The sequence below is a fragment of the Lycium ferocissimum genome, chromosome 6, assembly GCF_029784015.1.
Source record: "Lycium ferocissimum isolate CSIRO_LF1 chromosome 6, AGI_CSIRO_Lferr_CH_V1, whole genome shotgun sequence".
Classification (NCBI taxonomy): Eukaryota; Viridiplantae; Streptophyta; class Magnoliopsida; order Solanales; family Solanaceae; genus Lycium; species Lycium ferocissimum.
The window spans coordinates 56,919,873-56,972,071 of NC_081347.1; the positions used below are offsets into that span (position 1 = coordinate 56,919,873).

Sequence of the window (52,199 nt, forward strand, 5' to 3'; positions counted from 1 at the left end):
CGGGCCGTACGTTCCACGGCATAGTTTTTGATGTATATGATGACTATATATGTATATATGATGACGGATGGATCGGGCTACACGTTCGGTAGCAACATATGATATAATGCTTATGAGTATGCATGCATGAATCCGCCTCGAAGAGGCAAGCAGTATTAGTTATTCATTGTGTTATGTCATTCTATCACATCTTATTTTATTGATGTATGCCTTACATACTCGGTACATTATTCGTACGCGTCTTTTCTTTGGATCGCCGTTCATGCCCACGGGGGGTCGGGGAGGCGGTCGACTCGGTAATTCAAAGCCATCGGCCCGGTACGAAGCACTCCATCTTCCGGAGGTGCTACTTAGTTGATCCGTTTTGTGTATTTTGTATATGTCATTCGGTAGAGGCTCGTAGGTACTAGATGTGGTTGTAGTACCATGATGTGTACGACGTGCATGTTATAAGTATTTTGAAACGGGTTTCGTATTACGGTATTATATCTCTAACGAAAAACGAATCCTCTATTTTAGGTATTCAGATAAAGATGAATGTTTGTTAATTGGGTTAAGAAAGGGTTAGTACGAGCGGTGCTCGGTGGTTAGCCCCGGGTACCCGTCACGGCCCCTAGTCGGGTCGTGACACTTACTATACAATTATTTAACAACTTTATCTCCAGAAGCAAGTGTAGTTCACCGGTTCCACCGAATGCTCCTATCTCTCGGCAAAGATCGTGTGAGTGTGCAGTTATGCTTCGGATGCTTCACCATAGAATAGATCGATCCAGTTCCCGTTCTTTTCCGGTGCACTCGCTTTATATCTCCGACACACAAGGAAGGACGCGGTGGGAAGGAAGCAGCCCTAGCCTCTGTCCGGCCGATCATTCCGCTGGCATCTCGCATCCCTCCCAATAGATGTCAGGAGGGAGCAAGGCGATTCATACCTTAATTCTTGTTAAGACAGCAATATCCTCAATATCCACGCTAAAATTCACCGCAAAACAATACTAGAATCATAACCATACGTCACCCGGACCTAAACTACTACTCCGCTACTTGAAAATTGCTCACTTTTTTAATACTCTCACTCTCCCTTCTAATTTCTGGAAATTTCTGGGCTAAAATCTGGTGAAAAAAAAGGGTTATTACCCTTTATATAGGGGTCAAATTCGGGTCGGGTTCACTGTAGCAAGTCGGTTGCCGTAGCACGCGTTTCTGCTTTGTCAGCCGAACTTGTAACATCCATATTTCTCTACTTCGATGTCCTATCAATGAGCGGTTTATTGCGTTGGAAACTAGACTCGACGAACTTCATTTTAGTCTTTTGAAACACCTTAAAACTCCTAATATACCTGGAGATATATCCCTCCAAAGTTGACCCAAAATTCTATCCTTAATTCTGCCAACTTTTTTCAAATTTTAAAACAAACTTATTTTCTTTGATTTGCTTGGTCCTGGAATCTTCCAAAACTCTCCCTACATGATATTTATCATTTATTATACTTGATAATGGTCATGTTCTTGTGTTTTCAAGATCGTCCTTCCCGGTTATGACTTACGAGATCGTAATTCGTCCTTTACTTCGTTGTTATGTACTTCCCATGGCTTGTACCTTCCAAAACTTCATGGGACGTCTCCGATACTCCATTATTACGGTGAAGTACGTGGCATGCTCATGCTCTGAAAGTGCGGGGTGTAACATCAACAAAGTCATTTAATCATTTCAGTTACATGTGTTATTTTGTTTTCCAAAATTAATTAGTTGTATCATTTAATTAATTAACGGTTTTAACTTTGGTACATACGGAAACATCCGAAACAAATAAGAGCCAAGCATTTTGCTAATTCCAGCATGTTCAACAACTTCCTTCTTCTTGATTCAATAGTTCACATTTCAAGAATTGTAGAAAAAATATTGTAGGAAAAAGCAGTTGACCCATAAAAGAAAAAGAGTTTTAGACAAGACATGAAGATGGGAGAGAGGACATAGGAAGCCATTTTGCATACTGATAGTTTGTATCATATGAATTCTTCCCAAGTTACCTGTGATAGTTCTATCTCTATTCTTGCTTGTGTTCTCATCGTTTTGGTTTCACTGTATTTCTATTTTTTCCTTCTGATTTGATTTTTTCTTTGTTTTCTTTTAGGTGTGCATTTTGATTGCAGAAAAGTTTTGAATTTGGTAAAATAACATTTGAGATGTATTCTTTTGGGGGATGTTTTTCAAAGTCAAGTTTATTAACAAGGGGTTTGCATCATGAGGTAAAGAGAAATATTCACATTTTGCTATTTTAATGATGATTATTGGTTTATGGAATAGTGATGTTACTTTCAAGGTACGCATAATAAATATTCTTTCCCTTTGACACTCTCCTTTTTGTAATTTCATTTTTAATCGCATAATTTCATTTTTAGTCGCATGAAGTTAAACTCTTTTGCGGTTATAATGCATTAGCATAATTTTATTTATCTATGTATATGGTGATTTTTTTTTTTAATGATTTTTTGAATATTCATTTTGGTAACAATGGAGTGCTATGTTTTTGTTAGTAGTAGTTCAACAACGTTATAACTCTTTTAGTATGACATGTTTAATTTTGGTGGCCGTTATCGTAGATCAGAGAACTTTGCAAAGAGGCAAACTATGTTTCTATTTATCTTCAAATTTATTGGAGCCAATTTTGTTGTCTATTTTAGTGGAATATGGAAGAATGTATTGAAGCATGATGAGTATTTGTATCAAACGCGTCATGTATGTATAATAGTATATATAAATATCATTATTTGTACTTTGTGTGATATAAGTACACTTTTTTCCTTTCCCAATTTGAACACCACGGAAATGATTGATATATCTTCATGAGTTTGTTTTGATTTGTAATTGTAAGTCTACAATTTTTGAAAATTATTAGTGCGAACATATATCTTGCTACATTCAGAGAATAGTGACAATATTTTTGTCCAAGAATTCATGTTTTTATATTTTTTTCTCTCCTTTCAAAGCTTTTCGACATGTATAGCGGGGATTTACAAGGCGAAGGCGGCGATTACCAGCTTTTTTGTAAACTCCGGGCATGAAAACCCCTCGAAGCACTCTAATATTCCGGCTATGGGGGCCGGATTACAGTTAGCACATCTGAATTCAAATTTTAAAGGCTATGTTCACCCATATGTTTGAGGATGCTAAACTTTCTTTAGTAGTTAGGTATTAAATGTCATTGTATGTGATACAATTTTGAGTTGACTTTAGTAGAGAAGACTGTTTGTTATAGTAAAGCTTTTGGTTAATGTTTGTAAAATGAAATTTTAGCGCGGACATGTTCTCTAGTTTTATATAAGTAGGTTTGGGGTTTAGCCACTTCTTAGAGTTGAGGGTGAATTTGAAGAGAAGCAGATCAATCGATCAAGCCACAAAAGAGACGACCCAAATGGATGCTTAACCCAGTATGTATACTCTCCTTTTCTTTACTATCTACTAGATGGGTGTTGCCCATGCTGCACACGGGCCCAACACAGTGATTCATTATTTATATTGACTCTACGTTATTACGAAAGGATATAAATTCAGATACATACAGTAATACAACCACGTCCAAGGAGCAATCCAAAATTTACATGAACTTAAATCATGGCAGAAGTGTGGCTTCTTTTCTACCTATCTATGGGTAGATTACACATATTTTGCCTCCATTCTTTTATGGCTTTGTATATGTACACCCCTCCATCGTGTAAAATATTAAAGTGAATTTGGAATTTGGAAATCATTACCAAAATCTTTTCTGCCGAGCGATGTTGCCAAATGTGATGGCCATTCGCGCAGAATCAAAAGCGTTTCTCCTAATGGTTGAAGCAGATGACAGTATAGCGGCAGTTAAAGCATACATTCAAGAGGAAAAAGGGATACCTTTTAAGAAACAAAAGCTGTTAAATGAAGATGGGGGAGTTTTGAAAGACGCGCAGACTCTTGTTTCTGCGGGAATCAAGAAAGGATCCACTTTAGTCCTTCGTTATGCACCAATAACGCAAATCTATGTGGTAACGCTTCCAGCTGGTCGCAAGTTCAACTTAATTGTTGAGAGTGATGACACGGTTGCAGATGTGTTAAGGCCGCCATTCAAGAAAAGGAGGGTACTCGACTTCATAAACAGATCAGGTTAGTCTTTGCTGGACGACAACTTGAAGATGGTCGGCTTCTCGTCAACTGCAACATTCAGTGTGGCAGTGTTCGCATCTCGTCTCAAGGTTGTGAGGCTGTTGAATATGGCACTACTCAGTAAAGGATATGATGGCTTTCTTTTGAAGGGCTAGTTGATTTTTAGCACTTTTGTTTTTACTCTATGTTCTTCTTCAACAAGTTCCATCAAGTTCAGTCAGTTTGTTTTAGTTTTGCATAATCAATTCAGTTGCTATTATCATGATCTAATGACGTCTTTTTTTACTACCAATCATAGTCGGGTTTGTACTGCTGGTTTAGATCAATTTTCTTTCGTCCAAAAGAAAGTTGCTTATATTAGATTACTAATGTTACGGTAGTATAGAGAGGATCATTGTGATGCGCTTTGTTTTGTGAATTTTCAATAACACTAGATGTGTTACTATGAAGCCCGGGAACTTGAATCGTCAAATGCGACTAAATTTAAGCTTTAAGGATATTAAAGACTAATATTGAGGCGTACTTGAATTCACATGAGGTTAACGACATCATGGGATCGATTTAAGAGTGTTTCGGAATGGAACACCAATAAGAAAGAAAAATGCCCTGAAAGTTCACTCAATATCTGGATAAGCTTCTAAGAGCTCACCAGGTTTTGAGGAGTTTTTAGGCATTCATCTGGACACACAACGAATAATCTTAAATAATCAAACTAGAAAAATTGTTAAGCCGTAAATACTTAGCAATTTTATCAACTAAAACTTACACCGTTAGCTACCCGATAACAGTATTAGAATTTGATCATGCCCAACTATGCTTATTAAAAAGACTAAGCAGTCGTAATAAATATAACCTGATTTAAGAGTTCAGGGTCGATCCCACAAAAAATCTTAAATAATTCTGGCCGATCCACAAAATTTGCAGTTGAACTGGATATAATGATACGAATTGAACCAATGTTTTACATTGAGAAAAAAAGAAACTTAAAGATAATTTAATATTTTAATTTACATTCTCTACATCACAATATTTAATTTGAAATTCGTCAAGCAATGACATGAGAATGACAGTGTCCGTATATTTTTGGTATCTCTATTTGATTAATAAGTTAGTTAATCAGTGTCAATTTTTTTTTTTTTAAAATAGTCTAGGGTCAATCCGGCAAAAGTCTTGAATAATTCTAGTCGATCCACAAAATTTGCATGTGAACTGGATATAATGATCAAAATTGAACCGATCTTTTACATTCAGAAAAAAGAAAATTAAAGATAAATAAAATTTCTAATGTATATTCTCTACATCACGATATTTAATTTGATTCATCAAGCAATGACATGAGAATGACATTGTCTGTATATTTTTGGTATCTCTATTTTGTAGAGAAATATAGCAGAAGGAAAGGTAAATCGGGGAGACCTTCTGCTAGTCAAGATCGTTAATTAAGATTGGAAGACTCAACTAAAGAAGAGGAAGCTTTGGAAAGGAAAAGTTTGTAATGGAAGTGGGCTCTCTTGAATTGGCTTGAATAACTTTGAATTGGATTTGTATTGGGTTGGTTACAAATGACTAAGTTCACCCCTATTTATACTTGTGTGGGGATGATTCTAGACATTGTCCTAAATAAAAAAACATCTAGACAATTCTATCCTCTTTTACAAATATCTAAGATTCTAGAATATCTACACATTTCTTACAACAAATATCTAACAAGAATCTAGAACTTCTAGACATAAGATACTTCAATAGGTCATTTTAGAACCTTTACTAAATATCTAGGATTTTTTGTACCTCCAAAAAATCAACTTTATTTCTTCACACTCCCCCTTAAGTGATTTTTTGGAAGCCACCCCAAGCTTGCCGCAGAAGAACTCAACCGAAGCTTTGGAACGTGCCTTGGTGAAGATCTCAACAATATTTTCCTGGCTCTTCTTCCTTCTTCAAATGATGGAGACTTTCCACCATTAATTGGGCCTGCAAAGAAACATGAATACGTATTGACAAAATTTTCCTTCTCTATATCGTCCTGGCTTGACAATATTTCTTTGTGGCCTTTGTGAACTATGTGAATCATCTCCTTGCTGATTTTCATGTTGTTGAGTTTCCGGACTCCCCCTTTCTCTTAGCTCCTCGACGATTGCACTTTCTAGAGAAACACCTGTGATGGGTAAGTTTGAAACTCCAGGATTCAAAATTTTAGGACTTGTTCCTTTCAATGCAGCTCCATAATTCAATGAGACTTCATCAATTACGACATCCTAAGAAACGACAAAGCTATGAGTTTTCGAGTCCATGCACTTCGAACCCTTTTTCCTTTCGTCATGTACAAGAAAGATGCATTTCCTTGCCTTGGCGTCCAACTTGCTCCATAAAGAGTCGGGGATATGAACATAGCATATAGAGCAAAAAACTCTTAGATGTTTAGCACTTGGCTTCTCTCCAAACATCAATTCATTGGGTGACTTCATGTTGTTCAGAGAAAGTGGCATCCTGTTAATCACATATGTTACACATTTCATACTTTCAGCCCATAGGGCTTTAGGTAAACTTTTAGCATGAAGCTGACTCTTAAATGTTTCTGTTAGGTGTTGAATCTTCCTTTCAACCACTCCATTTTGTTGTGGTGTATCAACACAGGTGAGTTCTCTTTTAATGCCATGATGACGACAAAAAGAGAGAAATTCTTCAAAAGTGAACTCACCTCCATTATCCGTTCGCAACCGCCTTATCCTCGAACCAAGCTCACCTTCAACTATTTCCTTGAATTCCATAAACTTGTTGAAGACTTCTGACTTGTGCTTCACAAAATAAACCCATGTGAATCTAGTAAAATCGTCAATGAAAATTAGCATATAAGAGTAGCCGGAGAACGAAGGATTTCTTGTTGGCCCCATCAAATCACTGTGTAGTAGTTCTAGTGGAGCACTACACCTTGACAAGGATTTGTCAAACGAAAGTCGATGTGATTTTCCGTATTGACATCCTTCACAAACATCGCCTCCACCAAAATTGTTTAAATTAGGCAATCCTTTTACTAGATTCAGTCTCACCATGGCTTTCAATTTATCCATGCTAAGATGTCCAAGTCTAGTATGTCATAGATGTGTATTATCGTTGCTACTCGTCTTCTCAACATATGAATTGGCGGTTGATAAAACGTATAAATCATTAACTCTGTTACCGGTATGAATGATATCTGCCTTGAGTTCCCTGATATTTCGGAGGAACTTCACGTCATGTGGGCCGAATAGTAGATAACATCCAGCATCTACTGCATTGCAACTGAAAATAAATTTTTCTTCATACCTGGAACACGAAAGACACTGTTAGGAGTGATAGGGTCTTCTTGCTTCTCGTTGATGACAACAGTGCCTTCTTTCTCCACACCATGGACTGAATTATCAACTATCACAATGACATCAGGTCGATTGTATTCGCGAAAGTTGGAGAATTTAGATTTCTTCAGTGAGATGGTGTCCACATCCTGAATCCACGATCTAATCTCTTTCGAAATTAAGGGAAGCCAAGGCATCTACTACTCGAGTCTCAGCTACGAAGCACCTTCCCCAGTCTTGTTCTTCTTCTTCCTCAAGAGCTTTCTCGGTTTGAGCCATGTTTCTTTCCTTGGCTCGCAAAAATCTTTTTATGTGTCCTACTTTACCACATCGGTAACATTTAATAGTTTCTTACCATAATGATTAGAATACTCCTCCTTCTGTCTTGATGAGCTTGAACCTTTATTGAATTGAGAATGTGTCATCTCTCTTGAGCCACTTCGCTTTTGTCTTCTTTTAAATTCCTCTTGTTAGCTACAAGAGGATTTCCTTCCCCTTCTTTGATAGACACACTAGCCATCTGTTTGGCTAGTAGCTCCTGTGATGATAAAAGATTCTCAAACTCCTCCAAGGATGGTTGTTGAGCCCATCCTTGAACTGATGTAACAAAAGGAATATATTATTTCTTCAAACCACGAATGATAATTCTTCTCATTCGTGCTTTAGAGATAGCCTCATCCGAATTTAATAATGAGATCTCTGAACATAAGTTCTTAATCTTCAAAAAATACTCGGCAATAGAAAGATTACCTTGAATGGTGTTAGCCAATTCTATCTCCAAGATCTGTAGCCGCGCTTTATCCTTCTTATTGAACAAATGATCAAGGGTCCTCCATATTTCATGAGCTGATTTGCACCTTATAATATGATCAAACAAGTTGTCGAGATGGACCTCTTTAGGATGAACTCCGCCTTCGCATTAATCTGCTTCCACTTCTTGTATGCGCCGCTATTTTCCGGTCCGTCAAAAGGAAGGCTTGTGCTACTCCCATTAACAACATCCCACAAATCCTCGCCTACAAAGAGTCCATACATGTCTTCCATACCTTGTATTTGAACTGGTTCAACAACTCCATCCCTAGTCCATTAACACGACGGCTCAAATCCATTTAGAGAAACCAGTTGAATTTACCACTAACCCGATCTTGAAATAAAATTAGAAGTAATCTATGGCTATGGCTCTGATACCACGCAGAGAAATATAGCAGAAGAAAAGATAAATCGGGGAGACCTTATGCTAGCCCAAGATCGTTAACTAAGATCGGAAAACACAACTAAAGAAGAGGAAGCTTTGGAAAGGAGAAGTTTGTAATGGAAGAAGGCTCTCTTGAATTGGCTTGAATAACTTTGAATTGAATTTGTATTGGGTTGGTTACAAATAACTAAGTTCACACCTATTTATACTTGTGTAGGGATGATTCTAGACATAGTCCTAAATAAAAAACATCTAGATAATTTTATCCTCTTCTACAAATATCTAAGACTCTAGAATATCTATACATTTCTTACAACAAATATCTAACAAGAATCTAGAACTTCTAGACATAAGATACTTCAATAGGCCATTCGAGAAATTTTACTAAATATCTAGGATTTTTTGTACCTCCAAAAAATCAACTTCATTTCTTCACATATTTGATTAATAAGTCAGTGTTATCAGTGTCAAAGTTAATACGAACATGCCAGTTTTTTGGTGTCAATACAAAATTTGACATTCTTACGATCGAAAAATATGTGTATTTTGTAAGTTAGAATGTATTTATAGAATGTATTTATACGATGCAAATATATTGGTTTTTTTTCTTTCTTTCTAAATGACAAATTATTATATTGAATGTTGATTTCTTTCATAACTTAAACCAAATACCGCATCAAATATCAAATACTAAAATTTTCGATTTTGATTTGGTAATTCGGAATATATCTGCACATGCCTAATTGAATGTAATAATCATACTACACTTGTACTAGTGTGGTGTGTTAGTGGACTGCAGTTGTAAAATAGACATCTCTTTATGGCCAGCACTTGTATTTATCTTTATTCTCAAATTTTTGAATTTTTCCCTTATTTTTTGTTTAAAAAATCTGCAGATAACGGTATGGCCAGCTTCAACAAGTTTATGAAATTCAAGGAAATAATTAAAGGTATGGCCAGCTTGATGATCATTTTATTTGTATATACAGGTGGATAAATGATACTAACAAGAATTGTTACAATCAAATAACGGCAATTGTATCAACATTTCAAGCAGTGCTAGAAATGAGGTTGCGCATGTTTTCAGCTTTAGCTTCAAGGCTATGTTCACGCATTTCACATATTTAAGAGATGAAATAATGGGACAGATTGAGGTCACAAAAAAAATTCATGGAAGAGAAGGACTACAGTTCATGGGACAGATTGAGGTCACAAAATATTTTATCTCCATTTCTTTTTGTTATACTATACTTGCCTTTTTTTGTTTAATCAATTGTTTTACTGTGATTACTTTGTTGAATATATTAATGATTGAATCATTAGATCTTTAGCAGTTTCTCTTATAAAATGAATACTAATTGATGAATATTTATTTAGCTTTAGATATTTTAGTGTGACAGATGTGAAAAAGATGATTAAAAAAAAAAAAGAAGGGAAAATGACACAGGCTACCCACTTAAGACTTTTTATTACAAAACATAACAATATTTTTTCTTATTTACAAAATATAACGGATCTTCATTTTTCATACTTTTAAAAAAAAAAATAGTTTTTAAAAAAATTCGCTCAGTGCTTAAAAAATCCAGTCAATTTTCAGTGTATAAAAATTGTATGAAATGTATATATGTGTGCGAAAATTTTAATACAGTTTTCATACACAAATTTTGAGCGAACTTTTTAAGCTTTGAACGAGATAGACACATTTCATATATTTTTCATACAAAAAATTTGAGCCCTTTTTTTAACCCTTAAATATTGTATGAATGTTGTATACAATGTTTTTGTAGTTGTACTAATTTTTCAAAAAAATAACATGAACGTTATATACAAAATATGTGAGCGGAATTCTAAGCCTTAAGTGAGATATACATAATTCATACTATTTTTATACACAAAATGAGCGAAAGCTTTAAGCTTTGAACCAGAATACACATTACATGCATTTTTCATACAATTTTCATACACAAAATTCTAACCGAACTTTTTAAGTTTTGAGCGAGATATACACATTTCATACACAAATTTTTGAGGTTTTTTTAAGCGTTGAGCAGGAAAAAAAATTATTTAAAAAAAAAAAAAACCTTGAGCGAAAATTTCGTATATATTTTGTAAGAAATCTATTGCTATGTTTTGTAAAACTGAAAAATTTCATTATATTTCGTAAATACTTTTCTTATTATGTATATATAGGTCAATCTCCCCGATAAATATTCATCACTTGCTCTTTATGAATGCTATCTATTTGCTGTCTTTTCATTGTGACATGTCTTTGAAATTTGCTTGATACTTTTTCATTTTTTTCTTTTTACGCCACTTGTGCAATTGAAGAATGTTTTCATGTGTTATTGAAAAATGGATAAAAATACAGTATTTCTCCTCTCAATACTTATGTTTTCATTTTTTTTTTCCTTGAACGTTATTATCTTTTAATGATCGAAAAACTAAGTGTAAGGGACAATTTCTTCAGTTCTTAATTGTGGTAAAAAAATTAATATGACAATATTGGCAACAGCAGTGAGTTAAGTATTTACTTTTAGATGTGAATATTTTGATCTCCTCATGTTTTTTGCATCTAATCCTAGTTTCATGTCATTAGTTAGGTGTTATGATGCTCTTATTTAATTAAGATTGAAATATTTTCAATATTCTTTAGTTTTTACAAAACAATACTTTTATTATTTTTAATGTTCGGGTACTACTAAAAAATTATTTCATAAAATTAATAGGTCTTGTATGAACGCGTGAAGTGCAGTCAAGTTGCCTAGTTTAAATTAAAAGAAAAGCCATTTGTCTTGGACTCATAATAATAACTTGACTGTGTACTCTAGTTTAGTTGGGCTGCAATTTGCAATAGTCCTTATTCGGGGGTCGTTTTTAATTTTTGCCCCTCAAATTCTTTGGTATTTAATTTTTGTTCTTCACCTAAAATATCGCGAGGTTTTGGATTCGAACCCGGTTCAACCAATTTTTTTTTTAATTTCGTTGCAAAATTAGGCCTATTCAGGCTGGCCTAACTTTTGTAGAATTCCAACAGAGTAAAAAAAAAATATATATATATATATATATATATATATATATATTTTTTTTTTTTTTTTTTTTTTTTTTTGCCTCAAACCTCTGCCTTAAGACAAACGGAAAAAAAAAAAATTGCCTTAAGGCAGCCTTTTCGCAAAGTCTTGCCTTGCGATTTTTTTTTTGACTTAGGCGGGGTTCGAACCCAGAATCTGGAGGTATTTTCGGGCAATTACCTCGACTCTTGAGTTGTCACCTCATATTTATTCCATCCGTCCCAAAATATATATCATCTTAGCAAAAAACAAAATTGTCCAAAATAAGTGTCATTTTAGGAATGATCACGACAAAAATTGATAAGTGTTTCCAACTATACCCTTAGCATTAAAGAGTAGTCATCTTTAATATTGCTCTATTCGAAGAAAACATCTAATAAATAAGAGCAGTTTATTAAAATCCACATTGTATTTATTAATGCTTAATAGTGTGATTTTTTACTAAGGTGACATTTATTTTGGTACGGAGGGATTTTTTTTAATTATTATTATTATTATTATTATTATTATTATTATTATATATGGGGTAAGAGAAGGGAAAAATAGGGGAAGAGATTACAACGTGGGGATTCAAACCCTCACCAAAAGGTGAAAGTTTAGGTAGCCAACCAACTGAGCTACTAGATCACTACGTATTTGATGTAATTAATACTACTACTATTATGCACAGTAGTAATTACAAAATTAAAATTACTCAGCCCATTTGTTGACACCCAATTTCGTCCCTCCTTTATTCTAATTTATTTCTTGGAGTTTCTAAATTTATTAACGAGCCAAGTATTTCGTTTTCACCACTATTTTATTTTTCTACTACTATTTACTTTCATTACTTTATTACAAATTTTAAATGGTTCGTCACATACTAATTACCATTTGTATTTACATAGCATATATTGTACTAGATATTAAGTTAAAAGCCAAGAATAAATTAATTGAAGCAAGAAAAGGGCCACATTTTCGGACCAAAAACAGTTTAGTCCAACAAATGATCAAGCCCATTATCCATCAATTCATCCGACCCGCTCCAGCCCACACCTTTTTCGACCCGACCGGCCCAATTCCTTACCACTAAAACCTAATCTCTAACAAAACGCAGCCATCTCTCTCTCATCTCTTCAGCCGCCGACTTTCTTTCTTCATCTCTCTCTCCTCTCTCTCTTCACGCTCATCTCTCTCTCCTCTCCATTTACAGCGAAAAATCAAATTCCTTTTCACCCTCACAGATTTTGTTACCCCATTTCGTGCAATACCCTACTCTCTCTCCCTCCCTCCATTTTAGCAAAACACAGAGCTTTTTTTACCATTCCAGACCTTGCCCTTCCATTTCCTCACAAAAAATGTCCGTTTGTCTGCGCACCCTGTCGTTGACAGAGGAGAGTTTCCTTCTTTTTCGCTCCAAGACGCTATAACCTCAAAAATCAAAGAAAGGTTTAGCCATTTTTGAGTAAATCCGAATCAAAACACGTGAAAGAATCTCAACGATCGGATTATCACTGGTTTTGACTCGATTTTTTGAATTTTGATTCTCAAATCCCGCCCAAATAAAAAAAAAACCCTAGCCTCTTACCTATAAATATGATCTTAAGTCCATAGCCGAAAGAAAAAAAATTTGGGGTGGAGACGACATTCAACATTTTTTCATCTTTTTCTACTACTTTAAAATCTGGGATTTTGTTAAAATTCCCTTCTGTTCTGAGTTCTTTTTATCTGGCCCGAACCCCCCTCCTAAGATATACACACTTTACATTTTCACTATACCTGGGATATACAGTTGGGGGATAAATCATTTATTCTCCTGCTATTACTTTAAAATCGAGTGTGGATCGAGACCTCGACGCCTCGTTCACTGCACCTGAAAAATGTGTGTAATTTGCCTTTCATTTCTGTTCATCTTTGTATTGTTTATTTTTGTCTTGCTTGAGTTATTATGTGTTAGTTGGTATTAGAGCATGTTAATTAGTGGTCTTAACAAGGGGTTTTGTGTGTAATTTGGTGTATTCTCCTGATTGCGGTAATCGGGTATGTTAGTATAACAGAAGACGTTTGCTGGTAGTAATAATGTTTAAACATGTCTTTATTTGGGTAAGTATTGATTTTCTGTTTGAGAAGTATGGGAGATATACCTAGGTATGCTAGATGTATATGGGTACTGTATACCTTTGATCTACAAGAATTTGTATATCAAAGTATATATCAGGTATATCATTTATGTAGACTCCGAATTATTAGTTTATGCATCCATACTGCTTTTGTTAGTTTAGCTTATCCTATGGTATTGTATATTCGTGTGTTAATCTAGCATAGTCTTGTTCTTGTTTAATGTTGTGTTCTAGCGTGTGCTGAATATGTGCTTAAGATGGAACTAAAATTGGCATCACTGGGCTGAAAATCTGTTTTTCTTAAAAATGGAAGGGACAATCATTTTTCTTCATTTTTTAGTCTTGTCTTATGTGTGAAGTTTGACAATTGTTCTGGATTTTAAAATGAATCAAAGTACTGCTGCATTCATTGAAGTTTTTCTTTCTGTTTGGAGGCTGTCAATGTGTTAAACCAGGCAGCCCCCTGTTTTGAGTAAAAGTTACCAAGTTGTTAACAGATTGCCATACTTAATCAACATTTTGGGGAGTATTGATTGCTGCCTTCTGCCCCCTCCCCTGAACTGTTATAGTTTAGACACTTTTGTTGTTGTACCTTCGGGCCATAGACCACTGCATTTTGAGTCGGATTTCCGCTGCACATTGAGTCAGACCTCACGTTCATTCTGAGCTGAATTATTATTCATTTTGAGGTTATAACACCACTTTCGCTGTCGTTCTTGCTGCTGCATATTTTGGCAAATTGCTCTAAGATTCGGCTCTAATTCGTTGAGGAATCATCATCCCATTGTGTTGTTGTTCATTGAGTCATTCGGATCTGTTTTGGTTAAGATTTGCAGAATTGAGATTAGTAGTGTTTTCAGTGATGCGATGAAAATTGCAGATTTAACATTGCGAGTTTTGTTTGACAAATTCAGTTATGTTTCTTTCACTTGCAAAGTTCCCCATTCCCTCTCTGTTTTTCGTGCTTCCGCCAATGCTTTTCCAATGAGCATAACTTTTGTAATGTGGTGATGCTACTAATCTTTTTCTACTTCATAAAAGGTGAAGAATAATTAATCCACGTGCAATGAGTTAATAGACATATGCAGTAGTATATTTATGGGCAATTTGCGCATATCGTATAATAGTGCTATTTCTATATAGGTATTTAAATTTTGTTCCTTCATTTGACAGTTGTGGGAAATAGCCTTTTCTAAGTTTAGCGAAATACTAACTGAAATATGATGCATTGGGTTTAGATTTGAGTAGTATTGATTATAGTTGGGCTCATTCACTAATTCTTTCTCTCTGTCTTTGCATGTGAAATCCTTGCACGAGTTCAACGAATATCTCTTCCGCATTCGGCGTTGGGCTAAAAGCCCAACGAAACCTCTTTCGAGTCACTGCCATCGACCGAATAAAAGATTCCTGGGTCGAGGCCCATAACCAACAGCAGCGGGCAGCAACAGCCCCGAAATGGGCTGAGCCCATTTGAATCATTCTTACTCTTCTATTTTATTTTCGTGCCTTCAATTTGCATTGTGCAACTAGTACTTTAATTGGTTTGTTCGCCTCTATTTGCTTGTGTGACATTTGTTGAACAAAGAATAGCGATTGGTTTATTTAGTCATGCTAAATTCCATCTATAATTAGTAATTAAGGGAGTAATTTTAGCACTATAGCAGTATACGTCTCTAACAACAGTAGCTAGAACATTTAGAATCATGTTAAACAATTGGAATTGGAATCATTAAAAGTCAAGGATAAAGCTTACATGAATACATTTTCAATCAGCTAAGCTTTCAAAAGATTTCAGACGAGCTTACACTCGGATTTCATTAGGATCTAAAGTTGCTAGAATTTAACGAAACACTACCAAACTTTCCTGAGTCTTCACACCAAAGTCAATTATTTCCCTTGGGGTATATAACTATTTTCCTACAAGTCCTACTTTAAACAGCATTATTATATTTCTATTTATAACTTTAGCAACATTTACAAACTATCTTCCAAATATTTAAAATATTATATTTGTATTCTCTTAGCCTAACTAATCATAAGTCCGGTCGGTTAACCATTATTAATGGAACTTAGAGGATGCCTAATACCTTCCCTCTAGGTTAGTTGAACCCTTACCTAGATCTTTTTGGTTTCGTAGACTTTTAAAAACAAATCGACTTTAGATAATTACTTTAATTAACCTTAGGTGCCCTAATTCACCGTAAATAATTAGGTGGCGACTCTTAACTTTAATTAACCCCGGAATTACCGGGACGTTATAAACTATTTTGACTTAGGTTAAAATAGGGTATAACACCATTCATATCTCCTCGGCAAGATTCAGTCGCCATTCCAGAATACATTGATAAGAAGTCCCTAGATACATTTCTCTTTTCACAAGAAATATACATACAATGTATGTGTGTGTGGAAGTTAATATTATTTTTTGGAAAATGAGTAAGAAAACTTGAGATCAATTAAAGAGACAATTCCTATATCTTTGGGATCTTGAATCGTCTCAATAATTAGTTTAATTTGCGTATCTCCTTAATTCCCATAATAAGTGAAACACTAGTGACTAGCCTCTATAAGTAAGGCTTGAAGTTTAGCTATCTCTAATTGGAGAGAAAAAAGTAACGTTATTCGAAATGGATGCAAGACGGGTTATGCTTTTCTTTTCTCCTCTTCTGAAGTTTTAAGCTATTATACTAGCATTTTTTTCAGCTTTGCTAGCTCTTTGAAATCCTACCCTATATTTTTTCCTTGTTTTTATGCTACATTATTTATACAGTCTAGGGCATCCCCAACCCATTGCACCATTTGTTGCACCAAAATGGTGCAAATTAACTCCAACCCATTGCACCATTTTTTGCACCAAAAAAGAATATTCCTTTTATATTCTTCTCTCTCTTTTATATTATATTATTTTCTTTTACTTAAATTTTATTTTTAATTTCATAAAAAAAATCCTTTTTTTTTCTTTTTTACATATCCATCCCATGTAATTCATAATCCTTTGTTATATAATCATTTAATATAAAATTATTTTATACCATAAAATTTTAAATAATATAAATTGTAAGCAAATATTATACGTTATACATATTAATGGATAATTCAAATAAAAGTGAAATCATTGATAAAATATAATTAAATAAATACTATTACATTAAGGTATAATTTATTTTAATTTCTACATAAATATTCAACTTCCATGATTAGTACGTTGCTCCCATAAATGCTCTACTAATGCATTACGAAGTGCAAAATGAGCATCTTTGTTCTTAATTTTTTTGTGTCAAGCTAAAAATTGTTCAAATTGATTATTTTAATGATATTAGTAGATCTGGAAACGACTTACCAAAGTACTAAATTATTGTTATAATTTTCTAAATTATTATGTTGTTTAATGTATTTTCAATTTTAATGTATTGAACATTGTTATGTTATTGATCATTGTGTTGTTATTGAACATTGTGTTATAATTGTGTTATATATTCGAAATTATTATGTTATTGAACATTGTGTTATTTATTAACAACATATTATATTTTATATTTGCACTTTTCATTTTTGTGATGGTTATATTTTTTAATACAATTATAACTTATAATAAAATTAACTTACAATTTTATATAAAATAATATATACGAAAATTAATTTATAAAACTTACACTCCAAAATTAAGATGTAAAATTAATATTATAAGATATTACATAAAAAATAATTAGGTATATTAGGAATCTAAAATTATAAATTAAAATTTATGATATGTTAAATTAAAAGTGTTATATAATAATAAAAAAATAAAAAAATATTAATGAATAGTAATGGTGTAGATGAATAGGTATATTAGGAATCTAAATGTAAAAATTAAAATTTATAATATGTTAAATTAAAAGTGTTATATAATAAAAAAAATTATTAATGAATAGTAATGGTGCAATGAATGGTGTTTTGGAGCTCCAACCTTGCACTATTTTTTGCACCATTTTGGTGCATGAATAGTGTTGCACCAAATTTGGTGCAACACTATTCATTGCACCATTACTATTCATTAATAATTTATTATTTTTTTATTATATAACACTTTTAATTTAACATATTATAAATTTTAATTTTTACATTTAGATTCCTAATATACCTATTCATCTACACCATTACTATTCATTAATATATATATATATTTTTTATTATATAACACTTTTAATTTAACATATTATAAATTTTAATTTAATAGTATTTATTTAATTATATTTTATCAATGATTTCACGTTTATTTAAATTATCCATTAATATGTATAACGTATAATATTTATTACAGATTTATATTATTTAAAATTTTATGGTATAAAATAATTTTATATTAAATGATTATATAACAAAGGATTATGAATTACATGAGATGGATATGTAAAAAAGAAAAAAAAAAGAGAGGATTTTTTTTATGAAATTAAAAATAAAATTTAAGTAAAAGAAAATAATATAATATAAAAGAGAGAGAAGAATATAAAGGGAATATTCTTTTTTGGTGCAAAAAATGGTGCAATGGGTTGGAGATGCCCTTAATCTGTCACGACTATGTAAGTATTATCGTTGTGAACTTCCACTCACACATTTCATAGTGTACGTACTTCGTTGCATATTAGATATCCGGATGTTGTTTGTTTTATAAGTTAGGAGGTAATTGTGGTGCTTTTTATGAAATAAGAAAACCGTCGTTTTTATGCTACTTCTACAATTTTGTACTTATTTAGAAAGACGATGATTTATGTATTGGATGTTGTCTCATTTATTTCGGTAGAAGCTTATGCTTTGTTTTACTGCTGTAGATCCATGGTCACTGAGTCGAACAATGCAAATCATTATCCGAGATGACACTTACAGAGACGTGAATAATTGGCGTGCATTGCCAAAATCTTTTTTACCGGACTATGATCTTGAGGACATTATAAATGGTACTTCATTTAGTCACGTAGACTGAGACTTTTTGACCTAATGGTTAAACCAGAAGACACGGTAGCTGCGGTTAAAGCTTACATTCAAGAGGAAAAGGGGATCTCTTTCAAGAAAAAGAAACTCTTAAAAGAGGGAGGTGGAGCCCTGAGAGATGCGCAGACTCTTCTTTCTGTAGGAATAAGTAATGGCTCGTCTTTAACCCTTCGATATGCACCAATTACGCGGATCAACGTGAGGACAGTTATGGAGAAACTTTTTAGTTTGTACTTGTGTACTAATTAAACATGTGCGGTTGTCTTTTAGTAGTTTTTTCTATGTTTTTCGTTGTTCAACAAGTTCCAGCGTATGATCGAGTTTATTAATCTGCATATCAGGTAGGTTATCATGTCCTTTTAAGTAATTAACTTAAATGAGAAGTTTCATATATTTCATATTGTCCTGGTCTCTCTCTGTCTTCTCGTAATTGGCACTTATGTTTCAATTAATTTAGTAGCTTAAGCAGAATATGGAGGTCAGATTTTATGTCCCGATTGGCGATTATATGTGATAAGACAAAATGCATTTTAAGTTTTGATGATTGTCAAACTGCTGGAGAAATAGAAAGAGACCTGATTAGAGATCTCATCTCTACATCAATCATACATCTGATCAATGAAGCTAAAAAATGTACACTGCCATTAGCTTAACTGATGTGTGATGATGCTGCGACCCATGCTTTAAGTCAAACATGGGATGAGTGGTCTCTGTCTCACCCACATATTCCCCAATATATATACAAATTGTTCCAACCTATTGTGCATCACTTGAAAATCTAAATCATCTTGTGCAAATCCTTACCGCCACAAGTTCTTAAGTGCTTTCAAGAACAAAGCCACTTACAAGCTGAAGAAGTTAATCGAGACACCAGATTATTTCTATATTCTTTAGGTTGTTGTGAATCTTTGTTCATTTGTTCTTTAAACTGTAAACCTACTCTTCTTTCAACAAGCTGTTGTAGGTAGCTTAAATTCTCAGTTGTTAAACGCATTTACCTTTGAGTGATACCCTGGGCTAGAGTTAGTGAGGTGTATTAGTTGATTTTGCTAGAGTTAGTCAAACGTGATTGTGTGCTTGGCTAAGAGTGTAATGTATTTTAAAGATTTAATAATAAATAAACTTTTTTTTTTTATTGGGAGTAATGTGGCAAGAGGAGAATTAGCCAAGTAACTCCTACACTTGGCAATTTGCATGGAGATTTGTTGACGACAAAGCTGCACACTTGTCATTGTTTGAAAGAATTTTATTGCCTATAAATAGGCCATACTCCCTCTTTCAGAAGGTGGATCAACATCAAAACTATTTCTACTCCCTCCCTTTTTCTTACGATTCTCCTCTCATTTGTTTTCTATTAATTCTTTTTTAATGTCCTTTTGTGGTCTCTTATTTTTACTCCTCTAAAACTTGCTGGCATTATAATAATTTTACTGATTCATGTATCCTCTAATTAATACTTTAGAGAAGGGCTTATTTAATCCTGCGAAAACATTTCACATTGCTGAAATAGTTTCTTAGGACAGTGCCTAGCACGACTCAAGTAAAATTCGTGTTAAGTCATTTGTGTTTTTACTCTAAATATATTATCGTAGTAATATTTATTTTTCAAGTGTTGTTATATTATTTTACTGAGAAAATAATATTAATTGTTATTATACTGATTTTATTTTGTGGTTTTCCCAATAATCTAAGAACTATAGCAAATAATATTACTTGTGAAATTAGTGATAATACCGATATGAGTGTTGTCATGGCTGCTCCCATTCCCGTCATCTTGCCAGATGTCCATGGTGAAGTAGATGCATTAATGTGTCCACACTTTAGCCAAATGATGATGCCAAAATTCAGGTATGTAAATTTACATGGTTACAAGCCTAAAGCCAATAATAAAACCTTCATGAAAAATACACCTCAATGCAAGAGAATATTTACGAGAAATGACAATCCCGTTAAGTCAAAAATAATTTTGGCTGAATCGGATGATATAATTATGCCGGTCATTTCAGAAATAAATATTGAGGCCAATGTGAGAAAATGGGTGATAGACTCCGGTGCTACTAGGCACATTTGTGTAAATAAAAATAATTTTGTGTCATACACCCAAGTTAAGGAAGGAGAAGAAACTGTTTATCTTGGTGACTCAAGGACAACTCAAGTCCTTGGGAAAGGAAAAGTTCTTCTCAAACTCACATCTGGTAAAATTCTCGCATTGAGTGATGTGTTGCATGTTCCTAATATCCAAACTAATTTGATTTCTATGGGATTATTAGGAAAAGTTGGGGTGAAGGTTTCTTTTGAAGAAAATGAGGTTGTGTTGACCAAAAATAATATTTTTGTGGGCAAAGGATCTTGTAACCGTGGTCTATTTCTGCTTAATCTTTCTAATGATATATGTGAAAATGCATTTACTTCTGCTTATATGGTTGAGTCTATTTCTTTATGGCATGCTAGATTAGGACATTTTAATACCATATATATAAAGAAAATGCAGTCGCTTGGTTTAATATCTGGTTTAGACATAAATAATTTTGACAAATGTGAAATACGTGCTGAAGCTAAAATTACTAAAAAGTCATGTTTTTTAGTAAATAGAGAAACTAAATTATTATTCTTGATTCACACTGATTTAGGTGATTTAAAGCGGACTATGACTAGAGGTGGTAAAAGATATTACGTGACTTTTATTGATGACTTTTCTAGATTTACTAAGTTGTACTTAGAAATAAAGATGATGCTTTTAATGCCTTTATTTCTTATAAAACTGAAGTTGAAAATCAACTTAGTAGAAAAATCAAGAGAATTAGATCTGATAGAGGTGGAGAATATTTGTCCTTAAATGCTTTTTGTGAAAAAGAAGGTATTATTCATGAAATAACTCCACCTTATTCACACAGTCTAATGGAGTAGCTGAAAGGAAAAATAAAACATTGAAGGAAATGATGAACCCCATGTCAATTAGTTCTAATGCACTTGATAATTTGTGGGGTGAAGCTATTTTATCTGCATGTCACTTACAAAATAGGATTCCTCATAAAAGAACTGGCAAAACTCCTTATAAATTGTGGAAATAGACCTAATTTGAAATATTTAAGAGTGTGGGGGTCCTTTGCTAAAGTTCTTTTGCCTGAACCTAAAAAGAGAAAAATAGGTTCTATGACAGCTGATTGCATGTTGATTGGATATGCTGAACATAGTACTGTATACAGATTTCTTGTGTTGAAAAGTGATGTGCTTAATTGCAATACTATAATTGATACAAAGAATGCTGAATTTTTTTAACATATTTTTCCACCGTATGATAAAATTTCTCATGCACCTGTTGAAAGAAATAATGAGATTGCCTCTAACGAGGAACTGAGAAGGAGCAAAAGGCCTAGGAAAGAGTATTTTTCTTATGGAAATGATTTTCAAACTTTTCTTGTCGATAATGAACCATCAAATTATTTTGAAGCTATATCTTCTTTTGATGCTAAATTTTGGAAAGAGGCAATAAAAATGGAAATTGATTCTGTCATGAAAAACAATATATGGGTTTTAACTGATTTACCTCCTGGTGCAAAACCTATTGGTTGTAAATGGATTTTCAAAAAGAAGCTTAATCTTGATGGCTCTATAGATAAGTATAAAGCTTGTTTAGTTGCAAAAGGATTATCTCAAAAGCAAAATATTGATTATTTTGATACATTTGCACCAGTGACTAGAATTTCTTCTATTCGAGTTTTAATTGCCTTAGCATCAATTCACAAGCTTTTTATCCATCAAATGGATGTAAAAACAGCTTTTTTAAATGGTGATTTAGAAGAAGAGATTTATATGATTTAACCTGAGGGATGTATTATTCCTCGACAAGAAAATAAAGTTTGTAAATTAAGGAAATCACTTTATGGCCTTAAGCAAGCTCCTAATCAGTGGCATGAGAAATTTGATCAAGTCTTATTGAGAGACGGTTTTTCCTCTGTTGAAGTGGATAAATGTGTTTATACTAAAATGGTAGACAATGATTATGTGATAATATGCTTATATGTTGATGACATGCTCAAATTTGGTATACGTTTCAATATTGTGGAGAGCACCAAATTATTTTTGTCTACTAATTTTGATATGAAAGATGCGGTGAAGTAAATATGATATTGGGAGTTGATGTGCCGTGAAATTACGGGATATTCGATGCTAATTTCTTATGCTTTTGTAACTCTTCAAGCACTTTTGGTGTTACTTTTCGTGTGTTTTTGTCATTTTGTAGGAAAAGATATTCGGAAAGCATAACATAACAAAATGAAGCAAAATAGGCCAAGGACACACTTTGCACGACATGCGAGCCGCATGTCATGTACGCGGATCCACAATTCCACCGCATAGCATAACGAAGCCCTCTGAAGAATAGAGAATGAAAGGTTGCGCAATTTGCGAGATCAACATGCGACTCGCATGTTGAACTTGCGAGACAACAGTGTTAACGCAAACCTTGTCCGAAATCTGGGAAGCCTGAAGTCAAGAGCATAACATGCGGCTGCTGAGCATGCTTCGCGTCTCGCATGTTTGTCTTGCGACACAACATGCGAGACGCACGTTGCGCACGCAGGGGTGTTTTTGTATAATATTGGTGCTCTACTCAGTTTTATGAGATTTAGAAGTGATCAGAAGAAACCAAGTGAAAATAAAGTCAAAAAGAGGCAAAACTGGATAGTTTTGCAAAACTGTCAAAACTGGACAGTTTTGCAAAAATGGGACAGATTTGCAAAACTGAAACTTTGGGGTTTATTTTGTCATATTTTGACTTGGGAAATTTGAGGAGCTACAAAAGAGAGACTTGGGGCATATCATTTTCATCTTTGGCCATTTTAATCAGCTTGGAGAGCTAGGTTTTTGCATCCACACTTTGGGATTGAAGATTTGAAGATCTTGATAAGAAATTTCTTAATCATTTACTCATTTCTTCTTTTCCTTGCTATGTATTGATTATCTAAGTGTGTAGCTTTCTATTCCATTACTTGAATCTTGTTTATGAAAATATTCTTGATTAAAGTTTGGTTTGAAACTCTTGTTTTGCTTATGTATTGAATGATTTTTATTCCTAATGAAGTGGGTTATTGTTTCTTTAATTAATATCGTTCTTGAATGTTTCCAAAGGGATTAGCTAACCCTAGGACTCACCCATTTAATTTGATTTGAGCTCGAGAGAGGAAAGTCAATTTGGGAAAGATTAGTTAACAAGGATTTGAGGCATAACCCTCATCTAATGACTTGAGCTCGAGAGAGGAAAGTCACTTGGGATTATATTGATTGTGCCTAATATCACACTTTAAGGCTTGAGAAAAGCTTAAAGTGAAATTCAACGATTTGGTTGAGAAACTTTCAATGAGAATTTAGAAATCATTATCTATTAACATAACCTTGTTCTTAGTTGTAATATCGTAAAATACGTTGGATCGTTACTTGAGTGTAATCTCCTATTATCCATACTTGTGGCCATTGATCATTTTACTTGCTTTCTAGGTTAGTTTACATTTACGCATTAGTTATAATTTTCTCAAAAACCAAAATATTATCCATCGTTTGGCTTTAGCTTAGTTGGTGAAAGTTCCTACTTTCTTAATCGCCTAGTATATTGTTCCCTGTGGGATCGACCCCGACTCATAATTGGGTAAATTATATTGCATACGACCGTGTACACTTTCTCTTTGAGGAGTGGATTTGGACGTTATCAGGAGTTAAAGTTATAAGGAGTGATGATAATATATTACTGTCACAAAAACATTATGTGGAGAGACTTCTTAAGAAGTTTGATTGTTTTAAGGTGACACCTGTGGCCACTCCTTATGATACTAACTCTCAATTGAAAAAGAATAATGGTGACCCAGTTCCTTAGTCTAAATATGCTAAGATTATTGGGAGTCTGTTGCATTTAATGAATTTTACAAGGCCTGATATAGCCTATGCTGTGTGTAGACTGAGTAGTTATACTCATAATCCCAATCAAGAGCATTGGTCTACATCAATTAGACTGATGAAATATTTGAGAGGAATCATGAATTATGGTATCCTGTATAATGGATTTCCTTCTACTTTAGAAGGGTATTGTGATGCAACCTGGATCGCTGATTCAGATGAGACAAAATCCACTAGTTGCTTTGTGTTCACCCTTGGTGGGGGTGCAATATCGTGGAAATCAGCTAAGCAGACGATCATTGCTAGATCGACTATGGAGTCAGAGTTTGTAGCTCGGAATTAGGCCAGTTCGAGGTGAGTGGGTCGAGAATTTTCTTAGCAAATATCCCTTTAATAAAGGATGAGTTGCCTCCTGTGTTTATGCATTGTAATTGTCAAGCGGCAATAGCTACGCAAATAATAAATCTTATAATTGTAAGAGTAGACACATGAAATTGAGACGGATGTTGTTAAACACCGTTGAGAGATGGAATAATTTTCATTGATTATGTGAAGTCGAGAATGAATTTGGCGATTCTTCCACTAAACCCATGGAAGAAAATTAATTCTTCAAACTTCAAGAGAGATCGGGTTAAGGCCATATGATTGTCAATAGAGATGGTAACCCAACCTATGTGATTGGAGATCGCATGAAGTAGATTCATATGGGTAATAACAAGTCGATATTGGCTCTGCGCACTTAAAAGAGAGTGCTTAAACTGCTACTAATTAATTGTGAGGATGAGTTATTAACTCTTAATGAATTCATACTCCTTATGGATGGTGTATTTAAAGCGGTGTACACTTGATGAATCAACATGAGAGTGGAGTGGGGCGCTCCTATGAGACGTTGGCCTAGTCTCTAGAGCTCTCATGAATAAACAGGCACGCGCATGGCCTAGGGTGCAAAACCGCGTTGAACAATAAAATTACGGAGTCGAAATGTGATTGATAGTCTTTGACTTACAACAAGAATTATTTGTTCATAGCAATTTTATATTTCACCAGTAATTCTGTAAGTTAAATTTTATTGTTCTAAGTTTGGTTCATAGCCCAAAAGGCACCAAACCTATTGCATTTCAGACATGCAAATCCAGCAAGTTTTACTCCTTTATTTCTAAAATCTTTAAAATAGTGGGGGATTGTAGTGTATTTTAAAGATTTAATAATAAATAAACTTTTTTTTATTGGGAGTAATGTGGCAAGAGGAGAATTAGCCAAGTAACTCCTATACTTGGCAATTTGCATGGAGATTTGTTGACAACAAAGCTGCACACTTGTCATTGTTTGAAAGAATTTTATTGCCTATAAATAGGCTATACTCCCTCTTTCAGAAGGTGGATCAACATCAAAAATATTTCGACTCCCTCTCTTTTTCTTACGATTCTCCTCTCATTTGTTTTCTATTAATTCTTTTTTAATGTCCTTTTGTGGTCTCTTATTTTCACTCCTCTAAAACTTGCTGGCATTATAATAATTTTACTAATTCATGTATCCTCTAATTAATACTTTAGAGAAGGGCTTGTTTAATCCTCCGCTACTAACGAGGTCTCGGTTGATTTCCCTTCCTTTAGCTACTAAGATGTTTAGCTACTAAGATGTTTCAGTTCGCTAAGTTTGAAAAGTCCAAAGAGCGCATGACCGAATAATTCAAGGAAGGGCGGACTGCGGGGAGGGTCCTTTTAAGTAGATGACTCGTTGGGTGGTCGGAGCGGGACTTCTTTGGGAAAAAGAACTTGAATAAGTTTGTTTTTCTGTAGCTCTTCTTCATCTTATAGTTGTTCTCCTTCCTGGTGCTTTTAGGACTAGGACTCCTGAAAGTCTAATAAGATGATCAGGAAGAAGGGGCTACGGTCCTTTAAGGAGTAAGCTTTTCCGGCCTGAGCTGAGAATAGGCACGACTCCCCCTCTCCCCGTTCTACCGTCCAAACAGGTCGGCCGGGCAGGAAGATAGGCTAGGCGGAGTAGTCGCTCTGGAGCAGGTTCTTCGACCGGATCAATGCATGTATGAACCCTAAAAAAATCCCGAAGATAATACTTTAGAGAAGGGCTTGTTTAATCCTGGGGAAACATTTCACATTGCTGAAATAGTTTCTTAGGACAGTGCCTAGCACGACTCAAGTAAATTCGTGTTAAGTCAATTCGTGTTTTTACTCTAAATATATTATCGTAGTAATATTTATTTTTCAAGTGTTGTTATATTATTTTACTGAGAAAATAATATTAATTATTATTATACTGATTTTATTTTGTGGTTTCCCCAAGAAAGGGTAGTTAAGTGTTGTAGCTTACAATAGGTGTATTGTAAGGGTGAGGATTTATGGGAGTTAAATTCCTAGATTGCAAGAGGTTGTAGTTTGAAGTTGCTCAGTGTAGTGAAGTGAAACCTACGTGATAGGTCGTGGTTTTTCATCCATCGAGCAAGGAGTTTTTCATGATAAAATCTTGTGTTATTTACCTACTGCACTGTCTGAGAGAATTGGTAGACAGTCATGTCTCTCCATATACTATTTGGTGGATGCACTGCTACTAACAATATGTATTGACATTTTTATTTAATTACACATGTAGTGGTCGTTTGGTTCAAGGTATAAGGTAGGTTATCCCAGCGCTAATTTTTATACCTCGTTTGGTATAAGGTATAAAATAATCCCGGAATAAATTTATACCTTGTACCAAACGTGGTATAAAAAAAAATATTTGGAATAGCCCACCTTATACCTTCTTAACCCATTATCTTGGGATTATTTTATACCATCTTTTAGATGGTATAAAATAATCCCACTATATGGGATAAATTAGTCCCGGGATTATAATCCCGGGACTATTTCGACTAGCAACCAAACGACCCCGTAGGGTTCAGGCCTAACCTCACACCAATCTAGCTAGTTAAGAAAACAAAACCTAAAAGGGAGAGAAAGAAAGAGGGGGAATATAATGTCCTGTGAAAGAAAGATTATACACTTTATATAAACAAGATATACTAATTGATCACTTTATCTACAAGTTATAAGTTGTATATGCACTGCATGTATGCATTATATGCTATAATACAACTCATATATAGGCATTATAAAGAGCTTATATACTCTTTTAATACAATATATACATATTATTTTTACTTTTGTCAATACTCACTGTAGCCTCCGTAACCCTTCACGTCCATTTTTTTTTTTTTTTTGTATAACTTGTGTATAATAAATCTATACTCAAGTGTATAATGTATACACATTAATTATACACATGTTATATAATTATTATAAACTAATTACACAATGTATAAATGAAGGAGCACTGAAGAACTGATAAACTCAGCCGGAAAAAGATAGATCTTCTTCAATAATGATCATTGTTTTCCTCCATCTCTCATCTCCTCTTAAAATTCTTCCAAGAAAATGTATTATGCAATACCAGATCTGAGAATAGATGGCAAAAAAAAAAAAAAAAACAAGCATCAACCACCACTGTACTTGGGATTGAAATTATCTAGAGTAGATAGCCATTTTTTGCATCTAAGTGAAATTAAAGAAGAGAAGATCCAATAAAAAAAAGTGGGGAAAAAGAAGACGGTGTGCCGGTTTCGCTATAGAACTGGGAGAGAGTGTGTGGTAGTAATTGCTAGTAGGTTAAAGAAGCGAGAAGTCGAAAAGAGTAGGAGAAGCATGAGAGATGAAGAGAAAGTGAGGCAGCTAAAAGAGGAGAGCAAGGGTGTGATTTTTGTGTTTGGCTATGGGAAAATTTCATAAATAACTACATTTTAAGGGTTAAAAATCTGCGTAAGAACATTTCTTTATTTACACCGTAACTACTTTTTTATTTACTTTGTATTCATTTTTTTTATTATTCAATTTTTGTTTTTATTGTATTCATGACTAAAATAATTTTTTTCCCCTTTGTACTTTCATGAAATAATTATACGTATTCATAAATTGGCTTATTTTATTCATGAATACAACAAGTAAAAAAAAAAATCGAATACATATACACCAATAATTACACAAATACATCATATTTTCCGATATGTATACAACGATACAGTGAAAAATACGTATACAACATAGATACACCAAAAAAATTAACAAATACAAGCGAAAAACATTGTATACACGGTAAATATACAACAAATACGAAAAAAAATTGATGAATACAATGAATTGTATGCTAAAAAATTAATGAATACACTGAAAAAGAAACGTGATTTTTCAGATCCGGTACCGGAATTTGACCGGAAAATAAACCATCGGCTAGACTCTGACAAAGCAACACTTGTCGACGGTGAAGATCTGATGTATGTGCGGTCAGATCCGGCAAAGATTTGACCAGATCTGACCGTCAAAGTTCGCCGGAGAAGGATGGAAGGCTAATCGATGAAGATCTGATTTATATCCGGCCAAGATCTGCCCGTCAAAGTTCGCCGGAGAAGGACAAGAGGCCAATCGGTGAAGATCTGATGTACATCCGGTCGGTCCGCCAAGATCTGACCGGATCTGACCGTAAAAGTTTCTTGGGAGAAAGGTTGTGGTGGCCGGCGGCAGAGCAGGGGTGGGGAAGAGGGGAGAGAGAGAGATGGGAGGATTGAGTTGGAAGTAAATAATGTGATGATAGGGTATTTTACTTTGTATATATATATAGCTATAAGTTGTATTTAACATATAATTATTAGCTATGGAATGTAATTATTTTAAACTATAGCTACTAAATATAAATATGTAGTAATGTTAGTTATGCTATGTAGTTATCCCATAACTTAGGGATTAATATGTTGGGCTTAAAGTGTATTTCAGGTCGAATGCTGAAAAGTTGGGCCATTAAAATTTGTGATAGCCACACCCTGTTATTTTCGCATTAAAGAAGCGACACTAATAATGGATTTTTTTTTATTGCATCACTAGATTTAGGCAATAATTCATTTTTATCTTGTGCTTCAAGATTATGACTGTATGACTAAATGATCCATCTCGTATTTTCTAGACAACGAAATTCTGGCAAAATGTGAGGAAAACAAGTATTCTTGTCCGTAAAGGAAATCCATTGGAAGAATAACGTGTTACTTTGATCTTTTGCTACCCTTGAAGAAATTGCAATATCTAAGTTGAGCAAATTTCCATGACAAACAACTGAGTTGGAAGTCTTTATAGCTTCGAATCAGGACCAGCCACCCGCCCACCCGTTTGGCCAAAAAAATTGAATTGGCAGATACACAAACTAGAGCCCGAGAAAACTACAGTAACATAATTAGCACTTATAAAAGAGATAATGGTGAAAAACACACTTCAAGTATCATTTTTTGTGAGTTTTCTATCTGCACTATCAGATTTTTGTGTTTCCTACCTAAATTATTACCATCTAATCATCAAAACACACCTGAACTATCACGAACTATTTATCAATACGCACTTCGACTAGTATCTTATGGTACTGGAAACTCGCAAAAAAGTGATACTTCATATGTGTTTTTGACCATTATCTCTTAATTTGTTTTTACTTTTTCAATTAAATCCTTTAATTATCCTCGTGGAGTCCATTTGGCACCAGTTTTAAACAAACAAAAAATAAGAGAATGTACACCATGCACCATCAGATACTAGTCGAGGTGTGTTTTGATAAATAGTTTGTGATAATTTAGGTAGGAAGCACAAACACATAATAATTTAAGAAGAGAACTCACAAAAAAATGATACTTTAGATATGTTTTTTACCATTATCTCCTTATAAAATTGAAGCATCATTAAAAGAGGTTGTAAGACTCACTCTAGACGTGGGATTCGAAGAACCATATTGAGGAGCCTTCTTGGGGTGAAATGAATCCAAAATCTAGAATCGGTGAATGAATGACTGTTTTTATCGTAATTATTCATTTCTAATATATGTGTGTGTGTGTGGGTGGGGGGGGGGGGTTTGCTGGGGGCGGGGGGGAGGGTTTGCTAACCTATAACATGAAGGTTATAGGATAGCTATGCACCATTTTTTGTTTTCCTTAAATGCCCCTAAAAATATATAGCCAACATATTAGTAAAATGGGTATTTTGTCTTTCTATCTCAAGAGCTAAAGCTAACCCATCTTTCCCTCTCAATTCGTGGGTGCCTCCTGCAATTCAGCCCCATTTTCACAGCAAAATCTTCAGTCACCACGATTCTTCACATTTTTGGTGCAAGCTAGAGCTTTGAAGTTTTTTATTTTCTTTTAGAATAAGTAAGTTATTATCTATGCAACAATTTTCTTAAAAATAGACCTCTATTGGAAGCACAGTGACGACAGATATTACTCTTAACTGCAGAAATGAAGAATCGCTAATTCATTGCTTTCCGATGGGAAAATAAACAACGAGCACTAATTGACTTTCAGGCTACAAAAATGGAAGGATTAATAAATAATGATGTGAAAATTCAAGAGATGAAATCTTAAGGAACCAACTTAAATGTTCCTCAGTTTATTTTCCTCAATCAACTTCTTCTTTTATTGTTCTTTGAAATGTAGAAATGCTCTACCATTTCCATCGCCTAAAGGAGGGAGAGGAATATTTCCATATGTGAAAGAGGAGGGAGGGAAAAAAGATTTTTGTGAAAAGACAAAAGGGCCCTCACATAAACCCTTTAATATTAAGGTTTTAGGGGCATTTAAGGAAATTAAAAACTGGATATATTACTAATCTACTATTCCATCCGGATCAAAAAGTCCACTTAGCCATTTGCACACCCGTTAAGAAAATACTAACTTTTAGATAAAAATAGGTAATTTGATTAAACTACCCCCTAATTAAATAGGCATTGGGATTTGATCATATAACACTTAATAGGGGCAAATATGAAAAAACAAGGTTAATTCTTTCTTGATTTGCTAAGTGGACGTTAAGAAAATATTAACTTCTAGACAAAAATAGGTAATTTGACTAAACTACCCCCTAATTAAATAGGCATTGGGATTTGATCATATAACACTTAATAGGGGCAAATATGGAAAAATAAGGTTAATTCTTTCTTAATTTGCTAAGTGGACTTTTTTTTATAAAAAAATAAAAGGCTAAGTGGACTTTTTTTTTATAAAAAAATAAAAGGCTAAGTGGACTCTTTTTTTTATCCGGAGGGAGTACCTTATAAAATTAGAGTCTAAAGTATTGACTTGAGTTAAACTATTAGCCGATCTAGTGGTGACATTTTGGTTTCAACTCAAACTGTGACAGATAAAAATAAGAAAAGTTTCGCAGTGGGAAAAAAAAATTAAAACAAAAGGATTAAAGAAATTTCCTAGAAATAATACATCCCTTAGTCCAAGAAAATAAAATTACATTTGTTCATCATAAAAAAGTTTGACATTTGCAAATGTATTCTCAGCAAAGTTGAAGGGATCAAACAATGGCTTGTTCTTTGGAAAGACATTGGGTTTGGTCGCTTGCCAAAACTATGCGTACAAAACTCTATCATAAAAAGCCACAAGTTTTTGATTTATATATCTCATTTTATTATTTAGTAATTTTGGTTTAGGAAACTCACACCAACCACTCTAATATTAGTTCCATCTTCTCTTGACTATTTAAATGCCTACAAACGTGTACTAAAAACACAAGGAATTACCCGACATGTGACTAAGAAAATAACCTCCAATTCTCCAAAATCCTAAGTTAACTTCCTTTTGTTATACTATATAACTCAGTGTCTTAATCATCTTTTTTAAAATGCAACTAGCTTCAAAAAACTACTACCAAAGCAAAAGGAAATGGCTTCTAATCATTCTCTTAATTCGAGAATTATAATTTTGGAATGCTTGGTTTTGGTACTCAGCATATGTTTAATTAGCAGCTTGTATGGAATTAGTGATCCACACTTAAATTTGGATTACTATAAATCAACTTGTCCTTCTGTGCTAGAAATTGTGAGGAAAGAAATGGAATGTGCCTGTCTTTCTGATCCTCGTAATGCTGCTTTGATATTGAGATTACATTTCCATGACTGCTTTGTTCAGGTAAAATTAATACTACATCCAATTCATGTAATTATCTTGTCTTTTAAAGTTTTTGTACACCTTTAAAGAAAAACATTTAAAACTTTAATTGTAAGAGTATTTGTCTAAAATGTGATTTATCTGTCTTAAATGTCTCACCTAGTTACAACACTCAACTAATTGGAGTAGTAAGAGTGAATTTGAAAGAAAAAAGAAAATATATCGCCTCCGTTTCAATTTATGTGATATAATTTGAATCGGCATGGAGTTTAAATTGAAACGAAAGCTTTTGAAACATGTGATCTTAAATACTATGTCATACTATTTATATGACTATAAATTTGTTGCAATCTCCTTAAACACGTTATAAACTAACGTAGTTAAAAATGTCTCATTAATGATAAAAATGGGAGGATAAAGATAATTATTTCACGACAAGAAAATATGCATTTACTAGTGACAAAATTCAATGCTAACATGCAAAATTCCCTGACTAGGGTCATTTTAGCTAGAAAAATGAAAGTGTATCACATAAACTGAAATGAATTTTTTCAGGGTTGTGATGGTTCGGTACTATTGGAAGATACAGTGACTTTACAAGGAGAAAAGAATGCAGCCAACAACAAGAATGCATTGAAAGGATTCAGAATTATTGATAGAATTAAAAACAGGCTTGAATCAGAGTGCCCTGGAATTGTTTCTTGTGCTGATATTCTTACTATAGCTGCCAGAGAGATCTTTGTTCTTCTCGTAAGTATTGTGTTTTTGATATTAGATATAAAATTGTAATTATGTTCCTTATTTAGGCTGAATACAACGACAGTCCCTTAGACTTGCTAGCAAATTTTATTCAAACACTCGAATTCCGGCTTGTTTCGATTGAGTGCTCCTATAAGACATTCTCGACTAAAATTTTCAAAAAAAAATTATGCACATGTTCTCAAGCGCGAATTACGTAGATAAGCTAATCGCTATGTTACCTCTTTTAATTATACACATCAATATCAATTTACACTATCAATGCAATTTAATTGGTTATAGCGGTTTCCAACGGCGAAGCCATCTTTTTGGGAAGGTGATTCAATTCATCCCCTTCGATGAAAAACTATCATACACAAATAGGGTATAAATAAATTTTAATTTTTTTATTTATGTATAGACTATTGAATTTCCTTGATATAAGAGAAACTTTTAATGCAGTGGTAAGGTGAGTTTAAAATTACTTTAAGTCGCAGATTCATATCCAAATGCGTCATTCTTGTATTTCTTTTAATCCCTTTACTAGATCTCTTACTCTGTCACCAACAGATTATGCATCTTACCTTTTAAGTTACTATATTAAACTTGTTATGAATATTAATGAAGGTCAACTTTCTATTATGGTACAAAAATACAATACATTGTCGGTGCACAGAAGTTATATCCGTTTAAATTTTATTATAGGAGTAAGATAAGTTGTACTAATAAATATAATATGTTTGTTGTTGGTGGCAGGTTGGAGGACCTTATTGGGATGTTCCATTAGGCAGAAAAGACTCAATAAAGGCAGGATATGCCTTAGCTGACACAAATCTACCAACTGCTGATGAAGGCCTTCTTTCTATTATTTCTAAGTTTATCTCACAAGGACTTTCTGTCACTGATATGGTTGCTCTTTCTGGTAAATTAAGTCCTTTTTTAACCATTCTGCATCATTCATGATTGTATCATCACATGCTTTAATTATGCAACTTCTATAGTTTCTTACATCAAATGTCATAAATGAATTTTTATAACCAATCGATGGATCAATTTGACCGCAATCTTATGAAGCCTCTGGAGAATACAACAACAACATACTATGTGTAGTTCTGGGATCTGGAAAGGATAGGATGTACGCAGACCTTATGCCTATCTTGGGGTCTGGAGAATATTTGTATTATTTGATTAGAAATGTTATGTTGATTAATTGCCTACCTAATACCTCACCATACTTCCATGTTGAGGTTCGAAGTTGACATTGTTTTGTCAAACTTAGGTGGCCGGAGTTAAAAAATTTCTTTTTAATCAAGGGATGATCTTATAGGGGAAATCTATTATCACAAGTCGAAATTTTATACATAAGGGCAAAATGGAACAAACAAAGATAAAACTACCAAGAAAAAAGTCACTTGAAAACATAAAATATAAACAGCATGAATTTGCAAAATGACAACTTTCTTTAGTGACAACTGACAAAGTCAGAATTTTCATTTTCAATTGATTTTGTCACATCTTCAAGGCCAAAAAAACAAAATAGAGACTATTGGAGTGGTCAACATTCCCTATGAAATACTATGTCTTCTAAATTAGTTGACGTCAGTTATATAAATTAATTGTATGATCTGTTTCGATTAATTTAAGTTTAATATTCGATTCATCATAATTAGATGTTAGTCATCAACCTACCACAAAACTCCTCACTTTATTTTGAGTTTGATGACCACTTTTCATTAAGAAACATTATAACACAAGATCTTGGTTTTTTGCTTGCTAAAAATTGGCAGGTTCGCACACAATTGGGAAGGCTCGTTGTGTGAATTTCAAGAAGAGAATTTATGGTGATTTCCCAATGACAACTTCATTAAATCCAATTTCTCAATCATACCTCAAAAATTTGAAATCACTATGCCCTCCTATTGGAACTGAATCAGACAACAATGAAACAGACATGGACTATGTCACACCCAATTTATTTGACAATTCTTATTACCATGTTTTGCTTAGAGGAGAAGGACTCATCAATTCTGACCAACAACTTTATTCAAGTTTCCTAGGAATTCAAACAAAGAAACTTGTTGAGAAATATGCTGCAGATCCGATTGCGTTTTTCGAGCAATTCGCGGAGTCTATGGTGAAACTGGGAAACATTACGAACCCCGAGACTTACGTGAATGGTGAAGTCAGGAAGACCTGCAGGTTCGTGAACACATAAAGGGTCAGGGTATTTTGTTTTTTTTGTTACTTCATGAAAAAAAAGTTTAAAATTTCACATTAATGTAACACAGAATAATGAGAATTTAGAATTGGGAATATAATTCTCTCTTTGGTTCATTCTATATTTCTGAAACAAGCAAGCTTTATGTCATACAACTTTTTATTTTATTTTTTAAAATCCATTCACCCAGTTTTTCACCTCCTGTGGCTGTGGTGATAGGGGATTTGACAGTCATACAACTATTGAAAATTGAGATCTTGTGCTAAATGAATATAGTAATATTCCTATAGTTGATTTCCTTCTGAATTTTCATACATGTTTATTGTACAATATTAGTATTGACATTAGCCTTGTGCTTAACGTTGATACTCTAAGCTACCAATTGGTGTTATATTGTAATCCTTGCATGGTTTAGAGGACCAAGATTGATCTTGGACTGTCATAAGAGAATCCACTAAAAATGTATTCATTGGGCCATAAATAATTTTCCCCTTTATTTCCATGTAAAGTTTATGTTCAAATATGCTTCAACTTTCGAATGCTCTTTTCAAATTTCAACTTAGAAACTCTTTTTCTCTAACTTCTACTAAGTATTGTCCAAGCCCCTCATGCTCGACTCAGTGATAACATAGTATAATTTTATAGTTCCACGACATATCGAGCCCAAAAACGTGCCTATCATATGAACTTGTGTTTTGTATAATACTTTGCTTTTCGATGTGACATTTGGCTGAAGTAGGTATCGTACCCTATATTCGAAAGTTTACCAGTCTAGAAGAGTGACGGTCTTTTTCCTTAATCTGCCTCATCAACCTGCCCTCCATCATGATTTTCATATGATCTTTGGCTTTCATATCTTTAAAGTAGTACAACTACATTTCGCCAAAGCTTGGCTTGCTTATTGTCGATGTAGTCTCAAAATGGCACATATATAAGGCCATTATATTCCAAGTTAGAAAAAGGGAGAAATTACAACATGATCTCTTTTTCTCAGAGAATTTGAAGGAAAAAAAAAATTGTTCCCATGTAACTTAAATCTTCATCTTTGGAGTTCAACTCTTCACTTCAATTATATTTAAATTATGGGGTCAGGATATTGTAAGTAGTAATTGAAAAATGTAGTTTTATAGAGAAACTGTTACATTAAACTTTAAAATTCGAATAATTTAGTGGATATGAATTATTGAAAGTCATAAAGTTGTATAAATTATTTTAAGACATTAAGAAATGGAAATTAACGCACCTCCAAATAGTTGTTTTTAGCCATTTTGGGGTTTTGGATCAATGATTTGCCTAACGAAGCTGTTGAGGAAATTGATGTGGAGGAGTGCATTTGAGGAAATTTTCTTCTTATTTTATCTTTGTTCGAATGGTGTTTTAGTGTTTGTTTGTGATGGTGTGGCAGAGGTTGTGTGATAATTATGTGGATTTTTAAAGGGGTGTATATATTCTGTATATTACATGTATATCTACATATACCTCGCGCATATGTATCCCCTGTATATCTATCTGTGATATATGCATGTAGTTGCAGTGACGTATTTCCAACTCGATTTCAGCTACAAACTCTAACTCCTAAACACCTCCAATCTTCTTCAAATTTGTAAGATTTTCCGTGTAGGTATTTTTAGCGAAATCCAACCATACTCACGCAAAAAACAACTATTAAATTTTAATAGGTTTCGAATTGAAGCTTCAAATGAGTCTTAGTGGTTATTGTTTACCCCGAAATCGGATAAGTCAATTGAATTTATAAGCGGGTATAGGATATGTGCTTGGGTCTTGATCTATGCGGGGTAAAGAAAATGCACGTATGAAGGTTCTTTGATGAAGTGGGCGATGATGGCGACTCGTTTAAGAATATGTGTATTTATGAGCAATGGAGAACAATTGATAGATAGAATGCAATATAAGCTTGAACAGGATGGCCTTGGCGGATCGAAATTTAAGAGAAAGATTGTATATATAAGCTATTCTATTACAAGTGTTCTTAGAAAGCATGAAGGAGTCAACCTCCTCAAAGGAGGGGGATGCTCCTTATTTATAGTGTTGCCTCCATGGGCTTCGTACAATGTGAACTAATAAAATAATAACAAGGACGGCTACGAACGGATTTGGTGGGATTAGGCCGGCGCCGTCGACACACGCATGGTTGGTGGTTGCGACCATGGCGGACGCTGCGACGCGTGGCTTACGTGTAACGGCCATTCGGACCAACGGTCGCTCGGGGCAACAACGGCTATACTCGGACCACGTCCACGGACATTCGGAGCAACGGACTTGGCCGTTTCGATAACGGAGAAGAGGGCTCGTTTCACTCCGTCTGAGACCTTCCCCGGAAAGGACCGGGTAACATCCGGTATATTCCTACTCCTTCTCTTTCTCCGGTTTGGACCATATCCGGTTTTAACCGTATACAGATAGCCCCTCACTTCTCGTCATGCCGATCCATCGGAATAACGGGGAGTGAATAATTTTCGAAACCGGTGATTCGGCCAGCTCGTTCTTATTTCCGTATTTTGGCGGGAACCAATATGTAACGCTTCCCCTTTTATCGGCCACGTGTCTTTCCTCGAATGGTCGGCCCCTGTCAACCGCCTTTTACCAGTCGTTTCGAGTCGCTTCTCATTAATAACGGGGCACGTGGCGAGATCTGATTGGTCGTCCTCGGTAACCGTTCCTCTTCCATGCCTATATAAGGCCCTTTACCCCTTCATTCTACCACTTTTACGCTTCGTTCTTCCTCAACTCCTCCTTATTTCTGCGTTCTTTCGTCTTCCCCATAAACAATCGTCTTCTCATTGACTCGCTGTTTGATCCACCGCTTCATATTTTGTGAAAAAAGAATCGACTTTGCCGTCATTTTCTCAAGTGTTTTGGTTCGAGCGTCGCTGTTTCGCCATCCCTGATCTCGCCAGTTTCTTCACTTTCCTCAAGTTCTATTTTCGAATCCCCTTTCTTTCATACTTCCAAGATGTCCGAATCTACTTCCCATGATGCTCCACCGACGTCACCGGGATCCGGGACTCCTTTCTCCGAAGATAGAACCGAGCTCACCGCTTCGGATATTATACCGGCCAAGTTCAGTTTTAACAAGGATCTCGAGGTCGACAAGCCGTCCTCTGTTTCGGACAGAGGATACGATGTGAGGCGATACCCTTCATCGATTACCGAGGAGAAACTCGATGTAGTCGGGCCGATTGGGATGGGACACCGCCCCGTATGGGTTTTGCACCGGGCTCGGACGAATCTATCCGCGATCACCGAGAAGGGTTCTTGTTCGTATATACCTACCCTTTTACCCTCAAAATCGATCCCCCGATCGATCCGGTCATTCTTGATATGTGTCGGGACCTACGGTGTGACTTTGGCACGGATCGTCCCGATCGTCCCGGAGGGTCGTTGCGTGTCTCCGATTATTAGCCAACAACGCCGAGAAGGAGTTTACGGTCGGCCCCACTTGATACGCCCGTACTCCCACGAGGGTCTTCGGGGCGGCGTAATAAAACTTGTCCAGCGCGGCGGAATCCTTTCTTCTCGAAGATGGACGAAGACCGGGACGAGGGGACATGCGGTTGGAGCGATATGTCCGAGTAAAAACTGAGGACGTCATCCCCGCTGACTACATGCCCTTCCCGGAGAGATGGAACGATAAGCGTAAGTTCGGATCTTTGGGCAATTATTTTTACGCATTTAGTCATTCTTTTGTCCTTCTTCGATCTCGTTGTCTCATTGCTTTCTCTCTGCTTTTATTTAGCCAACGGATACGTTCCTCCCGTTATTCGCGATCTGAGCGAATGGGTCACCGCAAAATTAATTCTCCTCTGCCCGGCACCACTTATGAGAATCGAACATGGGCTCACTTGTCTCGCGGCGGTGGATGGCGCAAAACCATGGTAATATTTTTATTGCCTTTCATGTTGTTGTGTTTTCCACGCAACGCCCGTGGCCCTTTAAATCCGCAACCTTCGCTCGCTTTTTGCCTTTCGGGTTTGCCCAAGGGCTCGGTGGCCTCGAGGCCGAATCGGGAACCGCTCATCCGCACCGCCATCCGAGTTTAACACGGCGGGTTCTTCCCGTGTTCTCGACGATCTTTTCGCAAAAAGAAAAGGACTTCCGAAAAGTCGCCGAGCACGAAAAAGGAAGAAAGCAAGGAGCGTTGCCCGGCCTCCGAGGGAAGAGGCGAGCCGACATCATCGTTCGGAGAGTCGGCTCGGTCCCCTCCGTTGCCCCCGATGGGAGGAGGAGGGTCTTCGTCCCGCCCCCTCCCCCATCTGCCGAAGTCGAGTCTGTTCCTGCTCCTTTTTCAGGTGCGGAAGAAATACTTTCACCAGTTCCTCTTCGGTCGATTGACTTTGTCGACATTTCAGGCGAAACTTCTTCGGAAGACACTCCCCTGCAAAGGAAAAAACCCGGAGAAGCGATTGCTGCTGAGGCCGGTAAAAGGGCAGCTATAGAACCGGAGATCGAAGCCCCTACAAGCGTTGGTCCGTCTCCCGGGTATGAGCACAAGCCGTGATTTGCGGAGCCCCGGCCTTGCCAAAAACATTGAGGCTGCTCCAAGTTCATCCACCCCGGCCCTGTGTGTGGATGATTTTGACGATATGTTCTCGGGGACTCCTCCCACCACTTGCGAAACAGCGGGCTTCGGCCACCTTCCTATTCCTCGGGCCACGAGACCGGCCGATCAGGCCTCCGAGTCTGGCGCCAGGGACAGTTTGGTGAATATTTTTCCGGCCCCGAGCGTGGAGCCAAGGAGAACCCGATCGGCGATGTAGTCACCGTCCCCGAGGACTGTAGCTTCTCTCGTCCGGTGGGCGTGGCGAGCTATTTACGTCCCCTCATCTCAGATTCGGACAGACGCAAAATGACCGGAGTCTCTTGGCAGTGCCTTATTAACGAGGGCATGCATGCGGGCAACCGGGTAAGATTTTTAGCCACTTTTGCTCATTTTATTCTCAGAGTGCCATCTTTTCTTTGCCTAAGTTTTTCGGTTCGTTTCATCCGCAGAGCGTGGTCTTTGGTCAATGAGGCCTTCACCGTGCCCAACATGAGATGGACGATCTTCGGGGCCAACTCGATGCCCAGGGCCGAGAAACAGAGAAATATAAACACCTTCTTCGGGAGAAGGAGGGAGAAGTTAAACGGGCGGCCGTGCTGGCCAACCTTCGCCCCGAGCTTGATGCGGTCAAGGAGGAAAACCGCCGTTTGAAGAGTGATCTGGCTGCCATGACCGATTATAATCGGAACCTCGAGGCCGACAAGATCGCTCTTGCGGGATAAAACCCAATTCTCTATGCGGTTGGATGAACTCGAGGGCACGGTTTCCCGACTTCGCGGGGGGAGCTGGATTCGGTGAAGGCCGATGCTACGGGTTTGTCCGAGAGGAACCGGCGGCTCGAGTCTGAGGCTGCTTTGTTCAAAGAGCGCAGCAGGGTATTCGAGGAAAAAGCCGAGGAGCGGGCCCGGATATATGAGGGCTTTAGAACTGAGCTCGAGGAGGCGATTAAAGCTAATGACAGCCTTAAGGCCGAGCTGGATGTGACCAACCATATGAGAGATGACCACGAGAGAAACCGGGCTCATTTGGAAGCCGCACTGGCCAAGGCTGAGGCCGATTTAGAGGAAACTTGGAAAAGAGTGGAGGCGGCCGAGACTCATACCGCTATTGTTCTTTGAGTACGAGAAGTGGAAGTCTCGGCGTCTCGCCCCGAGCAAGTTGAGCACGGTTTTGAGGATCTTCCGGCCTTGATACTTGAAGCCAAAGGAATGGAGGAGAAGGCTAACCGTGCTCTCGGGTCCGAGTCAGACGACTCCGAGCGGACAGAGTCCGAACATTCATCCTCCTCCGGTCATGCCGGATAGTGCAGGGCCAATATTTTGGCATCTATCTTTTTATTTTTATTTTTTATTTTTATTTTTTTGCCTTCATGGGACTTTTATTTTTCTTTTGATGTAAAGAACATCCGTTGTATAAATGAAAAGTGCATCTTTCCTGCTTCTTTGTTCAAATGTTTGTCATTATTTTTGCTGCGATCGTTGGTCCGTTTTCGGGACAAGGTGACTCGTGGTCATTGATTCATCATGCCCGTTTAGATTTTGTCCGATTCTTCGAGGGTTCGGTTGTCTCCGAATTTCGAGGACCGTTTTATTAGATTCGACATTTTTCTTCGGCTCTATTTCGGGCCGGTGTCTTTTGGCCTTGGCTAACAAAGTGGCAGCCCCCGTTTGGGAGTCTTATCGAGTTTTTGGTCGATTGCCTTTGCTATTTTGTAGAGTACAATTTAACGGGAAGTTGCTGAAAACATTGACAGCTTTTGACAATTTTGCTTTTGTAAAACGTTTGTACATATGAGAGTTTTGACTCTTTCTTCCTTTGCCGTAGCAAATGTAAAGAATGGGACACGATTCGTTGTGATCGTTTGGTCCTTACATTGGAGGCTGTGGCCGGTGGCCGGGCCTTACTTTGCCGTAGCAAATTTTGGATGGGACACGATTCATTATGATCGTTTGGTCCTTACATTGGAGGCTATGGCCGGTAGCCGGGCCTTTGTTTTGCCGTAGCAAATGTTGGGTCTTCCCGTCTACTTTGATTGGTGTCATCTTCGGTGTGGGCATGGTACTCCCCCAGCACTGATCCGAGCCTCGAGGTCGGGTGAGTGCTTTGTTGCGTTCTTTGCATTTGTTCGGTAACACGTTGTACTTGTTGCCTCATTAAAAACCTTGTCGGAAAACCCATTTCGGGACAAAACCGTACTAAGGAAAAGAGTGCAACACGCGTTTTCAGATCTAGATCCTAATTTTGCCCCATTCTTGACTTTCTGCAAAAGAGGGAAAGAAAAAAGGAAAAAAAGTTAACAAGAGATCATGGGGAGGCCATACCTTAGCAGTAGTATCTCTTTAGATGGGCCACGTTCCAGTTGTTGCGCAGACGCTGCCCGTCCATTGACTCTAACTGGTACGATCCTTTGCCCGTTATACCGGTTATCTTGTATGGGCCCTCCCAGTTCGGACCAAGCTTTCCTTCGTTGGGGTTCTTGGTGTGCAAGGTAACCTTTCGGAGCACTAAGTCCCCAACTCGGAAATGCCGAAGGCTCGATCTCCGGTTGTAGTATCTTTCCATTCTCTGCTTTTGGGCCGCTATGCGGATAGACGCGCATTTCGCGTAGCTCATCCGCGAGGTCAAGCTTCACGACCATGGCTTCCTCGTTCGACTCCCCGGTGGTATACACGAAACGGAGAGTCGGTTCACCGACTTCTACGGGGATAAGGGCTTCGGCCCCGTAAACCAACGAAAATGGAGTTTCACCGGTGCTTGATTTGGATGTGGTTACGTAAGCCCGCAAGCACCTCCCGGCAATACGTCTCTCCAATGGTGCTTCGATGCTTGAGTCTTTTCCTCGGATTTTGGATTATTGTTTTGTTCGTGGATTACTCGCTGTCCGTTCGCGCATGGGTGATACGGGGTTGATACGATTTTCTTGATCTTCAAACCTTCGAGGAAACTATTGACCTTGCCCCACGAACGAGGGCCGTTATCACAAGTTATCTCGGCGGGGATGCGAATCGGCGGATGATGTGATCCCATATGAAGTTGATAACTTCTTTTTCTCGATTTTTCAAAGGCACGCTTCAACCCACTTAGAGAAATAGTCAGTCATAAACAAAATAAAACGGGTCTTACCTGGTGCCGGTGGCAACGGGCCCACGATGTCCATTCCCCATTTCATGAAAGGCCAGGGCGAGACCACCGAGTGCAGTAACTCCCCGGGCTGGTGAATCATCGGGCGTGTTTCGCACCCGTCACACTTTCGGACGAAATTCTTAGAGTCTTCATCCATCCGATTCCAATAATAACCGGCCACTGATGATTTTCGGACCGAGCTTCGGCACGGGTGGTTGCCGCGGGTTCCTTCGTGGACCTCTCTCATACATATTCCGTTCGCCGGGGCCCAAACATTTAGCCAGGGGGCCGAGGAAAGATCGTCGATACAATTGACCATCTACCAAGCAAAATCGGGCTGCCTTTGTCCTTAATGACCGCGATTCCTTTGGGTCGTTCGGGAGCTTGCCATCACTCAAGTAGTCGATGTACCTGTTGCGCCAATCCCAAGTCAGGCCCATTGTGTTTATCTCTGCATGTCCGTTTCCTATGGCCGCGTTCGATAGGTGCACTGTGTGGTACGGAGTTGATCTCCTCCCCGTCGACCGAGGATCCCAAATTTGCCAAGGCGTCGGCCTCGCTGTTCTGTTCCCTCGGTATGTGCTGCACGGTCCATTCTCTAAATCGGTGAAGTACCACTTGGGTTCTCTCGAGGTACCTCTGCATCCGTTCGTCCTTGACCTCGAAAACACCGTTTACCTGGTTTGCGACCAAGAGCGAGTCGCATCGAGCTTCGATGAATTCGGCTCCCGCTCCGAGCCGGCTCCAAACTGCAATCATAGCCTCATACTCGCCTTCATTGTTAGTCAATTTAGCAGTTCTAGCGGCCGTCGAATGATATCCCCCGGGGGACTCTTAGGACGATTCCCGGCCGGAACCTTTAAGGTTCGAGGCCCGTCGATATGGCGAGTCCAAATGCCCGTGGTTCCTCCCGAGGTCAGCAGAAGTTCCTTCTCGACCTCGGGGACCATAACCGGGGCAAAGTCGGCCACGAAGTCGGCCAAGATTTGGGATTTGATGGCCGTTCGGGGTTTATATTCGATGTCGTAACCGCTAATTTCTACAGCCCATTTTGTTAACCTGCCGGACAGCTCCGGTTTGTGCATGATATTTTTCAAAGGGTAAGTGGTCACTACACGTACAGGATGGCATTGAAAATAAGGTTTGGGAGGCGCTTACCAATGCCAATGCCAACTTTTCCAAATGAGGATACCGGGCTTCCGCATCTCCCAAAGTTCTACTCACATAATAGACAGGGAATTGCGTACCTGATTCTTCTCGGACCAAAACGCCGCTTACCGCTACTTTGGAGACAGCCAGGTAGAGGAAAAGCGGCTCGTCGGCCTTCGGTGTGTGCAGTAACGGGGGGCTAGACAAATACCTTTTCAACTCCCGTAAAGCCTCTTGACACTCCGGTGTCCAAACAAAGTCGTTCTTCTTCCTGAGCAAGGAGAAGAAACGGTGACACTTGTCGGAGGACCTCGATATGAAGCGGCTCAGCGCCGCTATTCTTCCGGTGAGCCTTTGTACCCCCTTTATGTTGTTCACAACCTCGATGTCCTCGATGGCTTTGATTTTGTCCGGGTTGATTTCGATTCCCCGGTTTGACACCATGAAGCCCAAAAATTTACCGGACCCTACCCCGAAGGCACATTTTTCCGGGTTAAGTTTCATGTTGTATCTGCGGAGCACATCAAAGGTTTCCTGCAAATGCTTTAAATGGTCCTCTGTTTCCAGGGACTTAACAACCATATCATCAATATAAACTTCCATCGTTTTCCCTATTTGTTCTTCGAACATTCTGTTAACTAGGCGTTGGTAAGTTGCACCGGCATTTTTAATCCGAAAGGCATGACGTTATAACAGTAAGTCCCATAACGGGTAACGAAGGATGTTTTCTCTTGATCCTCCGGGTGCATCCGGATTTGGTTATACCCGGAGTAAGCGTCGAGAAAACTTAACATTTTATGTCCGGAGTGGCATCGATCATTCGATCGATGTGCGGCAACGAAATGAATCCTTCGGCACGCCTTGTTTAAATCTTTATAATCGACACACATCCGAAGTTTATTACCTTTTTTGGGCACCACCACCACGTTAGCAAGCCAATCCGGGTATTTTACCTCCCGGATGGAACCTATATTCAAAAGCTTTGTTACCTCGTCTTTGATGAAAGCGTGTTTTGTCTCCGCCATGGGCCTCCTTTTTTGCTTCACCGGGGAAAACTGCCCGTCTAGGCTGAGTTTGTGTGATGCTATTTCTGGTGATATACCTGTCATATCTATGTGCGACCATGCAAAGCAATCGGCGTTAGCTCGAAGAAACTCAATTAATTTGCGCTTGAGCTCCGGGGTAAGCCCCGTGCCCAGGTATACCTTCCTGTCTGGTAGGAACTCGAACAGAATGATCTGCTCCAGTTCCTCTATGGCCGACTTGGTTGCGTCCGAGTCATCCGGCATTACAAAAGACCTGGGTATCCCGAAGTCATCCTCTCCGTACACCGGATCCGCCCCGGTATTCTTTGATTGCTATTGGGGGGCTTCCCCTCCGGTTATACCCATTTCTTTGCGAGCCGGTTCTTTAGGCCGGGGCACTGATTCCTCTACAGCGAACATCTCCTTTGCTGCGGGCTGCTCACCGCGGATGGTTTTCACTCCCTCTAGGGTGGGGAATTTCAGCAATTGATGCAACGTTGAAGGTACCGCCCTCATGCTATGTATCCAAGGTCTGCCCAATAGCGCATTGTACTTCATGTCCCCTTCGATCACGTAGAACAAAGTTTGTTGAATGGCGGCTTCAATGTTCACGGGCAATGAGATCTCCCCTTTCGTGGTTTCGCTTGCCATGTTGAACCCGCTGAGTACCCGGGTTGCCGGTACGATCCGATCGAGCAGTCCTAACTGTTCGACCACTCTCCATCGAATGATGTTGGCCGAGCTACCTGGGTCAATCAAAATACGTTTAACCTTAGTCTTAAAGATAAGTACGAAATTACCGCATAGATCATTGTGCGGTTGAATGATGCCCTCTGCGTCCCCGTCGTCGAAAGAGATGGAACCTCCGGGTAAATGGTCTCGGGTACGTTTTTCCCCAATGATGGAAATCTTTGTCCTCTTCATTATCGGAACCCGAGGGATGTCAATCCCCCCGACTATCATATTGATTATATGCTGGTGTTCAACTGGTTCGACCCTCTGATGAACTTCCCTTCCCTTATAATAGTTTCTGGCCCGCTCGCTCAATAGATCTCGGAGGTGGCCGTTTTTCAACAACCGGGCTACCTCCTCTCTCAAATGGCGGCAATCCTCAGTCTTGTGACCATGGGTCCCGTGATATTCACAAACCATGCTCGGATCCCCTTGCCCCGGATCTGTTTTCAGTGGTTTCAGCCACCGCACATTCGAGATACGACTGATGGCCGAGACAAGATCCGAGGTACTGACGTTGAAGTTGTACTCCGAAATCCTTGGAGGGCCTTTATTGCTGGCTGAACTTCCGGTATCGCTTCTGAACGAGAGACCCCGGCTATTTAACGGGCGCGCGTCCAGCTTGCTACCTCGACCTGAGAAGTGGCTCGGGCCTTCCCTTGGCTTTTCCGACCTGGAATTTGATCGCTCCGGGTGCGAGTATGGCCGAAATCTTTCTTTAGATGATTCGGACTTTGCTTCATAACCCCTCCTCGGTTTCTCGAAACCTCTGTCCGCCTTCAGCTTTATCGGGGAGAGCTCGAATTGATCATCCTCTACCCGAATCTTCGATTCATACCGATTGTGGACATCGGCCCATGTTATGGCCTCGTATTCCAGCAAATTCTCCTTCAACTTGGCCGAGGCAACCGAGCTTAGCATGTTGAGCCCTTTTGTGAAAGCTTGTGCGGCCCATTCCTCTGGCACCGGGGGCAATTCCATCCGTTCCCTCTGGAACCGGGTCACGAACTCCCTTAGTAACTCATCGTCCCTTTGAGTTATCCGGAAGATGTCGGCCTTACGGGCCTGCACCTTGATGGCACCGGCATGTGCCTTTACGAAGGCGTCAGCCAGCATTTCGAACGAAGTGATCGAGTGCTCGGGTAGATGGTCATACCATGTCAGCGCTCCTTTCGACAGAGTTTCCCCAAATTTTTTCAGCAATACCGACTCAATTTCATCTTCTTCCATATCATTGCCTTTTATGGCGCAAGTATATGAAGTCACGTGCTCGTGCGGGTCCGTGGTGCCGTTGTACTTCTGGATGTCGGGCATTTTGAACCTCTTCGGGATCAGTTTCGGGGCCGCGCTCGGTGGAAAAGGCCTTTGGACGTACCTTTTCGAATTCGGCCCCTTCAGTAAAGGTGGAGCCCCCGGTATCTGGTCCACCCGAGAATTGTATGTCTCGACTCTCTTCTCGGTCGAATCCACCCGTTTTGCCAAAGTCTCAAGCATCTTCAGGACCTCGGTGGAGGAACCGGCCCGAGAATCATCACTCTCGACCATCCGTGGCTCGTTCCTTCCAATTTCCACTGCACCTTTTGCCTTTTCCGGCCCAGCTTCCCCTTGTCCACTTTGCAACCGGGCAATCGCCATTCCTTGCTCGGCGATTGCTGCTCTTTGTTCCTGCAACATCTCAAAAATCAGACGCAAATTAATGCCGTCATTCGGTGCCTCCGGTTCCCTCTGGCTTTGGGTCCGAGACAATGTGACGGAGTTATGAGTTCTTAGAGGATCAGTGGCCGGTAGGGCGGCATTCTCTTGATCCACGGTGTTTTGTCGATTGAGCCCCTCCCTCGAGTTAACGGGGTCCGGGTCAGCAAGATTTGGTAATCCCCGTGGCTCGCTCCCCTCATTTTCTGCCACAATTTCGGTGTTATTAACGTGACCAGATTGTCCGACGTCAGCCATAGGCGTTACGATTTAGATGAGTTTGATAAAAATCAAGACCAAGAACTATTATCCTAGCCCCACGGTGGGCGCCAAACTGTTTACCCCGAAATCGGATAAGTCAATTGAATTTATAAGCGGGTATAGGATATGTGCTTGGGTCTTGATCTATGCGGGGTAAAGAAAATGCACGTATGAAGGTTCTTTGATGAAGTGGCTGATGATGGCGACTCGTTTAAGAATATGAGTATTTATGAGCAATGGAGAACGATTGATAGATAGAATGCAATATAAGCTTGAACAAGATGGCCTTGGCCGGATCAGAATTTAAGAGAAAGATTGTATATATAAGCTATTCTATTACAAGTGTTCCTAGAAAGCATGAAGGAGCCAACCCTCACAAAGGAGGGGGATGCTCCTTATTTATAGTGTTGCCTCCATGGGCTTCGTACAATGTGAACTAATAAAATAATAACAAGGACAGCTCTGAACGGATTTGGTGGGATTAGACTGACGGCGCCGTCTGACACACGCATGGTTGGTGGCTGACCATGGCAGGACGCTACTGACGCGTGGCTTACGTGCAACGGCCATTCGGACCAACGGTCGCTCGGGGCAACAGCTATACCGGACCACGTCCACGGACATTCGGAGCAACGGACTTGGCCGTTTCGATAACGGAGAAGAGGGGCTCGTTTCACTCCGATACAGACCCTTCCCCGGAAAGGACCGGGTAACATCCGGTATATTCCTACTCCTTCTCTTTCTCCGGTTTGGACCACATCCGGTTTTAACCGTATACAGTTATTCAAAACTTTCTTCAACTATTCTCCATGTTAGAGGGTATTAATGATGGAGGTTCAATCAAAGAATTATTCTGAGCAAGAAGATTGGAAGGAGGAGGATAAAGAGAGAGAAGGTGAAGAAAGAATTATCCACTGAATACCATTTTTTCCTAGGTTTTCTAGAGGTTGTATATCGGTGACAATTTTCTTGGCAAAAAATGATAAGTGATATTCTAGAGCTAAGAGTAAACACTATTTTTATTTTTACATTTATGTAAAGTTCCCTTAAGAAATGTAATTTGAATCCGAATGGAGGGAATATAAAAAGAAGAAACCGTACGAATTGCACTTCAAATGGGACTGGTCTTCAATTTTGTCCTTCAAATGTGCTGGTCTGGAATTTTTGCCCTTTAACAATCGTACTTATGTTTAGTGGGACATAAGTTCTTTAAGGGCAAAAGTCATGCTTGACATAAAGTGTGGATATTATGACGCGAAAATATAAACTTATGCCTCACAAAAAAGTTATTATGAGGGCCAAAAATTAAAGACCAACACAAAGAAGGGACGAAAGTTCAAATGACCCAGTATAAAAGGTTACAAGATAATGACACGTCCACAACCTAAATGACCCAAAATATGATGAAAGCTACCAAAATACCCCAATTAAAAAAAATGACCGAAGTATCCTTTGCGCACTAAATTAGTGCGCAATAGGACTAAACTGCAATTTTGCAGTTAAGTCCTATTGCGCACTAATTTAGTGCGCAATATGGGTTTAATAAAATCCCTACTAGCTTCATTTTCCAAGCTATTCTTCTTCACCTCCTTCATTTTCACTCTTTCAACATACTTCTGCCCCCCCTCCCCTCCAAACCCAAAATCATGTCTCAAAGCTCTGAAACGTCAAACTTTGCTATAGAACCCGATGTTTGTGAATATGGTCGTTATTGTAAGCTAAAAACATCAAGGACCGAAGATAATCCGGGGCGTTGTTTTTGGCGTTGTAAAGTGCTCGAAGTAAGTGTTTTACAATTTTTAGGGTTTAAATTTTTTTCACAGTATCTACATATTTTACTTTTAAAAACTGATTTCATTGTAATGTTTATAGGATATAGGCGGTTGCAAACATTTTCATTGGGAAGATAGCATTCCTGTGGATAAAACGGTGGTGGCAAAGATTAAAAAGCCTCCTGTTGATAAAGATACCGCAACTTCTCGTATCTCAAGAGATACCGTGAAGTTTGACTTGCAATTTAAGCTTATGGAAGCTAAAGAAAAGATTGACCTTTTGGAGGTCGTGCTAAAAGAATTCAAAGAAAAATAAAGTTTTCTCAAGACTAACCTTAGAGAAACTCAACACGAGAAAAATGCTTTGAAAGAAAAACTGAAATTATGGAAGATTATTTGTGCTATGTTGTTGTTGTTTATTATTTCTATGTATTTTGTTTATTAAGTTTAATATTTCTATGTAATTTATTTTTCTATGTATTTTCTATTTATTTTGTTATTTTTATGTACTTTGTTTTTGTTGTTTATTATTTCTATGTATTTTGTTTATTAAGTTTAATATTTCTATGTAATTTATTTTTCTATGTATTTTCTATTTATTTTGTTATTTTTATGTACTTTGTTTTTGTTGTTTATTATTTCTATGTATTTTGTTTATTAAGTTTAATATTTCTATGTAATTTATTTTTCTATGTATTTTCTATTTATTTTGTTATTTTTATGTACTTTGTTTTTGTTGTTTATTATTTTTATGTACTTTGTTTTAAGAAGATTATTTAAATTAATAATAGACTATAACAATCAAAGCAAATTAAAAACATACTAAAAATATTCAAATTGGTGATTTCATCGTAAACTAAAAATTTAAATTAACCGCATGAGTCCGAAACTTAAATTACCCAAAATCTAAGAGAGTGAACCAAAATAACCCCTAATCATCATCAGAATAGAAGTCCTCAATATCGTCCTCAAAACAATATTTTGGGTTTCTTAACACATATTTTTTTTTTGTTGATGTTAACTCTCTACTTGTTGATGATGCTTGTTCTTCGGCCAACTTTAGCATGTAAAATCTATAACGTCTTGCTCGCATTCTGTTGTTTTCTTTTCTAATCCTTTGTATGGCAAGCTCGTAAGTTTCTGGACCTACTCGAGGCATGGTTATTGAGTACCTTGTTGGGATTTGAGCATTGAGATTTTTCAAATCACGAACAAGACGTTCTGATTCGGCATGCCGATATGCCCATTCTCGACGTAACCTGCAAAAATATTCTCGTGGATTTGAATATTTCACGCTGCAAAATCACCATTATGCTCTATAAGAAGGTAGGGTTTCAAATCGTCTAGTTTGAAATCATTGTTATCAAGAAAACTTGTTTCACTGGAATAGCTGCTATGATTTGAACTATCATCACTGCTGTTATTCGAATCCTTTAGAAGGAATAAAGACCAATGTACATTTCTACTACTCGACATTGAATATGTTGTAGTCTAATAACAAATGAAAGGCTACTTATATAGATGGATACCCCCAAGTACCTTCGGGGGTGGTCATTATGACCCTACCTACTTACTTTATTATAAAAAAATATTAATCTTCATCGGACATCTCACAGTCTGAATCCCAATTGGATCTGAATCTTACGTAACCATGTTGACCATATTGTACCCTTAGGCAACGTATTCTCATCTGATTGTTCTCTTCGCGAAAACGGTTAAGAGCAAAATTAAACTCTTGTGGAATGTCACGAGGCATTGACATAACACGTTTTTTTTTTTTGGTGTTTAAGCCCTAATGACCTCAAGTTTTGCTCAAGTGCTGCAACCTCCTTGACACGCCAATCCCACTCGTTTCTCATTGTGTTATTGTATTGTCGATTGAATATGTTGTTCGGGCTATTTGAGTATTTAAAATCGTCATCTAGTTCCCGTGTCCTACCTATTGCTTCGAATATGTCTGCTGGGGTAAAACATGTAATAGAGCCAATATCAGCAAATTGGGTATAGAATGACATGATAACTCATTTTTTAATGTGAATGCTAGTTGTTCGTCAATCATGTTATATATTACTCCTTGATTTGACAACAATATATTATATTGCCAACATTTAAATGCGCAAAATATGAGTTTTTAGAGTGACATGCTTGATTTGACAACACCATGCTGCGTTATTTGATCGCTTTTTATGACATTAACTTGTATTGCGCAACATTTAAATGTGCAATATATGAGCCATAGATAACACACTATGCTTGTT

General features: G+C 37.3%; 2 protein-coding genes across 2 annotated transcripts; one reads left to right on the top strand and one right to left on the bottom strand.

Annotated features, from left to right (window-relative positions):
• The first annotated feature begins 32,396 nt into the window (after positions 1-32,396).
• On the top strand, positions 32,397-35,747 carry LOC132060834 (peroxidase 11-like). Its single transcript, XM_059453742.1, has 4 exons — positions 32,397-32,691; positions 33,226-33,424; positions 34,172-34,330; positions 35,196-35,747. The coding sequence occupies exons 1-4, from the start codon at positions 32,446-32,448 to the stop codon at positions 35,621-35,623; spliced, it is 1,032 nt and encodes a 343-aa protein (XP_059309725.1). The 5' UTR covers positions 32,397-32,445; the 3' UTR covers positions 35,624-35,747.
• Positions 35,748-45,817: 10,070 nt separating this feature from the next.
• Positions 45,818-48,166, bottom strand: LOC132061418 (uncharacterized). Its single transcript, XM_059454245.1, has one exon. It carries the CDS (start codon positions 48,164-48,166, stop codon positions 45,818-45,820), a length of 2,349 nt encoding a protein of 782 aa, XP_059310228.1.
• Positions 48,167-52,199: the final 4,033 nt, after the last annotated feature.

Excerpts from the sequence above, each read along its gene's own strand:
- LOC132061418 (XM_059454245.1), bottom strand. The coding sequence starts at position 48,166 with ATGGCTGACGTCGGACAATCTGGTCACGTTAATAACACCGAAATTGTG.
- LOC132060834 (XM_059453742.1), top strand. The coding sequence starts at position 32,446 with ATGGCTTCTAATCATTCTCTTAATTCGAGAATTATAATTTTGGAATGC. Across the intron at positions 32,692-33,225 it reads TCCATGACTGCTTTGTTCAG|GGTTGTGATGGTTCGGTACT; the intron begins GTAAAATTAATA and ends GAATTTTTTCAG. Across the intron at positions 34,331-35,195 it reads TGATATGGTTGCTCTTTCTG|GTTCGCACACAATTGGGAAG; the intron begins GTAAATTAAGTC and ends AAAAATTGGCAG.